General features: G+C 53.9%; 5 protein-coding genes across 10 annotated transcripts; all 5 read left to right on the top strand.

Annotated features, from left to right (window-relative positions):
• Positions 1 to 19,084: 19,084 nt before the first annotated feature.
• Positions 19,085 to 20,955, top strand: HOXA13 (homeobox A13; the record flags this gene model as incomplete). Its single annotated transcript, XM_082846140.1, has 2 exons — positions 19,085 to 20,000; positions 20,711 to 20,955. 2 exons carry the CDS (start codon positions 19,085 to 19,087, stop codon positions 20,953 to 20,955), a joined length of 1,161 nt encoding a protein of 386 aa, XP_082702266.1.
• Positions 20,956 to 34,034: 13,079 nt separating this feature from the next.
• Positions 34,035 to 36,418, top strand: HOXA11 (homeobox A11; the record flags this gene model as incomplete). The annotated part of the gene is made up of 2 exons (XM_082846040.1): positions 34,035 to 34,761; positions 36,186 to 36,418. 2 exons carry the CDS (start codon positions 34,035 to 34,037, stop codon positions 36,416 to 36,418), a joined length of 960 nt encoding a protein of 319 aa, XP_082702166.1.
• An 8,549-nt stretch (positions 36,419 to 44,967) lies between these two features.
• On the top strand, positions 44,968 to 47,377 carry HOXA10 (homeobox A10; the record flags this gene model as incomplete). The annotated part of the gene is made up of 2 exons (XM_082845950.1): positions 44,968 to 45,928; positions 47,103 to 47,377. 2 exons carry the CDS (start codon positions 44,968 to 44,970, stop codon positions 47,375 to 47,377), a joined length of 1,236 nt encoding a protein of 411 aa, XP_082702076.1.
• A 6,455-nt stretch (positions 47,378 to 53,832) lies between these two features.
• HOXA9 (homeobox A9) lies at positions 53,833 to 55,750 on the top strand (the record flags this gene model as incomplete). Of its 6 annotated transcripts, none has more annotated exons than XM_082846815.1 (3): positions 53,833 to 54,164; positions 54,342 to 54,431; positions 55,512 to 55,750. In XM_082846815.1, the coding sequence occupies 3 exons, from the start codon at positions 53,852 to 53,854 to the stop codon at positions 55,748 to 55,750; spliced, it is 642 nt and encodes a 213-aa protein (XP_082702941.1). The 6 variants fall into 6 exon arrangements, with proteins under 6 accessions (XP_082702941.1, XP_082702942.1, XP_082702943.1 ...); XM_082846816.1 differs by having other exon boundaries at positions 53,833 to 54,168; positions 54,349 to 54,431; XM_082846817.1 differs by having other exon boundaries at positions 53,833 to 54,168.
• A 7,024-nt stretch (positions 55,751 to 62,774) lies between these two features.
• Positions 62,775 to 64,993, top strand: HOXA7 (homeobox A7; the record flags this gene model as incomplete). The annotated part of the gene is made up of 2 exons (XM_082846308.1): positions 62,775 to 63,153; positions 64,161 to 64,993. 2 exons carry the CDS (start codon positions 62,775 to 62,777, stop codon positions 64,484 to 64,486), a joined length of 705 nt encoding a protein of 234 aa, XP_082702434.1. The 3' UTR covers positions 64,487 to 64,993.
• Positions 64,994 to 67,233: the final 2,240 nt, after the last annotated feature.

Here is a 67,233-nt window from a genome sequence, read left to right as displayed (position 1 = left end):
TTTCCGCCTCTGGGGGGTTCCTGCTGGGCATGGAGCCTGGTGGAGGGGCCACCAGCAGGGCCAGAAACCTGGGGAGAACGTCTCTGGCTGCCACTGATTTCTGTTACTAGAATTGATGTTTTTCTACAATTACAACCTTCCCTCCTTCATTACGTCTCCTGTGTTCCTGAGGTAGTAAATACCAGGGATATGCATTACATTTCCCAAAACTTACTTTCAATGATCAGAAAAGCTTCAGTTACTAGACCTGCTGTTGACCAGGAATCTGGCTTTGAAGCTCAGAGTAAGGGTCCTAGAGCAGTGGCTACCTGCTTAGCACAGAGATGCCCACCTCCCCAACTTCTGTCCTCAGGGCCACTGTCTGTACACAGCACATTAACAAGAGGCAGCACATGAGTGGTTGAAAACATGGCCCCTGGACCCAGGGCCTGGGTTCAATCCTATTGCTTCTTACTAGCTGGATGACCTTGGGCAAGTTACTGAACCTGGCTGTGTCTCTGTCTCTCCATCTGTGAGATGAGGATGATGACAGTAATAGTTCCTAGAGTTCAACAGATTAAATGAGTTCATCTTTGTACGTCGATTAGCACTCTGTAAGCACTCGGTCAGTGATTTTTGTCAAATACCTAAAGCTTAATGCACCTAGAGACCCTGACTACTAAAGGTGTCTAGCTAGCCCGAAATGGTTATAACCTGCTCTGGAGGAGAGACTGAGGATGCCTGTAGTAAAAATATACATAAGGACTACCCAGTCTAACCCTGGTCTTATTATTGATATTTAACCCTGAAAGAACTGTCCTTGGGAATAAATTAATTTCTCTCAATCTTTACATTCCTTCATTTGTGTTATACGTGGACATATTCTGGAAGGAAAACAGGGGGGAAGGAAGGAAGGGAAGAAGGAAATGAAGGAAGGAAGGAAGGGGAGGGAGAGGGGAAGAAGGGAGGAAGGATCAGATTGAGATGGCTGGATTGTGGTAAAATTCTTTTTTCTTTTTTTTTCTTTTTTTTTGTGGTACGCGGGCCTCTCTCTGTTGTGGCCTCTCCTGTTGCGGAGCACAGGCTCCAGACGCGCAGCCTCAGCGGCCATGGCTCATGGGCCCAGCCGCTCCGCGGCATGTGGGATCCTCCCGGACCGGGGCACAAACCTGTATCCCCTGCATCGGCAGGCGGACTCTCAACCACTGCGCCACCAGGGAAGCCCAATTCTTATTTTTTAAATTACTTTCCATCAGCATTAGAATAATAATGCCCAATGTTCAATAAATTATGCCCAACATAATTTCCTGGACCTTACAGTTTCTAGAAAACCTAGGTCAGAAGACGTTGCTCAGAGTCAGGTCAGCTGGGTCTCAGAGCTGGAGGGAAGCAATGGCTGCAAAGCTATAGGGCCCCTTACTGCATAAGTATCTCCCCACCAGCATCACAGAGACCGACTCTCACCTCCACACTTGCAATAGGCCCTCCACTCCCTGATAGCATCAACAGCACAGGTTGCACAAAAGCTCAGCCATTTCCCACTTCAAGGCCAGGTGTGCCAAGGAAAGGAGCTTTCATTCACTCAAATCTGCCCGAAAAGGTGAGGCCTGGATCCCCTTCCTGCAGCATCTAAACACACACACACATTTATCCTAGATTCAGTATGTCTAAAGGTTTGGATTATATGCTCTAGAAGCTACATGGTTATTGAAAGGCTTCATGAAGGTGTTGCAATGGAGGTTCAAGGCAGCCTTGAGAAGGTGTTCATGACCCAGCTGGCCAGAAGGCCAAAAAGAAGAGAGAGTCCCCCATCCTGCTCCCCCGGCTCTCTAGAACCCTACAAAGATCATTTCAAGCAAAGTACTCCACTCTTTTTCCCAGAAATGCCTGCTTCACAGAGGCCTACACTGGTAGTTCTCCACAGGGGGTGATTATGGCCCCAGGGGACATTTGGCAAAGTCTGGAGACATTTTTCTTTTTAACATCTTTACTGGAGTATAATTGCTCTACAATGGTGTGTTAGTTTCTGCTTTATAACAAAGTGAATCAGCTTTGTTATATTTTTTGATGGTCATAACTGGGGTAGGGGCTACTGGCATCTAGTGGATAGAGGCCAGAGATGCTGCCAAACATTCTACATTGCACAGGACACCTTCCACAGCAAAGAATATTCCAGCCCAAAATGTCAATAGTGCCTAGACTGAGAGATCCGGACCTAAACCAAACTCTCCCTGCCTTGGAGGAAGTAATCCCTCAGAACTCCTCCAGCAAGTTAAGCAGAGAGCAAACTGGAGCATGGGGCTGGGGGTGGGGCAGGGAGCCCAAGAGAACCCTTTCTCAGGCCCAACACTAAGAATGGGGAGGTCCCAGCAGACTCCATCCTCCTCCTGCTTCTGCGTCCAGAACACAGAATCCTGGCATCTGAAAAGATTAAATGAAACCCATGATTCCCAGCCCCTCAGGCTGCATAACCCTGCCCCTCATCTCCTATTTCCCTCTTGCACCCCTCACTCTTGGAGCACAGTTGGAAATTCAAATTGCAATCTTTACTGTCCAGCCCTCAAAGGCTCGGCCTGCTTCCTCTCCTAGAGACAAAGTCTCCTCAACGTCCTGCCTCCCTTTGAGACGATACCCAAACCCTGCCTCTTTCACCAACTGTAAGTTTTTCTTCCCCACCTCCCTCTACCCCGCCTTCTCGCTCTAATTAAACCACATCCAGGGTGTTGGGAGGGAAGGGGAAAGGATTCTGAAGACTTCCGTGCTGCAGGTTCTGGGGGCCTACAGCCTCATGTTTTTTGTGAGGTGCCAGCCACGCTGTGATCATTAAACCCCACCGTGATGGGGGATTTTCTTATTGCGGTTACCCTGGGAGCTACATCTTGTTTATCAGACTCGTTTTAATTCAGCTTGGTCAGGTTCCAAGTGTTGAGGTGGAGATTAAAGGCACCTGAAGAATCCAATTAGCTGCCTAGTCTTCTTTAAGCCAAAAAATCAGGTCACAAACTAGATCAAAGTGAAATTATTTCTCGACAGCTCCGTTCATTAAGGGGAGGGCGGGAGCTCACACTGCTAAGCTGGGCTCATTACGGGGATTGGCATTTTAAATACAGTATCTCCCCCAAATTACATGTTTCAGAGGTCGCAGGGAGAAACCGAGATTATCTTATGTGTAGTCTCTCTTTGGCTAATAGGAAACAGAAAGCCGAAGAACGAGCATACAACTTCTAGGAAAAGACTTAAACAAGGCCCCAATTTTCCTGGGCCGGAAAACCAAATCTGGAAAGTGGAATTCGCAACAATCAGTCCCAGCCAGAGAATTCCTCCTCCGGGCAATCTAGAGAGCTGAGAAATCTAAGTTTTCCAGGTGGCCTATATTCACCCATTTTCTTGAGAGCCCACCCTTTTCCCTGGCTGGGTGCAGCTGCAAGGGAGGCCCCCTGGCAGCCCAGCCCAGCCTTCCCCCAGCCCCAGGACCCAGGCAGCCTTTGAAGAGAAACCACTCACCATTTCTGGATTCTGGGTCCCAGGCAGAGTCACTTCCAAGAGCAAGAAACTCCCCTTGGGACTTTCTGTGGGCTCTTTTGAGGGGCTGGAGAACAGAGGAGGAGGAGAGCAAGGAAGGCCCTGATCAGATTCACTTCCCAGAGGGAGGATCAAATATTGAATTGCTGTGAGGGCATTTAGAAACCCTCAACTCTACGAGAGAGAAAGAGAGACAGAAAAATTACATTTAAGAGAGCAGTCACGGGACACATGCCCTTCTTCTGTGAGCACTGATTTTGAACTAAGTTAGGAAATCAACAGAAACAGTGGCTTCCCACCCCCACCCCCGTTCCCTTCTGCTTGCAAAATTCTGTTTAGCTGCTCAGGCAACCAGGAACTTCTGGGTTAGAAGAGGGCATCTTTTAGTCCCTCCAGGCACAAGCCTGTGGGACACTGAAAGTGATTAAGTTTGTGAGGGTTTTTTTGGGGGGGTGGGGGAGTAGGAGGTGGCCACTCTGGAGTCTCCGAAATCTGAACCACTAGTGAGACCCCTCCTCAAACTTCCCAGTCTCTCCATCCAATCCAAGTAGAGCCTGGGAACAAAGCCACTTGCACCTGGAGGCCTGACCCCCTTGAGTGGGGTAAAGAGAGGAGAGAGAAAGGGAGACACAAGGGGAAGGAGGAAGAACAACGCGAGGGAGTCTGAAAGCTTCAGTCTGCACCTCCTGCCAGGTCTGGCTGTCCCCAGATTTCTAGCTGCTGCATAACTAACCTACTGCCTCCTGCAAGTCTGGGAACCTCCTCCAAGTCTGGCAAATTCATTTCATGGAGGCATCCAAGGCATGGTGTTTGCTTTGGGGTTGTAGCCACCCAGGACCCCCATTAGGCTTTCCTTCTCCCTTTCATCCCCCTTAGCTGGAGCCTGCACCCGCAGGGGAGAGGCTGGGAGCTCACATCTCAGGGAGCCTCTGCAACACTGGTAGATCTAAGGACCCTGACCCCGGAGCCCAAGTCACTGTAGCCCAAAGGGATTCTCCATGGATCATGCATTTGAAGCAGAAACAAATCATCTCTGGTGGGTTTTGTTTTTCTGCTCTGTGCGAGTATTTCCCTTCCTGGGATTATGGGATTATGTCATCCTCCCGGATCCTTCCACACCCGCCTATTCTCCATGCCCTGGGGCCAGGGGGTTGGCAGGGGCAACAGCGCTGCCAGGCCTCAGAAAATGCCCCCTGGATCCTACACCGATTTTCTTACGTGTCCCACAACATGGAATGAACGCCCAATGTTTACGTTTTGTTTTGTTTGAAATCAGCGGCCAAAAATGAGTTTCAAAATCCGGTCGTTTCCTAAGGAGAAATGAGAGGACACAGGTCCGCGGCGGAAGGTTGCACTAATGGGACCCGGACCCAGTGATTCCCGTAGGGAGTCTGCCGGCCTCCAGCAAAGAGGAGCCTCCCGCAGCTGCCCCAGACCCGCCTCCCAAGGCCCGCGCTCCAGGGGTTTCGCGTCCGGGGATCGCGGAGCCAGAGATGCGCCCCGCCTGGCACTCGGGCCAGAGCCGCCTCTGCTCCACACCGCGGCCTTGTTTTTGTCCTAAAAGCCTGAGCTGACACAGAAATCTGGGGAGTCGGGAGCTGTTGTTGTCTTGCAAACGTACGCCTTGGTCCCTCAGGGGGCTGGTCCCCGTCCTGGACTGCTGTTTTCCCTGCGCTGGTCACTCTCGCTCGGCTGGCGGAGCCGCTGCCTGAATATGGGGACCGAGATGTACGTGTCGCGCGGTGGGAGGTGCCAGCACAGGACCTTACAAATTTCCCGGAGAGCTCCTGGCGCCGCACGCCAAGCCTCCGCCGGGTGGAGTGGGTGCGCCGACAGGCCGGCCCGGTGGTGTGGAGGCGGGGTTCCCCCAACCCAGCTGTTCTCTCGGCCCCTCAGCACCCGGGACCCAAAAGAGCCAGTTCACCCCGGGTCAGCCCAATGCTAGCCGACCCCGCACCCCTCCCCAGTAAGGGCTCGCGGGCCCAGGGCCTCGGCCCAGCGTTCGCATTTGCAGCCGGAGCCGCCTCGCAGTGGGCTTGCGGGTGTGCCGATCGCGGCCTGATGAGGAGGTGCGGAGGGAAGAGACCCGAACGGCCGGGAAGAGCGGGAGTGCTCGCTCCTGCCCAAGCCGGGGGCTGCCTGGGGCCGTCAGGGCTCCGGGCCACCAGCCCAGCCGCCTCCCGCTACCAGGCCCGCGCGCCAGGCCCGGCCTCCGAGGGCCGCGGGCTCCGCACGCCCGTGCCGGCCGCTCCGGGCTCTCCTCGGCCGGCGCCTTCTCTCTGGCGAGCCCCTGAACCTGGCACAGACGCTGCCCAATAGACACTTCGAACAATACGGGAGAAAACGAAAGGAAGAAACCAGTTTGCCCGCGTAAACGCGACGAGTCACTCTCCAAGTTTTCCTGGCTTCTCGTAAAGGTGGCCGGGGCCGTTTACAGTAAGAGCAGAATACTGTTTGCGACTGTACGACATAATTATCTCCAGACTTGCCTCTCCCCCGCCCCCAGCTAGGGTTTTCACCAGCGAAAGCGGCTAATGCATTTGCACACATTAAACATCTTGAACGCATAATTACAGGCTGCAGACAGGCTGAACAATAAAATATCTCGGCTCGATATTTTTGGAAGCCTTTTGCGACTGTGCCTGGGATAAACAACAAGCGCTTTCTCTATCCTCGGCCATCTCGCTGCAGCCACCGTAATTTCAGAACACCCCACGCCACCCCCTCTAGTGCTTTTGAGAAAAGGTGCGGGAGGGGGGGTACAGGCGGGAGGGTGCAGCCTTCTGGAGGCGTCTCCCGGGACGAGGGTTCTCCCAGGACGCAGGCTCTGCTGCAGGGTGCAGGGTGCCTGGGCAGGGGTGACTGGAATAAGGAGAAGAAAATAGGTTCCGAGGCCCAGAGGCCGCTTTTCCTCATCAGAGGGGAGCAAGTGGGGCCCTCTAGGCCTTACAGCCTCTGGGCACTGTCCTCCGCATCCTCTCCCTACTCAAAGCCTAAAAATTTTGAAGAGGGAGCTGGCTATCACATTCCTGCCTCACAACCACCCTGAGAAGGACGTCTTTAGACTGGGCTGGTTCCTGTTACCTGAGAAATCTGCTGGGAAAGAAAGAGTTCCCTGTTGAAGCAGCCAGATTGGGAGGAGGAAGCTGGGAGTGGTTATTTTCTCCCACGGAGGCCAGGGACGCTCTAGCTTCCCTTGAGTCTTAGTTGCAGTGTCTGTAAAATGGAGATGATTATAATAACCTCAGGACCTACTTCGCAGGTTGTTATGAGGAAGCACTTAAAAAATTTTTTATTGCCATATAACTTACATATATAGCAAAGCATAAAAATCTTAAGCACCCAGCTCACTGAATTTTTATATGTGTATACACTTGTGTAACTACTACCCAGATCAAGATATAGAGCATTACCAACCCCCAAAAGGCTCCACAAAGAAGCACTTTTAAAACTAACTTTAGTCAGTGATAATATTATTGTCTCTAACTCAAGAAGTCAACACCCCAGTCAAGTATGTGGAGCTTCTTGACCCTTAGAGACAAAAATTGACAAACCAAATATACACAGAAAGGATATTTACTATCCACACCATGGTTAGGGGCTGTAAGCACTCTAGACTGAAGGAGCATAGAGGGACTTTGTCTACAAACCCTCAGGCACTCATGAGTTGGGGGAAAATTGAAGATAAGGCTTTAATTCGTTTTGAGACAGTGGGGTTCTCCTGTTGCTGTGAATAGCTGGGGTTCTATATCCTGGGGTGGCATGTTCACTTCCAGGTCAGGGCAAGCCCAGCAGAGAAAAGCCTGAGAACTTCTCCCAGGGGATGGGAATCTGAGTGGATGCCTGTAAGGCTGAGATCTAAGTTTGGAGGTGCCTTATTTCAATGTCTCCTCTGAATCCAAATCTGTTTTGACATGTGGAGGGAATTTCCTAGGATGTTTGGCCATGAGATAAACAGGGCACCCTATTTCCTGACAAGTGCTACCTCACTGGCTAGCACATGAAATCTGTGCAAATTACAAATACAAAAATAGTGAATCCTCCATCTGACCCTCTGACCCCCAGTTCACCCCAGAGGAAGCCACTGTTATTGGTGGCTTGACTATCCTTCCAGCCCTTATTACTCACCCCCTTTTTTTAAAACACACTGGTAGCCTTCAATATACATTCTGCTCTAGCCTTGGATTTTTTTTCCTAAATAACTGTCCAAGACAATTCTCCATGACACGAATATTGGTTCAGAAAGTTATATTCAGCCCTGGTGACTCAATCCAGCTGACCATTCAAGCTAACTTTGTGTAGCCTGGCATGGGGGAAGGGCCTGGGTTCTAGATCCAGAAGTACCTCTCAAGGGCTTGGCAACCTTAAAAACAATCAGTAACTTGGCTGCACGATCCATCATTACCAGCAACACCCCTCTCTCCTTGAGCGACCAGAACCATGCTGGGGGAGACAATCAAGGCGCTGACCATGACTTTGGACCTACAGCTATTCTCTGGAGTCAGGGGAAACTGGAAGTGCCTCTTGGAATTTTTAACTCTTCTGTCCAGTAGCTATAAAAACTGTGCTCGGGTCATTAGGCCACCCTGGGTGTCTGCCTCCGATCCCATTTCTTCAGTACTCCTTGGGGCACAGTGGGATGGCCCTGGCCCTGGCCCCCCCACCCAGGCCTGGGTAGAGGCAGGAGGGCACAGTGAGGGCCTCAGCCCCAGACCTTGGACCCCGCAGTGTCTGCCAGGAGACGTCGGAGGAAACGCGTTTACCACCTGGGCGACCTTGACTGCAGCCGATTAAAATTTAATCCGAGGTGTGTACTCAGCCTTGCCATGTTATTTAAACACATCAAAGGTCATAAAAAGATTCCAATGCCTTGAGCGGGTCCGAAGCGGGCCCATAGGGAGTCGGCGCTTAATTCTGATAGATTTCCAGAGCCAGAATTTGGAGCACGGGGCGGGGCAGGGGCCATAAGAAAGAAAGAAAAAGATTTGCTTTCCCAGCGGAACTCCAGACTTCAAAAAGCATCGGGGGAAATCGAGTCTCGGGCACCGGGAACAGACAACGCCCTTCAATTCCGATTAACTGGGAAGACATCTAGTGGGAAGAGGTCGCAACTGCAGCGGCGCCTTGAGATCATCCTCGGCCTCTGCCGGCCGCGACCGTGACTGCCGCTAAACTGTGCGGGGGTGGGAGGGCCTAGAAGAGAAGACCCTTTCTCCCCGGCCGCCCCTTCGAAGCATGCGGCTGCCTCGATGTTCCCGGGCCAGGGCAGGGATACCACTCAGGACCGAGGCACTATTTCCACCTCAGAGAGGAAAGGTCTAGCTCTCATTGGCTTTCCTCTCTCCAGGTTGGGGTCCTGGTCAGCCAACGGAGGGCATTTGGGCCCAGGATCCTCGGATATCCGTTCAACTCTTCCTGGAAATCCTGAACCCAGAGCCAGTAGAGTGCTGGAGCGACATATGTGGTTTCTCCTCCAGGGTACCGAGTGACTCTGGGAACCAAAAGATCGCTGCAGAATTCAGGTGAGGCAAATGCCCTGAAGGCCATCCCACCCAGTGGTCTGCTTTGAGCCCTCACCACCTGCGGGCTGGTGTTGGCCAGGCACACTGCAGAGCTGTAGGAGCCCAGCTTCCCAGGGTGCACAGGTGTGTTTTCACTGCATCTCTGTTGCAGAGCCATTGGACCTTGCCCTGTCTTCTTTCTCTTGCCCAGAGTGTCTCATTTCCATGGAGGACTGGGCGCCTTTCACAACCCTGGGAGAACGGGCCCTGCCATGAAATGCCGTCTCTTACATTCGCTCTCCCAGCTGCGCCAGCACCTCTTCCTAACCTGGAGGTGGGCAGAAAGATAGGTGGATTCTGTTGCAGGCCTCCCCATCTGCCTCAGAGATGCCAGTTGCAACTTCTCTCTTGGCTGGCTTCACCTGTTTAAAGCAGGGTCTTCTCCTCGGGCCCTCATGGCTGACCACTTTGGCTGGATCTAATTTTTCCCTCTTGTTCCATTGATTGTTCCACTACATCATCTAAGAATTATCAGGGACGAGGAGCAGCCCCGGGATGCCTTCTTATGATACAGGAGGCCAAGGGATATGTACGTGCCACATTGCAATGTGTGAATCCCAGGACTTCATGGATCCGCGACTGGGGCCCCCAAGAGTGGGCCTGTGGCCCCGCTGATAGGCCCTCCAGGCCCTCTGGGGTGGGGCCTGCAGGGGACAGTGATGACTGCTGAGAGTTGCCCTCGATAGGAGGACTCCCACCTCATGCTCAGTCCAGGGCTGTCAGAAGTGGCCTCCTCCCTCCTCCTTTTGTCCATCAAGTTGCCTTCTCCACACCTACCCATACTCCAGGGCTTAAACATTCCCTGATTCTCAAAGGAGGGCTCAGGGAATCCTGTTCTTTTGTTTTGTGTTATCCTACTCCCCCCAAAATGAAAGGAACTGGAAACAGTGGATAAGACAATTGTAGGCAAACGATTTGAAGCCCTTCACCAAGATGTTAGCCAGCCCTGTCAACACTGAAGTCATCCCCAAAGGAGTATAAGGTGTATGGTGCCTTGTGCCCTCTCCTCTTCATACCTCTTAGCTGGGTGAATCTCGTTCCTCAGGTAGAGAGACTCCCTTCGGTTTTACTGAGTCCGATACAGACCATGAGAGCAGCAGTGAGTGGAGTGGGGTGAGGGGAAAAGGACTGCTCCTGGTTCAACCAGCTTTAACTTCAGGGAATGAAAAACTGAGACTTGGGTCCTGTTGAAAATGAACTTGGGATGCAAGGGCCTGAAACAATCTGGGTCCCACACAAGCTCAACGGGCTGCTATGTGTGCTTGGAACAGAGCTGACTCCTCACTCCCCTGCACCTACATGAACAACCCAGAAGGCCCCCTCCCAGCCCACCTGGCTAAGCCAGCACTGGACCCATGGCTGGATCCCCCAGCCCCAGCCAGCCCCGCTCTGCTCTGCTCCCAGCTCAGGCCCGTGGGGATGTCTATTCCTCTGGGTGACAAACGAGTCTGTTTGCTCTCAGTGACATCAAATTACTTTGCACCAGCCAAGGGTCCCATGACCCGACATAACCCCACATTAGGTTCTAGAAATGTAAAGAAATATGGCCTTTTTAAAAGTGGCTGAGAGCACATAATTGCTAGCAGGCTCGAGGGGTTGTCCCAAGTATGGCTCAAGACCTATGCCGGGGCAGCGGATACCAGCCAGAATTCCTTGCTCCCACTCTCTATGGGCAGAAGTTCATGCTCACATTTAACTCTGGACTCCAATCGGTTTTTCAAGCTTCAGATTATTTTTGTGCCGTTAAAGAAATTGCAGGGAGACCTACAGCCTAAGCGTCCCCTCCACCCCAGCGGGGTGGGGGTGGGGGGCCCAGCCAGGCTTCCTCGGAGAACAGGCTTCCGCAGAGAATGGATTTCTGTGCAGCTTTAAAAACACGGGCCTGACTTGGGCTGCATGGCTTGACTTTTTGATGGGAGTTATGGTTTCCTTTTTATGTTGCACCCTCCCGTCTCCCCTTTCCTCTTTGTCTCCCAGCTTTGCTGCGGTATCTCTCGTCCCTTCTCCCTCTTCCTCCGAATCCTCCCACTTCTGCAGTCTCCACCGGTGACCCTGACCCAAACCGTAATACCCGTGGTGGTGAACTCCATCCTAGAATCAGGAGACCAGGGACCCTTGAAGGAGCTGCCCAGATCCCTGGTAGGGACTGATCTCGCTGATGTTCCATAGCCTGCAGGGGAGGGACTCGAGGCCAACGTCTCCAGGGGCTTCTGCTGGGTGTAGTTGGAGTTGTCAGAAAGTTATATAAAATCTGTGCACGTAATTTCTCCTTTTGCTTAATTTACACATCTCTTATGAGTTTAGCCAAATAGCTCTTTTCTACTGTGATGAGCAGCGATTTTAGCATATATCTTAGTATATATTATTAGCATAAAAGCATCCCAGGGTCAAAGTGTCCCAGATATTTCACAACTCCTCAAAAAAATTAATTAAGGAGACATAAACAATCCAAATGCAAAATAACCCAATACTCTGCCCCAGAAAGAATGGCCAATATCCACGCAGACAAGTGGGATTCGAATTTATTAAGTAGCTGAGTGGTGTAGAATTTGTCAGATTCAACGGTTTGCTATTTTCCATTTTTGCCTTTTTGCTTTCTAAAATTGCCAAGGCTTTAGTGAAACCACGCCTCAGAGGAGGATCATACTCATTGTCAATTAGACCACTGAATTAAAACAAAGCAAGCCACAACACCTTTAGTCATTCTTTTTAAAAAATATTTTACTGCTGAGGAGTTTTTTTTAATACATAGAATTGCATTTGTTCTTGAAAACTGTCGTTACTGCAATGATATATCAACCCAGAACAAACTTTCCCTTCCTAGATTAATCATTAGAAGTCTCTCTGTGCTTTCTACAAGGAGAGGAGCTGTGTTGAAATGGGAAATGATTATTTGTCCAATAAGAGGGAAATAGATGTCAATTTAGGACATAGAAAGGACTGAGGCATGGTTTTCATCTCTCCTCCCAAATCCTGATGCAGCAGTAGAAATCTTCAATTAAAGGACGACACGTTCATGGTAAAGGGTAACATGTGTCTCACTCATACATATGTATTCTTGATGAAGAGACACATAAAATTTCAGGAGAGATGCCCAACACGCCACTCTCCTTTTTTGTCCAGATTTCTCTTGGGTGGACCCTCAAGTCCTTTCTAGATTGTAATCAGAAAAATTCAAGTTCAAACACACTGACCTCTTACCCTCAGACATAGGAAGGATTCATTTTATTGAGCAATTTTGCTTAACCTTGAATTTATCTTCAAAATCCTATGTTGGAAGTGGAATGATGTGATGCCTGGGATTTACTTTAAAACACTCCAGGGGAAAAAAGAGTGGAAGTGGACGATGAAACATGAAAGACTAAATGATAATAATGGTTGAAACTAAGATTTGGGTATATAGGGGTCCGTTGTACTTTTGTGTGTGTGTTTGGAAAGTTCCATAATAAAAAGATTTTTTTAAAAATGTTGCACTAGGCAAAGGTGAAAAAATTATCCCTGCCAGGGGGTCAAATAAAAACGTAGTCCGTCGGGTAGCACCTGGAGTTACCCTTTTAATCTTCGTTTTCCAAAAACGGTAAACGACCTTGCTCCCTTTTTCATTTCTCTGGAATCAGCCAGCCATCCCCATGCTTTCTTTCCGGCAAGCTCACTTTCCCAACCCATAAACTGAGCATCCGAACCCGAGGTTGGGGGCTGATTAATGGAGCTTCCGTACTCAGCTCCTCTGACCAGAGTGTAAATACCCATAAAAACTAATATCAAAAGTTTTTATTGAGCTGCTTCGTTTCCCTGAGCGTTGGGGCGAGCGGGGCCAGAGGAGCGGGACAAAGGAGCGGCAGCTGCGCCACGAGTAACGTCGGTGCTTCTGATCGGCTCAGCGCGGGTCCCCAGAGCCAGCCAAAGTTTCTGGGGAGAACACCCGAACCAGGTAAATGCCAATCGGGGGCTTGCCTTCCACTGGGGACAGGTGTATTTGCAAAACCGCGGGGGAGGGAACGGTGAGTGGTTGGAAAAATCAGCAAGGGTAGGGAGACGCCAGCCACCCCGAAATATGTCACCAGACTGGTCCGACAGGGTGAACTATTCTTCCTCAAGACTTGGTATGATGCCTGTATTTCACCCACAGGACTTTGGATGTCCACGTTCACTGGGTGTGTGCGCTCATTTGATGCGTGAATCTGTGTGTGCACACACATCGTTACGATTAGGGCATATAACCTGCACGTAAAAGTCTGATCACACCTCTCGGTGCTCTGTTCCGAGTTCCCCTTTCTCGTGGCTGCGCTGGTGAGTTTTCTTCCCTTAGCTGCTCTATGCATTAAGAATCTGCCACCCGGGTCAGGGACGTGGGAGTCTTTGGGGAGAGACGGACTCACACGGGCCCAGGCCCAGTCCGCGTGGCCGCCTGCACCGGTTTCTCGGCAAGAAAGCTGGGGGCTCCCGCGGGGCCAGGCTTACGTCCAAGCCCCCTATTTCCTTCAAATGTTCGAACGTCTTCGGTGTATTTGTTGACATAATGAATCCACAGCCCCCAGAGCTGGTTTCCTGTTTTGTTGCGGGCCCGAACATCAAGCTAGGATGGGGGTGGAGGCCGGCAGTTGGGACTCCTCTTGGGTTGTGGCAGGGACAAACAGACAGCGTCGGGATAGAGATCTCTCGCCCTTTTCACACCGCAGCCTCCCAGAATTCCTCGGCCTTCCTGCGCTCTCCCGGCGCCCCGGCGGAGTGACGGGGAGCTCACTCCCTGGGTGGTGTGGGCCCCGCAGTCCTGTGGACCGGTACCCTGGCCGGCCCACTGAGGACTTCGAGAAGGCGCTTCCTGCCTCTGAGGAGCACTTCTCTGAGTTCCCTCTGCTTCTAACGCAGGCTCCCGTCCTGTAAATGGAGGCTGAGTTTCCAGGTCCTGTTAACAGCAGAGCAGCGGCAGAACCGTCGGGGCAGGCAGCACTCCCCTCACCATCACTGCCTCCGCCGCCACTGGGGGAATCACCCAGGCCTCCCTGAGCCGGAGGGCCGCTGGTCTCAGAGGTGGGAACGCACCCTTCACTCCAAGTCTGCGCCAAGCTTGCGGAGTCTGGGCACCACTGGCTGGCACTGTGCAGAAGGGCTTGCTCCTCAAGGGAGCCTGGGACCTGGGCCTGGTTGTTCTAAAAGGGGAGACGCCCCTATTCCTGCTCAAGGACTTTCTGTGAGAAATACCACAGGGCAGGGCTGGAAGTGGGGTCCTTTCTGGGGCTCTGTGCACTGGCGGCCTTGAAGGCCTGGTACCAGAAGGAACACACCAGGCAGAGGGACAGCTGCTCCTCCAAAAATTCACTGTCCTCAAAATCCACAGGATGAGGGCATCTTTGAAGGCAAAGTGGGGGTCTTCGTGGATCTTCCTGCATCTTGCTCATCCTCCCATTTTCACCATGTTAGCGTTCGGTCACCACAGTGCCAAGTGACTTCCCACAGTCCAAAACTGTCCCTACAGCCTTGGGCCTTGTGTTGCCTTCAAATGGCAAAAAAAAAAAAAAAAGAAAAGAAAAGAAAAAAGAAAAGAAAAGAAAAAAATGAAAGAAAGAAAGAAAAGAAAAAAAATCTAGAACAAAAGCTTCAGCAAGTGGTTCAGGATGTGCCATTTCTCTGCCTACTGGCCAGGGCTGGCCCAGATTTCTTCAGAACCTACCCTTTCTCCTTAAGAAAGAGTACAGTTTCTACCCTGGTGGGGAAACTCATAAAGCCCACCATGGACAAAGCTGTCCCTCAACTGCATCTGTCCCAAACAGTCTGGTTGACTACAGTTTTGGAAGTGCTATCCTGTTCTGGTGTTGCCCCCTTTCTCTCTTTCTTTCTCTCTTAGCTAGCCTCAGCTCCTCAGCCATTTCCCCGTCTGGATCTTTCTTCCTTTGCCATTATCTCTGAGCCCCTACCCCTCCTGCAATGGGAGAGAGAGGGTTAAGATGTTCTGCAAATGCAGCTCGTAAAGCTGCTTGGATACATTAGAAACACATGAATATCCTGAAATACAAAGTGTCTTTAAAACCAACCAAGGAATGTTTATCCTAATGCTGGATGGATGCAGAGAAATAGTGCCAGAGAGCAGTGCTGACAGCCTCCTCCAAGTTAAAGTGAGAGCAGGTAAATTTCATTTGCTAGTGAAAATCAAACTCGATTAAAACCCGGTTTCCCTTTGTCCTTTTCTCTTCCAACCCTGGGAACCCAGGGCCTCATAGCTCAGGCTGGCAGCGAGTCCCCACCCCCCCTTCCAAAAAAACCCAGCCACAGTATCTTTCTTCAGCTCCAGAGCAACCAAAGTCCCTCAGGGCACCCCAGCCTGCCCTAGGAGGTCGGAAGCTATGCCTGCCAAGGCACTGGCAAGAGAGAGGATCTGGCAGCTCCTGGAACAAAAGCTGCTGCCCTCCAGTCTTGCCGTGCTGCCCACTCGGGGCTCCTCTAAAGGAAATCAGGGAGCGCCGGGCAAAGTCCACCTCCACTCCTGCCACCCTCTTGTTCAAGGGGCCACTGCCACCCGCAGATCCCAATGAGTGCCATGGCTTCCCAGCAAAGCCTACCAAGGGTCTGAGGATAAACTTGTCATTGCCGGGATTCAAGTTGAGGCATCTCCCTGCAATCCCATAGGAATTCCTGCGCCTGGTAGACAAAAAAGCAGAGGGACAGCTCAGAGGATGAGACCCAACCAGCTGTGCAGGCAAGTGAGCCTTGACCTTGCCTTGGGAAAAGAGGAAGAACGCTGGGAGAGTCTGTGCTTGCTTCCCAGAGCACTCTCCAGTTCTTCACTGCCTTCCAACCTTTCTTTTTCCACAGCAACAGGTTTGGTGGCTGCCTGGAGGGCTAAGAGGCTAAGAAACAATATTGGGAACCTACAGTGGATCTCTTGGGTCTCTCAGCAATGGACAAGAAGGGGAGAGAAAGAGGTTTACTTCAAAGTAAGAAGAAATTCTAGAAACCCAAAATTATTCATGGAGTTCATTCAAATTCTATAAACCATCCCCACTGGTGGCTACAACTCAGTATCTAAAGGGACCCGCAGACTTTTAAAAACAGTGAAGGCACACCAGGACACCACTAACTTGCCTGGTAGAAAAATCACTTTGTGTATATTGAGATCCAAGACAATAAGGGAACAGGCAGGGCTGCCTCCCTCTAAGTAATCACATCTCGCGAGTTTTTAAAATTTGATAGAGAGATACTCAGAACTAAGAAAACATCCCAATAACTTGATCACGAAAGATCCACCACAAAGCTCAATAAATAATTCAGGCCTGACGCCCTTCCTTTGCGGGGTTACCGAGTTTAGGAAGCAAAGCTTAATTCGAGATGCAATCCAAAGCCTTCCCCCCAGTGCCGTCCCTCCCAGACAAACCTTCTTGGGGCTCCTCAGCAGAAATCTTGTCTCACCATTTTTGGTGAGGAGGGACCTAGCTGGCTCTGGCAGTCTGTGGAGCTGGGGCCCTTCCTCTGCATGCAGGGCTCGGTCTCCGGTGAAGTGGGGAGAGTGAGGGAGGAATGTGGAGCTGGCCTTGGCCGCGGTGTGCACCGGGAGGCAGCTGCACCATGGCCAGAGGTGAACTGGCACGGGCGCTGGCTGGTGGGTGCTCCCCGAGCTGTGTTTTCGTTTTTCCGGGTCTGGCTGGAAAACAGAAGAGGAACGAAGCCTGGGCCAAGAGCAGGGCGGAGGCAGAGAAGAAGAGTCTGTAAACACCGCCCCAAAAACTCCACAAAGGCAGCAAAAATTGCTGGGTAACCAAACAGAGCCAGAAACAGGAGGAATTCTAAAGGAAAAGGGAATCAAGAGTGAGGGTAGGTGGGCAGTGGGCCTTTAGGAGCTGCCCGGGTCTCCAGGCTTGCATGGCAGTTCTCAAGATGGCTAGACTGCAACTTTCAACTTGACCTTGGCCTCCAGCCGTGTCTGACCTGTATGTAAAACAGCCCTTAAGTCCTCAGGAACTGGGGCCTCAAACCCTACCCTGTCTCTTTGTCATCATGAGTTTTACAATGCCACTTGGAGGAAGGAAGGGGGGCGAACGGGCCGGAAAGTAACACAAAAATCAGGTCCCTACAGAGGCTGGTTCTTTAGTCTGCAAATGGTCAGTCAGGGAGGAGGTAAACTGGGGGCAAATCAATATTTACCCGGAGCTACTAAAAAGGCAGGAGGGAAAGGGCACACTGGGTATGTGTATGGTGGTGCGGGGGCGGGGGGCGGGTTATGGAAGGTTTTATTGGGCAACACTTACATTGGTCCGGGCAAACCTGGGATTAGGGTGGATAAAAGCCGGAGCCCAGCCTCGTTGGTCCGGACACTTTGGGAAGAACAGGAAACTTAGAGAGCAGACCAGGGCGGGGGTAAGGGGATATTGGTAAGGGTATGGGGATATTCGCAGTGCCCTGACCTGAGGGCTGAGTCTGCAAGCTGAGACAGGAGACAGGTCCAAGCCTGGCTGCTCACCAGTCTGCCCGGGATGGAAGGGAGTCCAGCACTCTTCCAAACTCTGATGCTCTGGTGGAATGCACTCATGTTCACTTTGAGTGCATGTTCCCTTTCTGGGCATCTGACCAGCTCACAGCATCCGCAATCGGAGGTGAGAGTATGTGACCGAAAGCGACAGGACCCCCAGAATCCCTCTCCAAAATATGACAGCTGCTTGCCTCTTCCAGCACCAACACCCCACTGTGCTCTCAGGAAAGGGTCGCATTTCCCAGGCACAGAGGAAAAAAGCTTCTCGAGCTGGTTCATGGCCAGAGGAGGACCGGGCACCCGCTGCAGGCTGGAGACAGTGCTCTCCCCAGTCCTACTTAGCGGGGGGGGGGGGGGGGGGGAAGGTATGAAGTGGCCCCAAAGAGTCCCTTTCTCCTGTCCCCAAACGGAGTGCAATAGAGTGCCCAGGTGCCTGGAGAGTCAGCTCCGGCCCAGGCTCTGTGAAGCCTCATTAAAGCCCCAGAAGGGGGGCTCGAGTCCCAGCTCAGCACCCAGCTGGGGCCTGTTCCTCTTAACCTTCCAAGACAGGCCAGCCTGGCTAGAGATGTGGGAGCACTGAATAACGGTGCATAAAGATCGCTCTCTCCATCTCAAAGTCTCTGGAGGAGGAAGAGTTGTTACTGGGACAAAGTGAGAAACAGTCTGTATATAAAAGTGTGAGTGTGTGATCAGAGCACACTTGGGTTTGTGTGTGTGCGCGTGTGTCCGTGTGGGTGTGATGGGTCGTTCTGAGCATATGGGCCTAAATACGAGTGTAGGAGATTGCCCACCAACACTGTGGACAAAGAAGGGGAGGAAGCTTCTATATGTAGTCCAAGTTTTCCAGTGGGATGTCCTGGGACCCATAAGCCAGGCGCATCCACAAACGCCCCGCCACGGTTCCCCCGGAAAGAGAGCCAAATCGCGACGCTGTCGAAGCCGAAAGCGCAAGTGTCCGTGCTGGTGTCTCGCTGCAGAAAGAGGCGCGGATACCTGGAAAGAAAACAGCGCCGGAGGCCCCAAGAAACACCCAGCCTGGTCTACGCCTCGCTACTTTACCGTCCCCAGCCGTCCGCAGATTTACCTGACCTGTTCCCATCGCCTCAGGTCGCAACCCAACATCTCGCCCCATACCCTCCCCGCCTTACGCTGCTCCGAGCCTCACTGGGAGAGGGGAAGGGAAGGGGAGCTGCAAGGAGGTCGCTCTTCCCTCCAGGTCCCGCCCGCCCTGTCCTCCGCCCCTACCCTTCCGCACCCCCCGCCTCTCCCTTGGGTGAATGGTGCGCGGCCGCGCGGCGGGCGCTGGCGCTGGGGACCTCGCGGGCGGCGGCAGGGACGGCGGGTGTACAGAGCAGAGCCCGGGTTGGAGCCGCCCGCTTTGCATACGCCATGGGCGGAGCGGGAAGGGGGGGGCCCGGGCCAATGGGCGGCCGCCTGGCGCGACCCCGCGGGGCGCGATCCGCCCCCCTCGCTCTGGCCCCGGCCCCGCGCCGCGCGCTCTTCACTTCTTGGGGGCTTTTTAAAACAGCGCCACTGGGGTCTTCTCCATGCGGCTCGTGCTATGACAGCCTCCGTGCTCCTCCACCCCCGCTGGATCGAGCCCACCGTCATGTTTCTCTACGACAACGGCGGCGGCCTGGTGGCCGACGAGCTCAACAAGAACATGGAAGGGGCGGCGGCGGCGGCGGCGGCGGCAGCGGCGGCTGCGGCTGGGGCCGGGGGCGGGGGCTTCCCCCACCCGGCGGCTGCGGCCGCGGGGGGCAACTTCTCGGTGGCGGCGGCGGCTGCGGCGGCCGCGGCGGCCGCAGCCAACCAGTGCCGCAACCTGATGGCGCACCCGGCGCCCCTGGCGCCCGGCGCCGCGGCCGCCTACAGCAGCGCGCCCGGGGAGGCGCCCCCGTCGGCCGCCGCCGCCGCTGCGGCCGCCGCCGCAGCTGCAGCAGCGGCGGCGGCGGCGTCGTCCTCGGGAGGACCGGGCCCCGCGGGCCCAGCGGGCGCCGAGGCCGCCAAGCAGTGCAGTCCCTGCTCGGCGGCGGCGCAGAGCTCGTCGGGGCCCGCAGCGCTGCCCTACGGCTATTTCGGCAGCGGCTACTACCCTTGCGCCCGCATGGGCCCGCACCCCAACGCCATCAAGTCGTGCGCGCAGCCAGCCTCGGCCGCCGCCGCTGCCTTCGCGGACAAGTACATGGACACCGCTGGCCCCGCGGCCGAGGAGTTCAGCTCACGCGCTAAGGAGTTCGCCTTCTACCACCAGGGCTATGCGCCCGGGCCTTACCACCACCATCAGCCCGTGCCTGGCTACCTGGATATGCCGGTGGTGCCCGGCCTCGGGGGCCCTGGAGAGTCGCGCCACGAGCCCCTGGGTCTTCCCATGGAAAGCTACCAGCCCTGGGCGCTGCCCAACGGCTGGAACGGCCAAATGTACTGCCCCAAAGAGCAGGCACAGCCTTCCCACCTCTGGAAGTCCACTCTGCCCGGTAAATGGCGCCCCTTTCTCAGTGCCGGTCCTCCGGTTCTGCTCCAGCTTCTCCTCCGCTCGCTCCTGGGTCACCCTCGTGCCCCTCTGCTCTCTCCCCGGCCTGTCCTAGTGGTGCTGCACCCCTGGGAGCCCGATCCCGGCTGGCCTGCCCTGCCCGCACTGCTCTTGAGTTGGGCTGGTCCTGGCTCTCCCTGGGTGAGGGATAGCTGAGAAGAAGCTTGTGGGGACCCTAGCTGGCTTCCTTCTCCCTCTGCGCCCCGCCCTCGCCAGCCCTTGACATCGACTTAAGTAAGGATGGGAAATTGACCTGGAAATGGTTCACCAAATTGCCCGTATTCGTTCTCTCAAAAATCCTTCAGTGTAGAAACATCAAGTGTTGGGGCTTTGGGGATACAGCGAGGAATCTGGGCGTAGAAGTGTTGTCCCCTGAGCCTGGTGCTAACGTTTGGGCCAGGAGATCAAGCAAAGCCCGCTGCTGTGTGGGCAGAGTGGCCTGAGCTGGGGTGGTCATTGGATCCCTGGGCGATTTCATTTCAGTGCAGAACTAACCACCCTCCCCACTGGCCCTCCAGATTTTGGCAGAAAGGCTGGATTGTACAGCCTGGCAAAGGGCAGCCGGGCACTGCAAGGCGGTGTCTCAGATAGAGCTGTTGCCTGTGTCCTGGCCTGGATCTGACCCTTCTGTAACTTGCCTTCCCTATTTTCCAGATGTGGTCTCTCATCCCTCAGACGCCAGCTCCTACAGGAGGGGGAGAAAGAAGCGCGTCCCTTACACCAAGGTGCAATTAAAAGAACTCGAACGGGAATACGCTACAAACAAATTCATTACCAAGGACAAACGGAGGCGGATATCAGCCACCACGAATCTCTCCGAGCGGCAGGTTACAATCTGGTTCCAGAACAGGAGGGTCAAAGAGAAAAAAGTTATCAACAAACTGAAGACCACTAGTTAATGGATTAAAAGTGGAGCTAGAGGGCAACTTGAAGAAATGCTTCAGAACTCGTTGCTTTGTCCAGATAATGATTATAATGCTAATAATAATTGAAGAATGGGAAAGAGAAAGAGAGATACTGGCATTTTGCTTTCCTAAGGGGAATCTTTTTCTCCTGTGGAATCTACAACTCTTTTAAAACTTTACTCTAAGAAATGGTAAAGACTGCCAGTTCTCCCGCCAACCCCACCAGACCATTCAATGAAAAACTCTAGAGTCAAACATCAACCCCGAAATACGCAATTTCAGATAAGTTACACATTTACTGAAATCTTGTAAGTATTTATGTGACCGTTATATTTTAGGACAGTATGTTATACGATAATAATCCGAAAGTTGGTTACAAATGCAAGAGGCTGTTGTAAACGTATGCTTGTCCTTGTGTCACCATCACAATCCCCTTTGCATGTTAAGTGACTGCTCAGGTAAATCTCAGTGAAAGTCCTACCATTGTTGTATATTCTGCAAAACATGTCATGTATAGATTTAGAAAGGAAAGGAGAAGAAGGTACTGAAATAATGATCTTGGACTATTTACTATGAAGGGGCAAAGGGAGAGAAAGCTCTTCCGAGGATCATTTGTCTTGGTAGTAAATACAACCAGCTGAGTGAGCCTTTGAGGCTACAGGGGAACCCCAGGTTGGGAATGTCCTTCTGATAATAATTTTTACTTGCTTATGACAAGATTTGTTGTGGCATTTGGACAATATTTTCCGCCCCAATATAATCTACTTTTCAAAGGATTTGATAGCTTTAAAAAATATTTAAAGCATCAGATAATTCACGGAATTCACTTTGTGTCAGATCTCCTGAGAGGTCCTACCCTAACATGGTGGCCTTTGGTTTGAACACAATTTTTCATTTAAATTGATATTTCCCAATACTTAATAAACATATTGCTGGAGAAATAATTTTCCTTTTTTATTTTTTAGAAAAGTCAGAATGGAAATCCATTCCCCTGTGACAGTTAGATGTTTACTTTCTATATTTTGATCTGTTAAGGGATTAGTATTTTTTTCCTTGTTTATTGTGTTATGAGACTGCATTAGAAAGTTTAGGGATTCATCTTCACAGCACATCTTTAATCAAGCAGTTATTTCAACCAGCACATTCATCTTGTTCATATTCACTATAAAATGCTATCTTGTAAATAAAGACATTCAGCACACTGTGAAAATGTATTTGTGCACCTGCTTTTCAAATATTTCTACTAAAAATAATAGTAAAAAAGAAACAACTTAGACCTGTAGATAGTTGATATAGTGGTATTAATTATGTTAATAAAGTAGTCACTGCCATTAAAATCTGAAGGAAATACTCGTTATTTTCCTATGCTAAACATGCACTGCACAGAAAGAAAAGGAGCAGGTTTGTCCTATACAAACCAAGGACCATTCTTTTCTATATTATTCAGTTTTGTTTTGTTTTTTGGCTACAGATTTTTCAAGCAAAAGGAGAAATCCCTCACAACTAAAATCCTAAAAATTTAGATAAGTGCTTCAAGAAGGTTAAAGTGTCAGGTATTCTAAAAGGGAGAGAAAAGAAAGGAGGAAGAGATAATATAAATTCCCAGGCTCCCTGTGGAAAATGAAAACCAGTTGTTTAGTATCAGCGATGCCCAGGCTGTCGTATTTTAAAGTCTGCTGTTGGGTCTGCATGTGTCTGAGAGGGCAGGTTTTGATATTTGTTGAAATGACAGGACTAGGAAAGGCCTTAAACCTTGACCTTGATGAAAAAAGACAATTTGTGACCTTGACTTTTGACAGCTCGTGAATTGGCCTCGGCTGGATTAGTAGATCAAGGGCGCCACCTTGCGTTGACAAGCTTCCTTGTAATTCTTCAGCTTCAAGGGAATCAAAAGTCTTACTTCCTTGACTCCTTGTTTTAGAGATTTAGTACTCATTTCTTTGGCTCCAGATGGAGCAAATTTGAATATATGTAAGTTATACATGTGCCTGTATATATGTGAATATATATCATATGTGTATACGTGTATGCATTTGCATATCAGTGCTTGTGTGTGCTTGTTAATGTATTTGTAGAATCTGTACAGATATAGTATCATTAATTACTGATGACCCAGGATGATATAATTTAAGGTGATTTCAAGAGTTCAGGTACAAAATGTACCTGATGAAGTTTTGCTCCTTTTCTTTAATGGCCAGGTTTGATTTGTATTCACAGTGGCTTGCTCTGCATCGGATTTCTGCAGATCTGCTTTTAAGCTGTACATTTTTGTTACAGTCTAAGAGGTGTTCTTAAATAACCATTCTTTCTTGGTCCTCACCCTCCAAGGTGGTCTACCATCCTAATTAGAGCTATAGGGGAATCTATACGGTAAATAAAAAGTTTCAGATGCCTTTCTAACTCTAGAGCTCTAGAGTTACATTTCAGAAATTCAAAGAAACTCACCTCTTAAGAGGTCAGTATGGAGAGCTTAAAGATCTCATATCTACAAAATGACCATAATACGGATGCAGAAGGAGAGTTATCCTGGATAGCTCAGGGTTGAGTGCTGCGCCTGGGTGGTGTGCAATCTTATACTGATGTTTTCTAAGCTGCCATTTGATTTATGGAAGAAATATATACATTTAATATTAACAACCACCATCAAAACTATACTGGTAATAATCATCTCTACTACTTATTGACCCCAAACAATACATCAGATGTGTTTAGAGTCCTAACTAACACATATGTATGTTTATATGTTTAATATAAACATAAGGTGATGTGTTTTGTCAGAAACATGCTACGCAAATATGTATTGAAACGTTGGTGGAACCAGGATCCTTAGGGTGCAGAATTTCAAGATGAGGTTAATTTTATCTTTATGTTAGAGGAAAGTAATTGTGAACTGAGTAAACGTATTCATCATTTTATGGAAGATAATATTGGTTGGTTACAAACCTGGCTGACGGAAACCTCTCCAACCTGAAGACTTAAACCTCCTTTATTGGTGGAGAATTACAGAAAGAATCTCTAAAGCTGTCTCAAAAACAGCATGGTCTTGAAATGTACGCATGGAGTGGTCTTGTGAAGTGCAATCAAATTTTGCTGCCCCGAGGATTTTCACTCCACTTGTGGGAGCAAATGAAAATGATGCTTCAGATCAACGTCCCCACAGCTTGTTCCACAGCACTCCGTTTCTAAGTGAGCTGCCATCAAGCCCAAATAACAGCTTTCTCCCAAAGTGTTTAAAGTGGTGGAAAATCCCCTCAAAGCTGGATCAAACTGTGTGTTTACGAACAGCTCCGAAGGGGACTCTTCTGTTGACTGGGGGATATTTTTCTTTAGATGTAAGAAATATTCTGAGCTTCAGGCCTAGGAAGGAGGCCAACAGCAGCTCTACAGCCGGAATACCACCCCTTTCACAAGCCATCGCCACTGCAGGAACTCTGGGTAAAGTAGTAGTTTTCTTTTTTTTTTTCCTCCCTTCAGCTTTTGAAACTAATGACAGAAGATATTTCAGAGCTTTCTTCTGCCTGTTCTGAAACAGATGTTGATAATGTGGATCTTACCTCTTACTTAAAATTCCCCTGGATCTACCAGATAAACTGAAGTAAGCATGGATTATGATGACTCCCCAATACCCAAATAGCAATTAATCTGAACCTTTAGAAAAAAGACATCCAGGAGGATGCCAGCCACTATGTAGGAATAATAACACCAAACACTGGGATAGTGTTGGTGAATACCTGATTCAAGTATTTTTTTTCCTAAAAGGGACACACTTTCAGAATAAGAAATTGTAATATGGAAACAACTAGACACCGTCTCCGTCTATTAAATTAGCAATGATTTTTAATCCTGTAATGGCCTGTCATGTGACCATTTTTTAAAAATTGTAAATATGGTACTTTAAAAAATCTACTTTTTCCATCTGCTCTTAATACTGTCAAATTTATTGAGGTATTTTAAGTGGATGATTGTAAAACGCCACTTTGCATTTCACAACTATTTATGCCTGATACAGAGCTTAAGCCATCCATTTAAGTTGTTGTTTTTTTCTTTGAAAACAGAAAACAACTTTTTAAAGAAAGGGGGAGAAAATTATTCTTTTTAAAAATTCAACCTAATTGAGATATTTTCTTAAAATTCACGAGGCAGCGAAATTCAGCTGAGGATGATACATGTGTGTGCGGGTAGCTAATGACACATTTCACCGAATGATAATACATGTGCGGATTACACTCTGCTGAGTGTGTTTGGAGGGTTTGGTGAAGATGCGGCTACTCGCTTCCTCTCTGCGAATTCCCGAGTTTCTTTCGGAGGGGAGACGGAGCCTGCCCGGGACTGCTAAGCTCCAGACCCAGGGGGTTCAGAGGCGCCCTTCCGGATTTGCGAACCTCTATGGAGGAGACGCTAGGGGCTTGCTGATTTATGCTCATTCCTTTAAAGTTGACCGAATGCGTGTCAGCAGCCCAAGACCTGGAGAATCAGAGAAATGTGCAGCGAGTTGCTCACATCCCATTTTTCATAAGCAAAGATGTAAGGTTATCCAAGAGGCCTGGGGAGATTTATGCCTCAGTTTTAGGACACGCACACAATAATTAAGTTTTCACCCGCCAGGCCGCCGGGTCAATAACAGCCGGCTTCATTCTTTATGAAAATACCCACTTTCTGATCGGCTGCTTCAATCCTAGCGCATCTGCCTAGCGCCGACGAATGCCTGAAAGGTGTTTGCTATTTTTAATTTGATTTTCAAGGGAAGGAAAAAGACGCTGGCACAGAAAAGTCCTCCGTGGAAGCAGCCAAGGCCTCGCCACAGTTGATTTCATTTCTGCCTGGCTCCGTCGCGCCGCCGAAGAGCTGGATCCACCCGGCAGCAGTCTTCACAACGGGGCCTCGGAGATGTGCGAACCTTTGCGGGCGGTCGCGCAGCGGCGCGGGGCCTCCCCCAGGTGCAGGGACGGGGACGCGCGGGAGAAGTACCGCCGCGGACCTGGGGAGCCACCCGATGCCGCGCCCCTCGGGGGCCGAGGAGGCTCGAAATCCTCCGCGCGTCGGTATGAACTCTCTCCTCAAAATGGAGGCTCAAAGCCTTAGAGAGCCGGCCTCGCTCGGACGGCTTGTGGGCCAGAGAGGGCGTGCAGCAGGACATTAGGCAGAGGTCAAGGCCCCGACGCCCGAGGCCCGCGCCGGGCGGACTCCGGAGGGCCGGCCACCGCGCCGCGTCTCGCCCCGCCGCTGCAGGCTGACGTCACCGCCGCCCGCGCGGGCCTTCGCGGGTCTCTCTAGGCGTTATTTGATGAGGACAAGCCGAGTCAAACGAATGTTTTGTGCGGGTGCCCCTTCTCCGACCCGCCCCTCCCTCCCCATGAGAATAATCGGGTATTTAATCTCTCCCGGTCTTAATTCTTGGCAGCGTGGAAGGTGGTTTGCAACGGGAAATAAAACTTGACAGGAGCATTTTCTCTAAAAGGGGTTCTGAAACGGGCTGAAAAGAAACCGTGTTTTTCTCTACCAAATACTTCCGCTTTCTGAGCCCCGGCCTGACGGGTGGGGTGAGATCCGAGGGAGCGGAGAGCGAACGGGGCACGCACGGCCACGTTGCGGACCGGTGCGGCCGCATCCGGGCGCCCCGCGCAGTCCCGGGTCTTCGCCCGGGCCGGAAAGCAGATTCGGCCTCGCTTCATCCCGCGCCTCGGCCACGCTAGGCTCGGCTGTAGGCCCGGCGCCGCCCGCAGCCCGAGGCCAGGACCCGGCGCACGGGAAGTTGGCACGGACGGGGGCCCGGCACCCAGAGTAGTACCCTGGCCCTGGCTGAGGGTTAAGTGAAAAAAGAGGGCGCGGTGGGGGGCGGGGGGAACTTAGATCGCTGCGCTTAAGCTCTGAGGCTTTTGGCCCAGGGGAGTTAGGGACAAGAGCTCGCAAAGGCGACGGTGACACCACTGCTGGGAGCTTTGTTCCGGCTGCGGGTCTGCGGACACTGCACAAAATGGAGGGGGGAATGGGGGTGAGCGGCATGCGTTGTCCCGGCTGCTATTGGGTGGGAGAGGTTGGAAAGAGCAGAACCCCCCTCCCGGCATCTCAGAGAGCGCCCTCCTCTCGTGCCGTAAAGGTCAAGTCCTCCGCGCCATGGCTGTCTCCATGGCCAGGGCCGGTCGCCGCGGGAAGGCGCAGGACACACAACTGGCCGGCTGCAAGCTGGTTCTGATACCCTGGGATCGTGGACTGGAGGCAGTTCTTTCTTGGTTACCAACTCCTTCGCCCCCAGGCGTATTGAAGAGGAGCTCCCGCAGCCAGGGGTGGCCCAGGCTATGTCCCCGTCGAGTCCTGGAAGAGCTGAGCCCACCGGAAGCTTAGCCGGGGTGAGAGGCAACGCCTTCAAGCTCAGGAGAGCGGACGCGCGGCTGGATCCGAGTCGTGAGCTCCGGTAGAAACAAGGGACCTGGCGGGGGCAGCCGGGCCAGCTGGACATGGAATAGAATAGGGAAGCAAGGAACCTGCTGGGACCTTCTACTGAGGTCCCTGAGTCCAGGTCCGCTCCCTCAGTGCATGGCAGGCCTTTGGTGAGAACTTTGATGCTCTTCTTCTCCTGCCTAAAATATGGGCCAAGAAGTGAGGTGCATTCTGCCAAAGGTAAAAATCCCTGACTCCCAGACCCCAAGAACCCCCTCACTGTGCTGTGGAGGGGTCGGGGCCCCTTGCCTCTGCCCATAGCCTGCTTGCAGCAGGCCACCGCGTCCGGCCTAGTGGTCAGTCGCTTGAACCTGCTCTGCCACGGAGCTTATTGCTCCAGGTGAATCAAAGAGACCCTGCAAATGAGTTCATCTTTTTTTTTTAACAGAATGCAGGAAAGCTGAGCTTTATCCCTAGGGCTGCATGGGTGGAGTCTTGAGGGGACGTAGGTAGAAAGATTGTCGGTGGACAGGTACCATCACAGAACTGCCTATCAGGGCACATAGGGGAGACTCCTAAGGGCAGGGTTTGACTAGGCAGGGGCTCGCTCTTCTCCAGCCTGGAGTGTGAGCCATGGATCGAGGCTGAACTTGGAGGAGCCTGGGGAACTGCCCTAGGTGGCAGCTGGAGCTTGGGGTATGGGAGCTTCCTGTTAGCCACAGCCGTGCGGACCAAGACCCCGAGGACCAGAAATGGCCTTCTGGTTGGGCTGCCGTCTTTTGTCCTGTTTCTTACGGATACACTTGTCTGGGGCAAGCCAAGCCCCGTTTGGGCCGAAGTTGCGGGGAGGATGGAAGGCAGACACTGGGAACCAGGGCTTTGCCCTTCAACCCCCACCCCCATCTGTTCCCACTCAGTAGGGGAAAAAAATCTTTAATGAGTCCACAACAATAAAAATAAAAATAGTTCTTCTCAAAGGAAGTAACCCTCTTTCTCCCATCACTTTGGGACACACGAAACTAAATAATAACCAGATTGCTTGGGTGTCTGAGACCCTCTGCTAAACCCTATGCCCCAGCCCTCAGTGGCCAGTGGAAGGATGTGGACTTCTTCAGATCTTTAGGGACCTTGGAGATTGAACCTGTGAGTCTGATGAGAACCAACCATAAGGTCAAGTTCAAGGCATTACCTGTTCCCCTGCTTTAGGGAAGGGAGGAGGAGCTTGTGGGTGGGACAGGTGCCACCTGTCCAAGCCAAGGAGATAAATTAGCCCCTGCCTCCACCTAGTAGTGATAGAAGGGGGTCTCCTGATATTTCATTGAAGCCTCAGTGCCTCCTCTAGACGGTGCCCGGAAATGTGATTAGTTGGCCATGATCTGCCAATAGACCATTTCCTAAGAACAAATTCTAGGAGATCTCCTGAGCTTCCCAGACAGCCCATCTCCCAGGCTTACCATGGAGGACAGATGTACCTCCAGGATATCTCCCACTTGGAAAGAGAAAGCCCCCAAATGGCGGCCTGGCCTCCAGCCCCATGAAGGGCTTGATAGCCATTTCCACCCTGGGTCCTCCAGCTGGCTCTTGCACCTGTGTGCAGTATGATCACAGGGGTTGAAATGGTCTTTTGTATAGCTTTCTAGAAACAGGTGTGGCATTTAGGGACAGAGGAAGGTAGGGGCTCAGACCAGCAAGAAAAAGCAAAAAGTTTGGTGCCTTATGTGATCCACAGATAAACAACTGTTGACCTTTGGGAGTGAATTGTGGTCTGTTAGGTGGGCCTTACCCCTCCCAGGCCGGCTGCCATCCAAGGTTGCCAGGCCCACAAAAGCAGGAGCTGAGTCCTAAGAAGAGAAGGAGGGAGTGTCGATCAGAGAGGGAGGGAGAGAAAAAGAACCTGGAATGGAGTATTCAGAAGAAGGAAGTGAGAGGTCCAGTTCAGACCCCTGGTGGAGGCCTGAATTGGGGGAGAGTCAGGAACTTAACCAGCCTCCTTTCTCTGTGCTTTCCGAACTGAGTGCCCTCCAGTGGCACCTCAGCTCTTGCTCAGCTTAGGGGAGGTATCGGAAGAGGCGGGAGGCCGCAGAAGGGGAGGCTCAGCTGGAAAGAGGCAGGAGACCGGCAAGCGGGAGCCGCAGGGAGATGGAGACTGATGGCTAAGGAGGAAACAGAGTGAGCGGACAGCCTGATGCTGGCATTCACACTAAGGGTTATGCACTGAGCAGTCACAGGGCTGCAAGTGGCACGGGGACTTCAGGTTCTCAGATTCCGGGACAATGAGCCGCTGCCAGAGGCCAAGCCGGCCCCAAAGAGAGAAGAGGGCAGCCTAGCAGCATGGCCAGTTGGGGTTGGAAACCCCGGAGCGTGGAGGCACTCCCTGCCCCCCAGCTCTATCCTCCCTCAGAGTGAGCGGGTGTTAGGCTGCCTATCAAGTGATGGTCCTTTCTGCTCACATCCCTTGAATGACTCGTGCTGGGGGAAACGCCCCCAGCACGACAACACCGGTGCACACTAACCGTGCCAAGGCTACCCAGCCTGGGCACTGCCAGCAGGCACCCTCCGGCTGCTGCCCAGACCCCTCGGCTGCAAGAAGAAGGGGAGGCGGCAGTGCTGGGCAGAGGCATCTGGACACACTTTATTCCCATATCCCGCCTGGGAAGGCGCGTGGAGTGCAGGGCTCCCGAATCCCCGCCACGGAGCACTCAGCCCGCCCGCCAAGGAGGGTGCGGGAGGTGTTTCCGAATCCCCCAACCCCCCACTTTTAGGGCCAAATCAAATGAAGTTTGGAAAGGCTTGGTCTGCTTTGCTGAGCAAATCGCCTCGTTAGCCGTTTCCGCCTGACAAGGCTGGCTCCGGCGCCAGCCTTCTCCTCTCCGGGTGGCCATCTCCAAATGCTGCGCGGGGAGCAACGGGTCGGCCCTGCGAGGGCTGCCTGGACCCTGAAGTTTGGAAAAACAAGAAGAGATTGAAATGGCTCCCTCCCTTCTCCGCAGACACACACGCACCGTCAAGCCGCCGCCACTTCCTGCCTTTGTTTTTCTTTCTCCAAAACATTTTTGGCCTCTTGCATTAGCTGCCATGGGGCTCCGGGTTGACGATAAAAGGAAATACACGCTGAAGACGTTTCTGGAGATGGCCTCACACCGTGGAGCTCCTGAGAAAGAACAACTCATGGAAAACCAGTCTCCAGGGCCAATGTCACAGCCATGCCCATCTTGGACTCTTCAAAAAATGCAACTCGCACTTGGCCTTCCAGGGCAGCCTTAGCCCCCCCCCCCCTCCTCGGGTGTTCTCTTGAGCCGGGTGGGCTCAGCTTGGCTGTTGGGCCTCCTGCAAAGCGGAAGAGTCAATTAGGCTCAGAGCAAAGTCAAAACCAAGGACCCGAAGCTCTGCCTCCCTAAGATTTGGTCTGATCCTCAGAGCTGCGCCTACCTCCGAATAGCCCCCCCAAAAAACATTCACACCGCCAGTATATTCCAGGCAAGGGGGGCAGAAGCAGGCAAAGCTGGGAAGAGTGCGCAGCACTGGGGATCAGAGCATCACCCTCCCGTCCCTGCCGGGGAACTAAAAGCATTCGCCGCTCCAGGCGGTTTCCCTTCTGGCATCAAGAGCCTTTATCCTCATCCATCTTCACAGCAACGCCCCCACTCACCCCCTTCCAGGCTGCAAGACCCTCCCGGCACCCCGCTTTGGTTCAGCCGAATTGCCCTTCCAGCCGCTCCTAGAGCGCCTTGCCCTGCCCCAGCCTTTCCTCGGGAATTCGCCTTTGTCTCCTGCAGACACCCATGGGATCCAGACTGACCAGCACCCTCTTGGCTTGGCTCTCAAGAACACGGGAGGCACTAGTTCTACGGAACGGCACATATCCCTATACCAACCTTTCTGTGGTGACCCCCCCTCTCCCTGGCACCAAGGGGAAAACCGATCTAATGGGGAGAGGGGCTGCGTGCAGCTAGGGTAGGTAGCCTGGCGTCCCCCGCTGGAGGGCCACTGCAGCCGGTCTGCTCAGGCACAAGCTGAAGTTGACTGCCAACACTGCTATAAAACCCCAGGTCTGTCTAGAACAGTTTTTGGTTCTCCTAGACGCCCCCGGGTTCAATTATAGTCTTAAAAGCCCTAATACAAGTGCAAGAATTTGTTTGCCTTCACCCAGGGGCAGGGCAAGCCCCGCAATGGTGGCGCCTTTGTTATGGCAAAGTCACTGAAACCCCTCAAGCATTCCTTTTGTCCGAGGGTCGGGGTGGCAGGGACTGGGTGGGCTGCTGGGAGAGAGTTTGAGAGAGCCAAAATCAGCCAGGGAATGACTTAAATACTGCTGTTCGCAAACCTCTCCTCCCTTTTATATTCAGTCTTCAAGAAAGATGCTGTGGAGAAATAAATATTTTGCCTTGTTGGTCGCCGCTGGAAATAGAAGTTTTTTCGCTGCAGGGCAATCCTGTAACTGTGATTCCCAGCTTTAGGAGGTCTCAAGCTGCCCTTCCCAATGACCTTCCTTCCCACCAGACCTTTTCACTCACACCGATACTGCCCTCTGCACAAGCCACAGTGCCCCAATATGTCAAGCTGGAGATGCACAAATAATTTCAAGTTCAGCTCTCAGGGATTCAAGGGGCATGGAAGTTCTCGCAGCAAATCCTGAATAAAGCGTTCATTAAACCAATGTGTCGGAGTAGTTTGATTTGTGATACGCAACCCTGTAAAGGGGGGGGTTGGAGCCACATAAACATAAATGCTAATAAATTAGTGTACTCCACTACAGAGTAATTACTCGATATTATTGATATTTACAGCGAGTATTCAAATGCAATGGTGGGCCATCATTTAGAGAAAATACATAATGAGAATATTTCTTTTGCAGTGCAATACACGATTAGATTTTGTTATTGTGTCAGTTACAGTTAGCTCAGCAATAAATAAATAAATCGATGTTGACACTTAAATACCAAAGATCTTAGAGGTTATACTCTAAATCTCCCCGAGATATATAAATACCTTCGGCTACTTCCTGGATGGGGAAAGGGAAAAGGTTATTCTTTTTCATTTTTCAACTTTCCTTCAGCGACATCCAGTTCCTTCCAAGAAGATAGGTGTGGGGAGGCCTCAGAGCTGGACCCCTCCCAGTGCCTGGCCCTGCCTGGCTGCTCTATGCCCTTCTCTTCTGCTTCTCCCAAACATTGTTCATTCAGTCCTGCAGGATGGCAAGCATTTTTCACCATCTCATTTTTTTTTTCTTTCCTCTTCCCAAGAAAGCTAGACTCATACTAGCTGCTATGGCCTCTGTCTCTCTCTTTAGCTCAAACCTAGCCTTTTCAAAGCGTTCTTTTCACCCAAGGTGCTGGGAGGTTCAGAAAGACGTCTCTTTTCTTTGGCATTGTGTCCCTTCTGTGGGATGAGTAGCCGGAAAGGCGCCGGAGCCTTCTGAGTTTCTGCCCTGCACATCCCTGGCTCTCAAGCTTTGCAGAGGAAAGGTGGCGTGTTACCCCTTTCTCAGCCACGGCTCCCTGGCCCTCGCCCCCTGCTCACTGCCCCCACTCTCCCTACAGCTCTGGAGCTCAGCTGTGGGCTCCCGGAAGGTGCAGCATACCCAGGAGAAGTCTCCTTGGATGTCAGCGCCTCTAAAGCAGCCCAAGGCTCGCCTCAATTCCATGGTTCCCCGAGTCCTCAGCTCCAGAAGACCAGGCAGGGGGGCGGGCGGACCAGTGCGCAGCGGCGCAGCTCCCATGCCTCTGGCTCTGCGGTGTCACTCCGAACCCCGGCAGACAGCGAGGAGGAGCGGGTTTCTCCAAGGGCAGGGCGTGGGGTGAGGAGGCCGGCAGGGAGAATGAAAGGGAGGTGGATCCCGGGTGAGACGAAGGGCTTTCCGGGACCTGCGGATCCCTGACAAACCGCGGGGGAAGCCGCCCAGGTTGTTGGCGGTTTAGGGACGGAAGGCACTAAAGCGCTTCGGAAGTGACCATGAATGCGAGCGTGTAATCAAGTCACCGTGCAAATCGGGCGAGCCACGAGGCAGGCACATCCACGGCTGCAAACCCCGTCCCGAAGGGGGTCCGGCCAAAGTCGGAGGCAGAGGTGGTTCCCAAAGCAAGCCTGTGGGAGGGGGACAGCGAAGAAGGAGGTGCGAACGCGAGCCTCCAGGCGAATAGATTCCAAGACCACGCACGGGCCACGCAGCGACGAGCTCCCACCCGGCCACCCCCAGCCTGTGGCTTCCCTCACCCGGGGAGTGGTGGGTGGCAGGAGTTGAGCTCTCTCACCGCCCTCGGCGCACTCGAGGGCCAGGACCGTGCAGCTGAGCACAAGCAATTGGCACGGGGTAGCACCCAGCCTCGCCGCGCGCCGGGAGGCCCCCCCAGCCAACATGAGTTACACCGGCGATTACGTGCTTTCGGTGAGAACACCGAGTGACGATCTGTTGCTTCCCCTGAGGTGGCTACAAAGAAAGGAAGCTGGGGGCGGGGGGGGGGGGGTGTGTGTGGAAGAAAGGAAAGGAAAGGGGGGGGGGGAAGGTCCGGACTAGCTAGCAGCTTGTCAATTTCAACATCGGGTCACATGACCAGCACCTCCCTGCTAAGGATGGGGATAGATTTCCACGTCAGCTTACGTCTCCAAATTTCTACTTCACGGATCCGCTTCAAAGAGGCAGCTGCAGTGGAGAATCATGTTAAGCTCGGCTACTGCGGAAAGCCCAAGGTAGCCCAATGATGGATTTTGATGAGCGTGGTCCCTGCTCCTCTAACATGTATTTGCCAAGTTGTACTTACTACGTCTCGGGTCCAGATTTCTCCAGCCTCCCTTCTTTTCTGCCCCAGACCCCGTCTTCGCGCCCAATGACATACTCCTACTCTTCCAACCTGCCCCAGGTCCAACCCGTGCGCGAAGTGACCTTCAGAGAATACGCCATTGAGCCCGCCACTAAATGGCACCCCCGCGGCAATCTGGCCCACTGCTACTCCGCGGAGGAGCTCGTGCACAGAGACTGCCTGCAGGCGCCCAGCGCGGCCGGCGTGCCTGGCGACGTGCTGGCCAAGAGCTCGGCCAACGTCTACCACCACCCCACCCCCGCCGTCTCGTCCAATTTCTATAGCACCGTGGGCCGAAACGGCGTCCTGCCACAGGCTTTCGACCAGTTTTTCGAGACGGCCTACGGCACCCCGGAAAACCTCGCCTCCTCCGACTACCCTGGGGACAAGAGCGCCGAGAAGGGGCCCCCGGCAGCCGCGGCGACCTCCGCGGCGGCGGCGGCGGCGGCGGCGGCGGCAGCGGCCACGGGCACGCCGGCAACTTCAAGTTCGGACAGCGGCGCCGGCGGCTGCCGGGAGGCGGCGGCGGCGGCGGCGGAGGAAAAGGAGCGGCGGCGGCGCCCCGAGAGCAGCAGCAGCCCCGAGTCGTCTTCCGGCCACACTGAGGACAAGGCCGGCGGCTCCAGTACGTATAAAGGCAGCGCCCTGCGCTTTATGAAAGGGGAGTTGGAAATCTAGCGCAGCACCGCTGTTAAATTTTTATATGCTGTTTTATAAGCATATAAGGTTTATGAAGGGCCTTTAGGTTTCCCCCAACAAAACTTTGTTATAAAAGGCGGGATCACGTGGCGAGTGCTGAAATTGGCCGTGAAATACCCACCGGCCGAGGCATGCCTGCAAAAAAAACAAAACAAAACAAAACAAACAAAAAACCCCACACAACTGCCTTTTTCCCTTTTTTCCCTTCTCGGCTCCCAAGCCCAGCAGCTCGACCCCTCTCGGGACCAGGTCGGGGCTGGGGAGCCGGAGGTGGGCGCCTGTAAATTCCCCTTGCAAGGGCTCCGGAGCCTTTGATAGCGAGGTAATCCGGAGATTTTTATAAAAGCCATGTGTTGCGCCGGGATTCCAGTCCCGGCCGGGATTCAAAGACATCGCTGTTTAACGATGGCACTAGGAACGTGTTTAACAGATAAAATAGCCCGCTTAGCTCGAGTAATACATTAAAAGAAACAAACTAACCCAAAGTTGGCCTTTTTGTCCAAAGGAAGCCATTTTCCTGTGGCGCGGTGGCAATTACGTGCCGCCTTCTGTCCGACTGCATGTTACAGTTGTTATTCAATCTGTCAAAAGCGGGTTTTTTTCTTTACTTCTGGTGGAGTTTTATTGAAAGGGGAGCAAGTCGAGCCTGCCCGCAGCTCTGGGAAACCCCTCGTTCCTCCACCGTATTGGAATAGCACCCCTGCTCTGCCGGGGGGACCAGGATGGCTGTGTGGCCTTGGTGTTCAGGAAAGGCCCAGGGTAGGGGGCTTCCGCTGCCACCTCCCCACCTCGCGGAAGCCAGGAGGCTGGCCGGGGAGGCAGGAGCTGATGGCCAGGACTCAGGCTGACGAAGACCCGGCAGCTGCCCCATATGTTAACGAGGGCCGAGTCCCGCCGCAGCCGGGAAAGACTGGGGCTGGGGCCGCCTTTACTGCCTCGGGAACCGGCCGCGCAGGTGCTGGAAGGTGAAATGTCCGCGGGCGGGCGGCTGTTTGTTTAGTCTGGCCAGGCTGTAGACAGCCGGCGACCCCCGCTCGCTGCTTTGAAAGCGGTTTCAGCGGCGCAAACTCGCCTGTTGCAGTGAGGAGCCCTCCTTTCTGCTCTGGGGCAGAGTAAGCAGCTTCCCTGGGGGCCTATCTAGGGAGCTGACTTTTATCTGGAGCTGAGCCTCCGCCGGCAGCCTCTCCCCAGCCGGCAGTAGGAACCTGAGGCAGGGACCTGGGGGGACCTTGATGGGGCTTGGGCAGGGCCTCCAGTCCCTGCGGCCAGCCCTTTTCCTCCACTTGGGGCTCTGGGATGGACTGCAGCCGTCACACCTGGCTCTCTCCCTGCCTCTTTCTCCCTTCACAGGTGGCCAACGAACCCGAAAAAAGCGCTGCCCCTACACCAAGTACCAGATCCGGGAGCTGGAGCGGGAGTTCTTCTTCAGTGTGTACATCAACAAAGAGAAGCGCCTGCAGCTGTCTCGAATGCTCAACCTCACTGACCGTCAAGTCAAAATCTGGTTTCAGAACAGGAGAATGAAGGAAAAAAAAATTAACAGAGACCGTTTACAGTACTACTCGGCCAACCCGCTCCTCTAAGGCTCCAGCCAACTGGAACTGGGTGGGGGGCTTCATACACATGAGATTATATGCAGATTTTGACCTTGACAAGGTCACGGCACGCGGTGACTTTTGAAGAAATGCGATGTGCAAGAGAGGGGAGGCTACACGGAGACAGCCTGGAAGGAGGCCGCTCGGGACGCTCCTGGGCATCGGTGGTTAAGATTTCTAACAATAATTGGATTCGGAGAGTCGTGCATCCGCGAGAATGAATGGTTCCGGGCCCCTGGTGGTTCACTCTTGGAGACTGCAGAGCTTCGGGTTGGGTGTGGTCTCCATCAGGGACTGGGCCCCCTCCAGACCCCCTGGAGAATGACCCCGACCAGGGACCCTCCACATGGAGCCTGTCCACCTCCAGGACCCCTGCGTCAAGATCTCCAAACCCAATTCAGTTTGGGAACAGGAGCAGAAGGAAGGGGGAGGCTTCCTAGACGTCCGGATTGGGGCTCCTTTCCAAAGCCAATGTGAAAGATGACTGGACTAAGAGGACGCTGTGAGGTGGGAGAGGGCTGCTGATCCTTGAGGGAAAAATAATCTACTATTCCAGGTGGCATTAGGGGCTCTCCACCCCCTCCTAGCCACTCACCACACTGTCCCAGGCCTGAGCTTCCAGCAGTCGACTTCTGCCGCTCACCTAGTTTCTCCTACGATTAGGGTGTTCGTCCTGGCCTGCCACTCTGGCCTAAAGCCTAGTGACAGAGCAGACCATTCCCTGAGGTGGAAGACATCAAAAAGTCGAGAGGCTGCACCCAGGCCGCTGGCCCCCAGATCCCTGCAGGAAATGCCTGTGGAGTGCGGCAGCTTGGCAAAGTCTACAGCGCGCTTAAATCAAGCTTGGATTTGCTCAGCGGAGCGGCGGAGCAGCAGAGCAGCAGGCCTGGCCAGCGGTCCCCAGCTATGAGGGGCTTGAGCCCCCCCAAGCACCCAGTTCCCACGCCGCGCTCTGCCCTTCGTCACCCCAGAACTGAGCTTGGAAGCTTCCAGCGACCTTCCAAGAGCTCGAGAGTGATTTGGAATTATTTTAAAAGATAAATATTATATTATATATATATATTTCCCTGAAAGAACCAAAGCAAATTTTAAAAGATGCAATGTAGGGGGGGAGAAAAGATGAAGAAAATATTTAAAGGCTCTATCTGTTTACAGTGTTCCATGGTTAAACTCACTCACTGCTAAAAATATTTGAATGTACGCTTCATACAGGGATGGTGTTCAAAAGACTTGTAAATAAAGGAACTATAACCTATTTTGTTTGAGAATATATATATTTTTTTTGCCATTAGTTGATTGCCTTTGGGGTATTGGAGGGGATGGAAAGTGTGTCGGGAATGGTCTTTTTAATTTCTTGCATATTTGAAAAGTGTTAGGGAGATGCTCTGAGGTTGTTCGGCCCTCCAGGGTCTGGGGACCTCAGCTGAGAAAGGCAGGCACCCTTCCATTAAATCTCCTCTGCCCCCCTGTGTTAAGAAGCGTCTGGTGGCTCTGTTTGTAACAGGAGTATTGGCCTGTCCTCCATTCTCACCCACTGCGTATGTCGCAGCATGTATACAGGTGACAGGGCACAAGGAAAATAAAGACTGTGGAAACTTGAGTATTGGGTCCTGGTGTGACATTTCTCTCCCCGCTTGCCTTTTACTGCCAAATGTCTGCCCCCCCCCAACACCAACACCACTCCCCCTTAGGAAAGGGGCAAGTTACTAGGCCCCTGAGCGGGTGGGGAGGTGACTTAGGATTTAATTCCATTAGAAGCCAAACTTAGGAAGCCAAGGTGAATGGCCAGGTCCTTGGCTTCCCTCACATGGGGAAGTGGGGTCCCAGGAATGGGGTATCTCAGGGCCTGGAATACGGGGCTTCATCCTCTCAAACTGACCCCAGCCCTGGGAGAAAGCCCTGGGGCTTGAGGTGGCCAGTGGGTCTGATCCCAGGCTGGACTCACTTACCTCAAGACTAGGAGGCCTGAAGTGGAAACACTCTAGGGTGCCCTGGGGAGCCCTGCAGCAAGAGGGAGACTGGTCTGGGTACAAAGACAGAGCAGAGTCTTAGGAGTCTCTAAGAGCACTTTCTTTTCTCCCCAGCTCCCGGTTGAGGCTGCCTTTTCCCTTTGGGGAAAGAAAGATACTGGTTTCCTCTTTGTTTCCTGCCTTTGAACTTCTGCCTTAAATTTGGACATCACCCATAACCTTGAGGAGCAGGGCGAAAGGCCAGAGCCTTTTGTTGCCCACCGCCCCCCCATCCCCACTCTCTCCCTAGCCACTCAGGCAGGATCAGAGCAGCAGAGAGGATGGAATTTGGAGAGAGGCCCCAGACCCCATAGCCCCGCTCTGTTTATTTGTTTGTGTGTTTGTCTAACTTACGCGACTGGGGAAATCAAACTCAAAGGGGAATGGGACAGACCCCGGAGATGAATGCCTAGGTTGATAGACACACAGAGGTGAACAAGGACTCTCCTGGGGGCAGGGAAGGAGTGGGCAGGGAAGCCTAGGATTTAAGGAGACTTCCTTTGGGACGCTTAAAGATTAACCAAGTCTCACAAGTTGCTACAGAGAGTCTAGCCAGGAGGACTGTTCGAGGGCGGGCGGCAAGCGGGCGCGGGTTTGATTTCTGAGCCCTATAAAAGCCTATCCTCCGATGGCTGTGACAATGTGGTCGTAAACCCGTCCGGGGCCGGCCAATTTGCATATTTGGAATGCGCCGCTATAAACCCGGCTGGGATTTTGCAGCAATTTCTTAGATGTAAAAATGAGATCTCTTTAGCAGCGGGCTGGGCACACTCTCGCTCTGTCTCTGCCTTGAGTCTGCTCTCCTTTCCCGGCTCCGGGCTGGAGTTCGGGCCCGGCCTAGGCGCTCAGCCGCCACGAGATGGCGCACTTCCGATCAATGTCAAAGCCGCCGGGGAGCCGGGAACCCCAGCGCATTTCTTGGCCTTTGTTCGCTTCTGATACTAAGAGCGGCACGTTACGTTATTTCACTTGTCCCGCTCTCCTTCGTGTCAAAAAAAAGGGGGCCTCACCGTCAAGTAGCGGTTGGTGCTGTAATTTAAAGCAACGCGTCTTCTCTAGGCCTCGCAGGCGTCGCGGCGCGGAGAAGCCAGCTTTCCCTTGGCAGTGATTTCGGAAATGTGTCAAGGTAAGAGGCCACAAGTTTAGCAATTTCAATCTGGCTGGGGCGGGAGTGGGGCCGGTGTCTGAGCAGGGCTGGGAAAGTGGCTGGGTTTGTGAGCTGGGGGGTGACGCTATAGGCGCTCAGCCCACTCGACCCCCCTTCTCTCGTCACCCCCTAAGGTTGGAAAGCAGGGGGAGGCCTCAGTGGAAAAGCTGACGATTTTAACTCTATGCGCCAGCATTTCACCTAAGGCGATCTTTAGATTTTGTAGAAATATTCAGAATGAGATGAGCCTGGGGTGGGAAGCATCCAAGCAAAAGGGTCCCGGCTGTGCTGGGATACGGGACTGTGGTGGTAAAAAAAAAAAAAAAAAAAAAAGGGTGGGGGGAGATGGCGGGACTGGGGAAAACTGAAAGTTTCTACTCGAAACAATGATGTGGTCAGCGACCATAGCCGCTGGGGCAGGCTTATTCCCTGGGGCAGAAGTCTGGGAGGTAGCTGGTTTCCTACTATGTGTGATCTCTAGGTTTGCCCAGCAGATTGGGGGTAACATTTGTTCCAAAAAAAGCCAATTCAGAAAAGTAGCATTATATTTTTGAGGCTGCCAGGGGATTCTGTGTTGCTTATTTGGAATGTGCCGCTATAAAACCTGGCTGGAGTTTCGCAGCAATTTCTTAGATGCAAAAATGAGATCCTTTGCACACTTTGCAAATGCGCAAAAAAATGTCTTGGGAAATACCTATACATTTTCAAAGGCTGGCACCGAGGATAAACTCTGATCAAACAATTTCTCCATCAGATTTGTCATAAAAGAAGTTTAAGATAATCATATCACTTACATTTCAGAGGCCAGCTTCAAATTTCCTTTTTTCCTAGTTTTAAATTTTTTATTCCAGTATGTTTTCATTCGTTTCTCGAAATGGTTATTTTCTTTTCACAAATATACTCAGCATGGGTGAGTGGCGGGGGGGGGGGGAGTCTCAGAGAAAGTAGGTGCCGCCTGTGTGTGCATGTATAATTTTGCCGATCACAGTCACTAGTCTTTGTTGAGCGCAAGGAGTGGGCGCCCACACAGTGCTCTCTGCCGCCTGAGCCTTCCCTAAAATCCCAAGGCTGCCTCTAGTTTCAAGGCCAGAGGCCGTTTATGATGGACGAAACTAAGGATATTGCAATTGAGGGGTGTATGTGAGGGGTGAATGAAAAGGCCCCAACACTCCCCCCATCAGGAGAGAAGGGCCAGTTCAGTGGTTGGATATAGAAAAAAAATTAGGGACACATTGCACCTGATTGATTCTAAGTAGACACATCAAATACTGTATCCCTGAAAAGGCTGACATTCTTAAAGATGAACAGGAGAAGAAGTTTACTGCTCACCCCCCAAATTTTAAATATGCGGTAAATGCGTGAATCAAAAAAGTCCAGAATTTTTGTTAAAGCTGGATTTGTGGAAGTAGCATTTATTTTTCCTCTCTGGGGCTGCACCTCAACTCCACAGCTCATCAGATAATTCTGAGCCCAGAAAGCATCGAGAGTGACCTCCAGATACAAATTGTTTACTGGCTATCTCAATCTCAGTACCTGGTATTTTTTATAAGAATATTTTTTGGTAATAACAGTTTATTGTTTCTCGTGGTTTGCAAGGGCCTACTCAGGAGAAGCAATCCGCTATCTGGTGAACTGCATGGTAATCCTTGCCAAAGGGCTTATTTCACCAGCCTGGCATTTACTCCGGCTCCATAGCTGAAGGGACATGTAATTAACCAGGTAGAAATGAGCAATATTTACTCCTAAATAAAACGTGGGCCCTGGCAGCTGCACAGGCCGGGTTGAAGCAAGTAGACACCAGAGAGTTTTAGGTCAAAGGCATCCTGACCAACAAGAGAGAAATTCGGCAGCTGGGAAAGAGGGTGAAAGAGAAAAAAAGAAGGTAAATGGTCAAGAGGGAGAGAGAGTGTCCAGAAGCCAACCCATGCTGCAACTGAATTGTTTTTCTTAATCTCCTGGGGGTGGGGAACCCCCGGAAAGCTGAGATGATCGATAAATGGAATATTTTATTGAGGAAGCTAACACCTCGGTGTTACAGTCTGGGGAATGTGGAGGCTTGGGGGCGGTCGGGGATGCTGGGAGCTCTGAGACAGACTGAGAAGGCAGCAGGCGTTTTACTTGAGCTTCTGCTGTGTGGATATCTTCTTGTTCGAACCAGCCAGCCGGGCAGGCCAGTCTGCTTCCCAGGCGCATCTGCGGGCTCTCCACACACTCTCCGCTCAGTGGTGGAGGTGGAGTGGCAGTCTGGGCCAGAGAGGGGATCCCACACAGGCTTACATATTCTTTTTTTTTTTCCAAGCAAGAAATAGCACAAACTCAACGTCACGTTTGGTTTATTAGAAGGGGGGAAAAGACACTGGAGAGAAACATCCAGCTTTCCCCAAAGGTCCATGAAGACCCAAGTGCCAATGCCATGGTGTGTGAGCCCTCAGCGGGCCTTCCACCTCCTCTACTCCACAGCTGAGGCGGCCTTCTCATAGCGGATGCGCTACCAGACTATTTGTAACCTTGGTTGGAGCGTGCATGCTCTGGGATCCCGTTCAGCCTAGAAGCCCATTTGGCCACCCTACAGAGCTCTAACTAGATTGGGCCTGAGCTGCCTACAGCCGGGTACCCAGCTTGTCTTACTAGTCAAACTGGCAGGGCTGCTGATTTCCCGGAGAGTCCTGGAACATTCTGGAGACCCCAAGGAAAAGGCTTTGAGGGGTCTGTGAACTCCCTGAAAACAACGGGTCAAATTGTGGGAATGCACAGATGTGCATTTTTCACAGGCTAAGAGTCAGAACGTGGCCTTAGATTTACCAAAGGGGGCTTTAACTTCCAAAAAGGTTAAGAAAGACAGGTTTAGATCCTTTAGAGCGTTGTCTTTCACTTAATTTTTTTAGCCTTCACCATCTCACGCGTTCTCTGCTGTGGCCACTGGTCTTTCCTAACCTGTGGGCTGGGAAGTCGCTTTCTGCATTTTGTCTGAAAAGGCACCAACTCCTGGCTCACTGGCCTGCTGGAGCTCATTCTACTCAAGGGACCTTCTCTTGTACTTGGAACCTACTTCCCACTGGGCAGAGATTTCCTGAGAGGTATGGACAGTGCTGAGGGGCAAAACCCCCTTCTCAGGCAGTTCTCAGCTTTGTGGCATTTCCCAGCAGCACTGCTGAGCACCAGAGTTCCAGTCAGTTTCACTCTCCTTGCAAGGTGGGTAAGGGCCAAGCCCATCTGGGGAAGGATCCTGGGCTGCTTGGTCTGAAGCTTTTGGTACTCAAGTTCGTTGACCTCGTGGGCCTGGCCCGATTAAAAGTTGCCTTGGCCTTGGGCGTTTGAGCGATATGGAGAGTGAAGGACAGATCCTGATCTCTCGCCACAGACCCCTCACTGGATTCGGCTGCGTCGTTACTGCAGCCTCAAGACCCTGTCGGATTGGAGAGAGCTGACTCTCTCATGCTCTCTCTCCCCTTTTCTCCCTCTCTTTTCTCTCCCTCTGTCCTTCTTTCCTTCTGTTCCTGTCTTTCTCTCTCTATCCCTCTCTTCTCCACCCCAGACGTCCAGTCCGCAGAGCTGGTCACCACAGGGCGCAGAGGTGTAAGTGGCTGGAGCGCAGCGCAAGCGGTGGCACGGCCTCCGGGTGCTGCGCGCCGAGCAGCCGCTGCCGGCAGAGACCGCAACTGCTTACTTGCATCTCAGAAGCCAGCACCAGGGCTCTGCCGCCAGCTCTCCCATACGCGCTCTCTGTGTCCTCTCAGGCTCGGCTTCCTCCTCCGACTGAGTTCATATTGGGAGGAACAAGGCCAAGTGCCTGGCAAGTCACCCGGAAGGCAAGGGTCTTTCCCCGCCGCCGCCCGCAGCGGGATCCCGGCGTTCAGCAGCTCCAGCCAAGCCCTCTGCAGGGACCGGAGCTGGCGGAGTGGGCAGGCCTGGGGCATCCTGGAGAGCTCTAGCCCGTAGGCCAGGGGCAAGGCAGCGGCCTCCTGGGCTCCCTGGATCCGGCCGGAAAAGGTCGCATTTCCTGAGACATGTATGAGGCCCACACTTGGGGGCTAGCGCCCTGGGCCTGCCGTTTCCAGTTGACTGAGAGCGCGGTCCCTACGGCCAGGGAAGAAGGAGGCCCCGGTGTCTGTTGAGCAAAGGGCCTGGCCTCCGAACGCGCCTATAACTGGGCCACGAGCCCAGCCAGGCCTCACAGAGAACGGATTTCCTCACCGCGGGCCTCGTTAAAATGCGCACACTGCGGGAGTGAGGGATGCCCCAGCCGTAGGTTTGGAGGGGAGGGAGGAAGAGGGGAGGGGACCGAGAGGCAGGAGTGTGGTGACACTCGTTCTTGTCGTAGCCTCCGGCAGCGTGCGAATGCCAAGGCTAAAGGGAGAGTTCCAGGAGAATTGTGTGGCAAAGGTGTCCGTTTGCCACCCCCCTCCAAGTTTCCCCCTCCAGGTCTTCGCCTCCTGGTAAGCCAAAAACCCTGAAGATCAATGTTTTCTTTCACTTCCCCCAAAGGCGTATGAGCTTGGAGGCTGCCAGGGCCATGTGGCTGCGGGGTGGCTGGACCTCGCTCTGGCCTTGGAGTAAAAGGGTGGGGAAGTCTCTCAGTCAAAGTGGTCAGTCGCCTCGACCCCCCACTCGTGGCAGCCCGCGAAGGTTCACCGACAGGAGCTGCAGAGACGGCAAGCCAGGTGAGCACGCCATAGGTAAACTTCCTAACTGGATCAACCCACGGGCGGAGGAGGAGCGGAGCGCGTACCGGGTTGAGAGGCCAGGGCGTTGCATTTTGGGGAGAGTTCTGTGAGGGATGCAAGAAAGAAGCAGCAACTGCCGGCTTCCAGTCTGCTCTGGATTTCGGACACTCTGAGGATCCTGGTGACCTTAGGAATAGGTCCACCACCTTGGGGAGACAGCTCCAGGTCCAGGGCTGAATGGGAAGAGCTTGAGGCCCTGACGGCCCCCCTTAGTGTCTAGAGTGCACCGAGGTCTGGTGGCTGATTCCGAAATTAAAATGGGGAGCACCCAAGGCGGGCCGGGGTGCGCACCGTAAACACCCCACTTGTTAACTGCGCGGGGCCCAGGGGCCCTTCAAACAGGCCCCAAAGGAGGGCGCGCGTCTGGGCATGGGCGGAGCGAGCCCAGGGGCCAGGGCCCCCACCAGCCACGTTGGGGTTGCCCCCGCAGCTCCTGGCCTTTGGGCTGAGGTATTGGGTGTGCGTCTCGCGGCCCATCAATACAGATTACATATTTATATCAATCGCGGGCTCGGAGGGCGCCCTCGGAGAGCGGCCCCGCGCCTACGAAACCAAACTGGGAGTGGTCGCGCGGAAACTCTGGCTCAGGATTGGCTGCGGGCGCTCGCCGCGGTGCGGGGGGATTGCTAATCGTATTCAGCATGTTTTGCACAAGAAATGTCAGCCAGAAAGGGCTATCTGCTTCCTTCGCCAAATTATCCCACAACAATGTCATGCTCGGAGAGCCCCGCCGCGAACTCTTTTTTGGTCGACTCGCTCATCAGCTCCGGCAGAAGCGAGGCTGGCGGTGGTGGCAGCGGCGCGGGGGGCGGCGGCAGCGGCTACTATGCCCACGGCGGGGTCTACCTGCCGTCGGCCGCCGACCTGCCCTACGGGCTGCAGAGCTGCGGGCTCTTCCCGGCTCTGGGAGGCAAGCGCAATGAGGCGGCGTCGCCGGGCGGCGGCGGTGGTGGCAGCGGGGGCCTGGGTCCCGGGGCTCACGGCTACGCGCCCGCGCCTATAGATCTGTGGCTGGAAGCGCCCCGGTCATGCCGGATGGAGCCGCCCGAAGGGCCGCCGCCGCCGCAGCCCCAGCAGCAGCCGCCGCCCCCGCCGCAACCACCCCAGCCCCCGCCGCAGGCCACCTCTTGCTCTTTCGCGCAGAACATCAAAGAGGAGAGCTCCTACTGCCTCTACGACTCGGCTGACAAATGCCCCAAAGGCTCGTCCGCCGCTGCCGAGATGGGCCCCTTCCCGCGGGGCCCGCCGCCTGACGGCTGCGCCCTGGGCACCTCCAGCGGGGTGCCAGTGCCTGGCTACTTCCGCCTCTCTCAGGCCTACGGCACCGCCAAGGGCTACGGCAGCGGCGGCGGCGCGCAGCAGCTCGGCGCCGGCCCGTTCCCTGCTCAGCCTCCGGGGCGCGGCTTCGACCCGCCACCCGCGCTCGCCTCCGGTTCTGCGGATGCAGCCCGGAAGGAGCGAGCCCTCGATTCGCCGCCGCCCCCCACGCTGGCCTGCGGTGGCGGCGGCGGGGGCTCGCAGGGCGACGAGGAGGCGCACGCGTCGTCTTCGGCTGCGGAGGAGCTCTCCCCCGCCCCTTCCGAGAGCAGCAAAGCCTCGCCCGAGAAGGACTCCCTGGGTAAGCAGGGCGCGCTGAAGGGCCTCAGTCAGGCGGGCAAGCAGACAGGCAGACCCAGAGAAGGGAAGGAGCAGAGAGCCAGGAGTCCGCACGGCAGCCGGTCGGCCTTGGCCCGAACTGCAGGCAGGCTGACCTTGTGAACTTGCTTTTTAATATTTGGGCGTGGGAACGCAGTAAAAATTCATGTCAGGCTTAGCGCCCCACACCAAGACGTCCTCCGGCTGGGGGCGAGGACACCGGCAAGCAACTCCCCTCTTGTGCGTGCCCTTCTCCGAGCCGAGCCCCGGAGCACCCTAAGCGGTGGTCTGGGCCCAGCCTGCCAGGCGCGGCCCACGCGGGGGGGAGGAGGAGGGAGGGAAAGTGTCTCGCCCGTAGATAGCGCGGATGTTTGTAAGGCGTCCAAAATAAGCAGCCGCCAGCACCAATAAATAAGCCCATTAACCGGCGAAGTTCGAGTTTACGATCCCCCTTGCTTTTCTCAAAGTTGCCGGAGGGATGGGAATCCTCGTTGCGGGGAGAAGAAAAGGCATATGCAGCCCGGATGCCTGGGCCCTGCTCTGAGAGTCAGAAAGGGGCCATTTCGCTTCCCCTGGAACTCGAAATCGCCCAGATTGCACGTCCCTGGCTCCTGGAGAGACGTGAGGCAGGGCCCTTGACCCCCAATCCGTTTTTCGTGCCTTCCCCATGTCCCATCTATGTCCTTCTTCCTCTCCTCATCAGGCCTTGGGCAACCAGGGAACTGGAGTGAGACACAGCCACGTGGCCCGCCCCCCCCTTCCAAGTAACCAGTCTGCGCCCCCAGCCTGGGGGCTGCAGGAAATGCTAGTCTGCCTCGGGGCGAGAAGCACAGAAAGGCGTTAAGTTCAAGATATACAGCCTGCCCTCCCAGGCCGTTCCTTCTGCAGGCACCTGGCAGTTTTGTGTTAAAACAGGTGTTTGGAAAAAAAGCGGAGGCAAATGTAAATTGGGAGAGTAGGTGTAGATTGAAGGCCCACTCGATTTTGCACATGACTTTTGGAGGAGCTGCTCTCCCTGGGCAAGCTAAAGGGGGGCATAACTCTCTCCGTGTGACTCAGGGCATCCCTCTTACGGTAGGCACGATCCGAATTCACCCCTGTGTGCAGCCCGCGTGGCCTCGATTTAACCTTCCCCTCTTTATTCTCTTAAATGCCAGGCAATTCCAAAGGCGAAAACGCAGCCAACTGGCTCACTGCAAAGAGCGGCCGGAAGAAACGCTGCCCTTACACCAAGCACCAGACGCTGGAGCTGGAAAAGGAGTTTCTGTTCAACATGTACCTTACTCGAGAGCGGCGCCTAGAGATCAGCCGCAGCGTCCACCTCACGGACAGACAAGTTAAAATCTGGTTTCAGAACCGCAGGATGAAACTGAAGAAAATGAACCGAGAAAACCGGATCCGGGAGCTCACAGCCAACTTTAATTTTTCCTGATGAAGCTCCAGGCAATGCGGTTCTTTTCGCTTCCAGAGGGCCGTTCTGCCCCCTCTGTCTTCGGCTCTGCCCAGGAACTCGCACCTGTGCCGGAGCCCCATTCCTCCCTCCCACACTCACCATCTCGCTGGCTGTTACATCTGTGCAGGGCTGGTTTGTTCTGACTTTTTGTTTCTTTTTCTGTTTGCTTGGTGCTGGTTTATTTGTTGTTTTCTGGGGGAAAAAGCCATATAGCGCTAAAATTCTATATGCAGAGATATTGTCCTAAATGTAAAGCGGTGACAGGGATGGTTTGCTGTCATGGGGTTCCACTGCTTGAAATGGCCTCTGTCCTCCTGGTCGAGCTGGTTTCCTGCAGGGCCGGCAAACCTAGCCAGAAGGCGGAGGTCGCATTGTAGGCAGCTGAGGTGTCTGGCCTGAGGTCAATGGTGCAAGGAGCTGCCACCGGGCTTGCCTGCCTGGAGTGCTGGGCTGTGTTTAATCAGGGGATACAGGCCCCTGGGTCTCTTTTTTCTTTCTTCCTTTCTTCCTTGGCAAAGAGAAGGGCTTGCAGGCACGGACACGCAGGTTGGCAAAAGGGCTTGACGTGGGCTGATTGGCAAAACTGAGAAAGTCAGAAAGATTTATTTTTCCTTCCTCTGTAAGATATCCCAGCTTTAAAGGAAGAAAAGAATGACCAGGAGAAGGAAACTTCTCTTCCAGTTTGTGTAAGGTCTCGCATTGTGGGACTAAATTACTTCACTCTGAATTTCCATGCCCTTCTGGCTGTAGATATATAATCATATGTTGTTTTGTTTATACCTGCAGATTTAGTGGATTTTTTTGTCATTAAATAATTGTTACCACTGGTAACACAACAAGCACACCATAATTCTATCTTGTGGAGGTTTTTTTCCTCGTTTTTCCCTTTTTTCTTTTCTTTTCTTTTTTTTTCTTTCTAAAATTCACGGAAGCCAAGGAGGGCTGGGGCGAGCGGAATAGACTAGAGAAGGGAGACACTGTTGGGTTTCCTTTATACTGTGAAGATACATGCATAAAAGGGTCAAACCTGTAGGTGCAGAAAAAGAAAAAACTATAAAATACAAATCTGTATAAATGTCTATTATTATGAAAAATTGCCAATCTTGTTTTATGCAAATGCATTCTATCGTTATTATAAATGTTAGTTCTAGCTCTATTTACTTCTAATCTTAAATCAGAATAAATTAATATTGTAATGCTGCTGTGCGTGGAAAAAGACGATGTTTATGTTCTTATAGAATAAAAGCTGTGGAATGAAGCTTTTTAATTTTACCTCTTTTTTTTTTTTTGACTTCTTATCTTCACCTTCCACTTTATCCCGTCCACCACTTTTACAACAGGAGGACTAGCCCGCGCCCCCTGCAATTACTTTAGGCATCTATTTAAATATTACCTAGACGGTCGTAATTTGTCTGGGCCCTATAGCCCTGGTGCCGTAAGGTTTGTCGGCTTTTGTTCAGTTTTATGACTTGCTAGTATATCTGGATTGTGGCTGTCTTGGACCAGTGGTTTCAGTTGAGAGGGGAGCTGCATAGACAGAGGAAGCCAAACAGGATTTCTTTCGGGAGACCCCCGGGAGGTTCGCAGAGGCTGCTTATTTCGTGGGTCTCCGGGTGCTAAATGACCCCCAGCCTAGGACTCCGGGGAGCAGGCTGGGCCCACAGCGCGTCACTAGCGTCCGCAGCAGCGGTTAGGTAGACCGCGGCGGGGCTGCATGGGTCCTCCCTCCCCCAGCAGGCCTCCCCGACCTGGTCGCCCTCGGCGGGGCCACGCGTTTCCTGCTCGCGGGAGGTGGGGGGGGGGGCGACAGCAGGGGGGAGGGGGCGCAGGAGCGCGCACCCCGGCTGGCTGGCTGGCTGGCGGGGAGGTAGAGAGGGGGAGAACGAGTGGCAGGGAGCGAGCACGGGAGGCCGAGGCCAGACAGGGAGCCGGACTCCTTGCTGTCCCTTGCGCTTTCGAATCGCCCAGGGCTGCCGCCGCTTGGCGCCGCGCCGGGTCGCTGAGCTGCAAGATTTGGGAAACCAGCCCGCACGCTGCTCGTTCCCTCCTCTCTTCTCGCTTTCTCCCCTCCTTCCATTTTCCTCTCTCTCCTTTACCTCCCTTCCCTTCTTCTCCCAGGTTTACCTTACCGGGGCCGGTGGCTTCTCCCTCCGTGATGCCTTAGCGGCAGCCCGGAACACACAGTGACAGCGGCGGGCGCAGGTTGGCGAGGGGCCGGGCGCGATCACAGGGTTCTCCTTTGGCGGCGGCGGCGGCAGTAACGGCGGCGGCGGCGGGCGAGGCAGCTCCGCGCGGGCAGCACCAGAACTGGTCGGTGATTTAGGTAGTTTCCTGTTGTTGGGATCCACCTTTCTCTCGACAGCACGACACTGCCTTCATTACTTCAGTTGAAATCGTCTCAGGTACCTGTGCGCGCGGGGGCCGGGCCGGGCGGGGCATCCGGGCCCTGGTCGTGCCAGGCCTGCGGTGGCAACCTCGGCTTATCCCGCGCAGGAGCCTCGACGCTGCCTCCTCAGCGCTCTGCCAGGCTGCTGGCCTCAACCCCCCCGCCCCCACCTGGCCCGGAGCAGGTACGGTCAGGTTAGCTGCTCCTTCGCGGACGCCAGGGGCGTGGTAGGAATTCTGGGCTTCGGGCCATTCAAGGTCAGGGGCGCACGCTTCCATCCTGAGCCTCCCCCGCTCCAGGCCTGCGCCTGGCTAGGGACTCTGCCATTCTCCTGCAAGGCTGGGACACCTCCAGCCCCAATCCAGGCTACGAGATCAGGAAAGATCCCTTTGCCAGTGCAGACTCAGTCTAAATTATGAGGGACAGGGCTAACAGGAGTTGGGATCCTGGAATTGTCACTTACCCTTCTCTCTGTAAACCGCCCTCTACTCCCATGAGCTGCCTTTGACTCTTCTTTCTTTCCTTCCCTCCTTCCTTCCTCTTTTTTCTTTCTTCTTTACGCCTTCCTTTTTTTCTTTCCTTTTCTTTGTTTTTCTTTCACCTTCGGTCTATGTCCAGTTTTCTATCTCCACCTCCTCTCCTCCCCAACTATTCCTTTGGGAGGGAACCGGGAGAGATCCAGGGCTTGCTTGGGGAGAGCGGTGGAGGCGGGGGGTGGCTTATTTTTGTATGCGCGTTCAAGTAGAGGTCAGAATCTTCAGAGGAAGGGCTGGAGGGGCACGGCTGTCGAGGGCTGTGGATCTGGGCCTGGTATGCCACGGAGCAGACAAGGCCTCGGTTACTATCACGACCGGATGGCGGCGGCCTGGCGTTTCTACTCCGCGGCGGCCTGGGAGATCTGATTAGGGGCATTCGCGGCGTTTCTGTGTGCCCACTCCGAGGGCAAGGAGGCCTGTCGCCAACTTCACTGGGGAGCTGAGGCTGAGACCTGGGCTGAGGCCTAGCCAGGCTCGGTGGAGCGTCACGCAGGGAACTCTGCCGGGAAGCTTCCTCGGCTTTCCCGGCCTGCGAGTCCAGGCTCCGGCTTTAACCGCGATAAGGGAGCCCCGCTAGGGCAAAGATTGGCTGCTTGCTTGCCAGCAACTTCTGTCAGGTTCAGAGTATGTTAGATATGGCATCCTTGTGGGGACAGATGCTAGAGAAGGGAACCCTTCCAGTGCCAGTCTGTTTCAAATAATAGGGGAAAGGAATCCTAAATTCCAGAACCGTTGGAATACAAACTTGAGTCCGTGTTCCAAGTTGTAGGCCATGGTTTGAAGCCAGAGGGACCATTCTCGCTACAGGGAACTGAAAACAACTTCTACCCCTCCATATCCCCCAACACACGTGTGGGCCTTCAGGCTAAAGCCCACGGAGCAGCGCTTCCCTTCCCAGCTCCCACAGCCCAGGAACTATTTTCGCTGCTCAGCCTGCCCTCCTGTTATCTGAAAGGCCGGCATAGGGCATTCGCCTCAATTCCTCCCTGCCATTTTCAGGACCTGAGTATTGGATTTGTTTTGGAGGCCAAGGTTTTTGAACTCTCAGACTAGAAGAGGCAGTTTGTAATCACACCCATTTATTGTTTCTGTATGCACATACAATCCTTTTCACTTCCAAAATAAAAGCAGACACAAAAGCCTGAATATTCTCTCCCCAAACCTGTGGGCTAAATAGGGATAACATTTAGTTTTGTGATTTCCCTCCTTTCTAGGCATCAGTAAAGACTGCTTAATTCTCAACGCCTGCTAATTATTTAGTAAGCGTCCTATTTGGGGGCGCTAAGGCTATTTAAAGAAACCCAGCCTTTTAATTTTAAAAAATACTAATAATCACTGGTGTCTTCTCTGGCTACAAAAAAAAAAAAGGAAACAGCAAGCAGGCGTATCCAGCCCGTTGGCAGGCAATTACAATTAGGAGTGAAGGTTTCCTCCAGGGTTAATTTTTCTTAATGAAAATCTAAGAGGTCGATATTTGGGACACCCTGGGCTACGGTGAGGGTGCGGATAAGGCGGAGGAATTTACAGAGAAAGGAAAATATTAGGGAGGAGGGGGCCGACGCGGCCAGGACCGGCCACGTCGGAGTTCATTGTGTCGGCCACTTCCCTCTTCCGGCGCGGGCCGAGGAAGGGGCACCCGGTTGGTCTCTGCGCGGCTTCGCAGCCTTATTCTCGGGGAGAGTCTGGCATTTGAGGGTCCCCACCTGGGATAGGGGTGTATCAGGGTTTGGGGGATTACTGGAACAGCTGGGGAGGATGAAGGCAAAAAAGAAGATGGAAGCGACCGATGCCGCCCGCCCTCGCCGCCAGGGAAGCGGGCTAATGAGAAACACACTCTTGCAAACACAGTGTTCACACGTGAATTTAATTACCCCGTTTTTAGGAGTCGCCTCTTTCTGTTCGGGTTTGGAGTAGCTTTTTGTTTTTGTTTTTCAATTAACATCCAGGCCGAGGCCTTTTAATTTACCTCTGAAAGACTCTAAGGGGTAAGAAATACCTTCCTCAATTTGGCCAAACTAAGGAACGGGATTAAAAGTCAATGCCCTGTGCCCCTCCCCGTTTTAATTTCTAGCCCTGGACTTGAGCTGCGGCCCCTCGCTTCGGGCCTTGAAACTCTGCCGAGCCTCGGTGCGGGTGGGTAACCGAGGCGGGCCCGGGATAGGAGCCGGGAAGCAAGGAGCCCTGCAGGACTCATACGGGGGCCCGGAGGCCAACCGCTCCGGTGCGGGCCTCCCTGCTACTGGAGCCGCGGGATCTCTTAGGCGGGTCTGCCTTTTTGCCATCGGGCTAGCCTTTCATTGATACTGCCTCGTGCTTTTTCGCAGCTCAGATTCAGGGAATGCGACGAGGCCTGCAGAGCTCAGCGTTAGGGCCTTCGAGGTTGGAGCAGGGGGCTGGGCCGCCTGCTGCGTCCGCCGGGGTGGGGGGGGCGGTGGGGCGGTGGGGGATAGTGATTCCGGGCTGACCACAAGCAGGGCGCGAAGGGCTCGCGTGTGCGCGGGGTTGGGGCCGAGTGCGCGTCACAACCAGGTCCTCAAGCCCATCGCCTCAGGGACGGCTGGCCACTCCCTTTCTGGCCGCTCCTCGGTCGGGCCCTCGCTGGAGGCTCAGCGGCGAATTTGGTTGCTGTCCGGGCGTCCTGCGCTCCAGTCGGGCAGATTCCGGGGACCCACAATAGGTGCTGCCCTCTCGGCGGCCCGTCCCTGACTAGCGCCCTCCGACAGGGGCGGTGGTGGCTCAGTTTGGGACGGATACTGCGTTGAATTTGACTTTTCTCGACCGGCCCCGGGTAAACTCGCATCTCCTGGGACCACAAGGATTATTTACAGGGAGCTCGCCAACCAAACACAACAGTTTAATTTAACCTTTCCAAGTCCTCGTAAATTTTTACAGCTGGGAGCCACGACGAGTCAAACGGATCTGTTGGTCGTTCCCAACTTCCCACCAGCCTGTGTGGCTTCTGAAACAATAACTCCTTATGAAATATCATAAATATAGATTTAAATACAGTAGAGCGAGAATGCGATTTGGCTGCCTTTTTATGGCTTCAATTATTGTCTAATTTTATGTGAGGGGCTCCGCCGGCCGCACTCGCACGCGGGACCCGCGCCTTGCTGATGGCGTGATTAATTGTGATATAAAATAGTCCGCTTAAGAAGTGTGTGTCTGGTGGTGGCGGTGGGAGGGGAAGGGAGTACAGCGGCAAGGCCAGATTTGATCTTTTAATCTTCGTTGGCCACAATTAAAATAAACCCGATCGTGGAGCGCTGCGATCCCTTTGCATAAAAACATATGGCTTTTGCTATAAAAATTATGACTGCAAAACACTGGGCCATTAATAGCGTGCGGAGTGATTTACGCGTTATTGTTCTGCCGGGCGGGCACGTGACGCGCGCGGCCAATGGGGGCGCGGGCGCCGGCAACTTATTAGGTGACTGTACTTCCCCCTGGTGCTACAAAGTTGTTACATGAAATCTGCAGTTTCTTAATTTCCGCGGGTCGGGCCAGGCCGGCCGGGCGCGGGGCACGGCGATGGCCACCACCGGGGCCCTAGGCAACTACTACGTGGACTCATTCCTGCTGGGCACCGATGCCGCGGATGAGCTGGGCGCGGGCCGCTACGCGCCGGGAGCCCTGGGCCAGCCCCCGCGGCAGGCCGCGGCGCTGGCGGAGCACCCCGATTTCAGCCCGTGCAGCTTCCAGTCCAAGGCGGCGGTGTTTGGCGCCTCGTGGAACCCGGTGCACGCGGCGGGCGCCAATGCGGTGCCCGCGGCAGTGTATCACCACCATCACCACCACCCCTACGTGCATCCCCAGGCGCCCGTGGCGGCGGCGGCGCCGGACGGCAGGTACATGCGCTCCTGGCTGGAGCCCACGCCCGGCGCGCTCTCCTTCGCGGGCTTGCCCTCCAGCCGGCCTTATGGCATTAAACCTGAACCGCTGTCGGCCAGAAGGGGTGACTGTCCCACGCTTGACACTCACACTTTGTCCCTGACTGACTATGCTTGTGGTTCTCCTCCAGTTGATAGAGAAAAACAGCCCAGCGAAGGCGCCTTCTCTGAAAACAATCCTGAGAATGAGAGCGGCGGAGACAAGCCCCCCATCGATCCCAGTAAGTGTCTCCTCCCTCCAGACCAGCCACCGCCTCCACGCCGGCAACCCGGATCTGCCGGCCCACCAGCTTTCTCCGGAACCAGCCTTCGCCCGCGCTGGGAGCCTCATGAGCAAAGGCCGGGAGCCAGAAGTTGCTGTTTGGGAGGCCTCGGATGGGGCCCCAAGTCCTGAAAGCAGTGACAAGCGGGCGCGCCGGGCTCCGGGGGAGGGGAGGCGGCTGCTGCCGAGAGAGGGGGCGGGGCAGGCGCTGCGGGTACGAGCCAAGACCCACCGCCCCTTTCCTTGGCTGCCCTGGACCAAGACAGAGATACTTTGGGAGATTCTTCGAAAGCAGCGCGGCAGAGAAAGTCTTTTGTGCGGCTAGATTGTCCGGGAGCGGCGGCAGCAACTGCAGCCAGCCGGGGCAGCCTGACCCGGGATGCTGGGGAAGCCTGCCGATTCTCTCCACTTCTTGCTCCAGCCAGGGGCGGTGTAAATCCTGCCCAAGATGTGGCTGCAGGCGACCGGGACACGAGGGTCCCCATGCTAGATTATTCAAATAAACCCGAGAAGTGATCAGCGGTCTTGGGGTGCCTAGGGGCGCCGTGCCGGCCTGCCCAGCTCCCACGGCCTTCCAGGGAGGTCAAAATAAGGAGTGGGGAGAGTAGTAGAAGGAAAGCTGGGAAGGGAAGATAGAGAGTCAGAGGGAGGATAGAATATTAATCTCACTAAGGAATACAGGGCAGAGTGGTTTCCCCCTGTGTGGCAAGAAAGAGATCTGTTTTCAAATTTCACTTCTTACACAATGTGCGGAGAGCGGGAGGAAGGAGAGGAGGGGACCGGAGGACGGAGGAAGAGAAAGGAGGGCCTCAGAGGGGAGGAGGGAGCCGAGGTTTTACGGCATGCAATTGTAAGTGACCGTCCCTGCGTCTCTGGGCCAGGGTTCCATTGTGTTGGAGGCTCGCCTGCCTTCCCTAACCAATTCAGCAGCGTCCTGAACTTTGGCTGAAGACCACAGGAGTTTTCCTAACCCCCAGCGGAGAGGGGTGGGTGTGCTTCTTCTCCTCCTAAATCCCTCCTATCTCTCGCTCCCACGCAGGTAACCCGGCTGCCAACTGGCTCCATGCTCGCTCCACGCGGAAGAAGCGCTGCCCCTATACAAAACACCAAACGCTGGAACTGGAGAAAGAATTTCTGTTCAACATGTACCTCACCAGGGACCGCAGGTACGAGGTGGCCCGACTGCTCAACCTCACCGAGAGGCAGGTCAAGATCTGGTTCCAGAACCGCAGGATGAAAATGAAGAAAATCAACAAGGACCGAGCAAAAGACGAGTGATGTGACTCAAGTTAATTTGAAAAGAGAGCGAGCTAGAGAGAGAGAACTGCCCGTCCCCTTCTCCTACCCCCACCCCACCCCGGCCTCCACCACCCCGCAGAAAGCGGCTCTAAATTCCAGGCCTCATCTGCCCCTGGCAAACCCTGCTCAGGCTGGTTCCTTGGCCTGCCGCTTTGATGGAGGAGGTATTGTAAGCTTTCCATTTTCTATAAGACAGAAAAAAAAGGGGGGGGGGTATTAGCGCTGATGGCTGTATGTGCTAGCTTGTGTATATTTTTAAAAAATCTACCTGTTCCTGGCTTAAAACAAATAAAAAAAAACTACCTTTTTATAATGCACAAGTGTTGACGGCGGGCTGTATAGTGTTTAGTCTGTGTAGTTAATTTAATTTGCTCTTTGTGCGGCAGAACGATCTGCCCAGATACTTGAACACTGTGTTTTATTGTGGTAATTATGTTTTGTGACTCAAACTTCTGTGATGGGTGATGCACCCGTTGTGATTGTGAAAGCTAGAATTCGATTTGAACTCAGGTTGTTTATGAGGGGAGAAAACAGTTGCATAGGGGTATAGCTCTGTAGTGGCATATGTCTTCTGTATAACTAGGCTGTTAACCTTTGATTGTAAACTAGCTGTAAGGATTTCCCAGTGAAATAAAATTTTTTAAAAAGAAAAGAAAGGGTTCTCCTGGACGCATAGATTCACGGTTTTCTCCATTTTTGAAATGCGGACATTTTAGTCTCTACATGCTCTATAGACCTGTCTTGTCCATTGTATATATATAATCCACATATTAAAGAAAAAGTAATCAAACAAGTTTGAATATTGCTTTTGCACCAAACAGTGAGGAAACTTGGAGCTATACGTATGTGCAGAAGGTTACTACCTATGGTTTACGTTTAATTTTAATTGGGGGAAAATGAATGCTTATTGTAATGGAGTTAATTTTATTGACAATAAATTATACACTATGAAACCGCCATGGGGCTACCGTAGATTTGTATCCTTGATGAATCTGGGGTTTCCATCAGGCTGAACGTACACTGTATATTTTGCAATAGTTACCTCAAGGCCTACTGACCAAATTGTGTTGAAATATTTAACTTTTTGCCAAATAAAATATTGATTCTTTTCTAATTTTTGCGGGTCAGCTCTTTGCACCTTCTTCTCCGGGACAGGGGAGCCTGGGTAGAGTCTGGGGTGGGGGGCGGGCTGAAACGGAGGAGGACAGAACCTCAGTTGAGTCTCTAGCGGGCCTTCGGGAGCCCAAACCTGCAGCAGCCAGGCTCGGACGGGCCTCAGCTCTGCCTACCAGGCCGGCTGTCTGGCGATGAAGGCAGCGGATGAACGCTGGATAACAAGGGTCGGCGAAGCCCTGCTCTCGGCTTTGTGTCCATTTGCGAGACTGCGGGGAGGCCTCAGAGAAGTCGGGCTGGAGTGTCGCGTACGGGTGGCCAGTGGCTGGGAACGGCCACCCTTTCATCTTGGAGCCCCAAGAGTTTCCCAAACCGGATCCAGGGCGATTCCGGGGGGCCTTCTTCCCTGGCAGGGGGAGGGGGGTGGGAGCTGGAGTGGGGGTGGCGGCGGCAGGACCGAGAGCTGAGGATCTGGCTCCTAAAGCATCTGCCAGGAGGGAAACTGGAGCCCGGCCGCCCCAACGTGGCCGCGGGCACGGACAGTCGGGGGTTCTCAGGGGACTGAAGGCCTCCGCCCCCGCGCCCTGCCAGGCCTGCCGGGGGTCCCTTCTGGGCCCCGCCCCGCGCACCCCTCCCAAGCACAAGTCCTGACAGAGGCAGAGCCCAAGCAACCGACCAGCCCCAAGCGCCATAAAAGAAAATGAGGGCTGTTACCGTTTATGGGGTGTAAAGGGCTGCGGGGGGAGCGGCCACAACTTCGGAGGCCTGAGCACCTTCTAGATGTGGAGGAGGGTTCAGCCTCATCTCCCCCTTTTTCTTTTCTCGCCTTACCCCCCCCCCGACCCCCCCCCCCGATTTCTGCGAAGTTATCGCAGAAGTTATGTTTGGGCTCGGAAAAGGGGAGCCTGGGCGCCGGGGGATGGGGCGTCCCCTCTCTCCCAAACCCACCCTGCCGCCAGGTTGGGACGCCCTCTGTTGTTGCAGACAGAAGGAACTTCAAAGAATGGGCAGTAAGGGTGTGCCATAAAGGCCGGGTCTGCGAACTGTCTGGAATTCGGCCCTTAATGAGTTTACAACTGTCCAGCCCCAATTAAGATTTTCCACCAAAGCCCTTTCATTTGTTTGCTCTGTCTGCCGCCGATAAAGCGGCTGCGGAAACAGCTCACTTTTATGGGCACTGCCCTCTCGGCAGCGTAGATTCCGGGCTCCGTGCAGACCCCCCGGGGATAGGCCCTTGCCCAGCTTTGGGAGTGGGACGCCCGACCTGCGGCGGCTGCTGGCGAAGTTCAGGCCGGGCGGCTTGGCTGCAGTGTCAAGGTGCGGCCAGCAGATGGCAGTATGGCTCCACGCAAAAGGCGCCCGCGCCGCCATCTCCCGCCGCCTTGACTCTGGGAAGTTCCTAAGATGTCGACTTGATGCAAGCTTTTCCGGAATGCGAGACCCAGATTTGAGCGAACGGTGGTCGTATATTTTCGGAGCTGCTCACGCCTGGACAGAAGCCTCGCTGGGAAACAAAAAGGCAAGCGGCGGGGCCTCGCCTGACCTGCACCGCTCCCGCCCTCTTCTTCCCCATCCCGGGGGCCTAGCGCTGCGGGGCTGCAGCTGTCCGGCTGCTATGGGGCAGTAGCTCCAGGCGCGGGGACCGATCTAGGGTCACCGTTCCCAGCCCAGGACAGGCCTCGGGGCATCACGACGACGCTCGGAGAACGCGACTGACCGGCGGACAGACACAAGGACTAAGGCCTACAGCCCGTGGACCTGGTGACCCCCCCAGAGGGTGTGCAGAGGGCATACACGGTGGCCAAGGGTCCTACGGCGGCCCGAGAGAGAGACCCGAAGTCTGCGCCCCGGTACAGGGTCGGGAGAGCCAGCACCCGCAGGCGAGCCAGGATCCCGGGACTAGGCCGCCTTAAAAACGTGACAATAAAATTAGGCGGCTGAAAATTGGGCATAAAGGCATTCTTGGTAATTGTCTGGTGTGGGTATGGCAGGATGGGAAATCCCGGGAGAAAGACCAGGAACTGCTTTAGTTATTCTAAAATAAATGTGATATTTAAAATAATTATATTAACATCCCAGCTCAAGGATAGGAGCTCACGTGGTGAAAGCCTCCCTTGCTTTCTCTCGCCCCCGAATTTCCTGAGCAGTGGAGGCACTGAGGTTACTCTGGCGTCCCCTGCTCAGGAAGCGAGGAGGAGGAGGGAGTGAACCCCAATCCAGGCCCAGCCTATTCTCGACCCTGGGCGGGGTAACACGCCTCAGAGCCTTCCAGGAGGCGGTACGGAGCGCGGGTGCGAGGATCAGCCCCAGGTGCAGAATGGTTTCAGAGGGAAAACGCAAAAGCAAACAGGGAACACTTCGAAGCACTCCCGAGCCCTGTGAACACACCACGCGGTGCATTTATTTGGGTTGTAATAATCTCCATCAAGCCCACCAAATGTTTACAACCTGCATCTCCGCGCTGTACACGCTGTAAAACCGGGGACTGGGTTTATATCTCTCCTATCTCTCTCTCTCTCCGCCCTTTTCTGTTTATATACACACGATGGTATTACAGACACACGCCTTCATTATATTTCCTTATATAATACATAAAATTTCACAGCCTCTGATGAAAGGGTTTTTTTTTTTTTTGGAAAGGGGTTTTTATAGCTTCCCCAAGAGCCGCCCGTGGCCGTGTATCCAAGCCGCAGATACAAAGCTCGATTTATGTAACTACAAATAAATGGCGGAGGAGCAGATCGGTGGCGACCGCTTCTCACCACCGATCACGGAGGCTCCAGGTAGGTGCAGGCCGGTCGGGAAGTCTGCTTCGTGGACTGCCAGACGGGGCCTCTCTTGCCCTTGGCCTGCCGGTGGCTGGGAGGCGGCTCTCCCCTCTCGGCTGCCAGGGAACCGGTTCACTCTGAGCCGCGCAGACAGGACCCCGAGCCAGGCGAAGCTCCTTTGCACTTGTCAGGGATGAATCCGCCCCCGCGCCGCGACGGAAGACTGCACACTAGGTGGAGAAGAGACGCGCAGCCCGTGAGACGGGTGCGGGTGGAAAAGTTTACAGAAGCAAATCGCCAGCCGCCCGACTCCCGGCAGGCTCCATTCGCTGACCCAAAGCTGGGTTTACCTTCTTAGCCGGATTTAAATATTGAGGACTGTTTCGGAACGAGAAGCAGGGGAAACACTCTCTGCTTGGTAGGTAGGACCCCAGCTCCAGGAGAGTGCTGAGAAAATGTCTTTCAATAAAGACAGCTCGGCTGCTTAGAAACTCGCCTTCTCGCGCCTGCCCCAAGTCGAGCGTCAACGAGTATTTCTGTGAATAATATCACATATAACCCAGTGCAGGTGTCTCTCTTCAGCCAAATAAATAGAAAACCAGAGGCTCCAGAACATGCGATTCAAGAGGCCATATTGAAAGCCTGCTTTTGTCTGGCCTTTTCGTTTTAAAACCCCGCTGCAGAAGGCAAGAGGGGAGAGAGAAGCTCAGAAACGAAAGGGAGGTTTCAGCACCCGCGGGACTCGTCCCAGTTGGCTGACTTGGGCCCAGAAAGGCCGAGGCCTTGCCGGCAGTATCTGGATCCTCTTTGGCCCAGGAGGCGGTTCAGCGCGTCCTGCCAGGACGGCTTGGACCTGCGCCGGACAAAACCCGGGCAGGGGTGAGCCTATGGTACAGGCTCCCAGCCCTCTTGGCTGGGAACGCGTTCTTTCCTGCTCTCCCAGAAATCGCTCCCCCACCCCCGGTCTGTCGGGTCGCCCCACGAAGGCAGGTTCTACTTTAAACGCCATCGCTGTCGGCTGCTGCAGCCACCGGAGTCTAGACAGACGGCGGCGGCGGGGCCCGTTCTTTCTCTGCGTCTTGCTCCGTGTCACCCGAGGAACAATTTATTGGTCTAAAGCTGTCTAATTCCGCCTCTTTGATCTCCTAGCCTTCTTCTTGTTTGTTTGGTCTTCCTTTAACTTTCTTAGGCTTTTATTTCCTGCCAGAAAGTAATGCTATTTGGAATATTTGGTATTTTCTTCTCTTCCAGTCTTACCCCACCATTCCCCAGCGGAGACACACCATCATCCTGGTCCTCCATAAAGGCCATCCCTGGATATTGCCGCACTATGGCCCCTGTGCCCCCAGGGGAAACCACCAGGCACCCACCTGTCCAGACAGCCCCTGCCTCCCCACCCACGCCTCAGGCAGTCCACTAGGCCAGAGCTCGGGCTCCGTTGCATCCAAGCATGAACGCTTCTGCCACCTTTTGTGCTTCTGGGACCCCCTGAGAGCGTGCGGTGAACAGGGGCGGCCTGGACCCTCTGAAAGTGATGGGAAGCGTTTTGTATACAAGGAATCAAACTCTATAATTCAGAGAATTTCCGGGGCAATTCCATTGTGAGGTCGGGTTTATGGTGTGCAATAGAGCTGAGCAGTAAAATGCGTACTGACCTGACTGCTGGGCTTCCATCGAAGCCTGGGCAGTTTATGAGGCGTTTAGGGTAAGGGTTCACTCCACCACCCTCTAGGGAGTGGTGGGCAGCAGGGCATTCTGCTGCTCCGACCCTGCGCAGAGGTTGGAGGCTTGGGAAGGTAAGCTCCGAGAGTTGAGGCCCTGGGTGGGAGTGAGTGAGACTACTTTGAGCTCCAGTCTTGGAAAGGTAAAGCCAGTCCTTGGAAAGGTGAAGCCGCCAGAGCTAGGTGGCTTTTTGGGAAAGGTCCCCCTATTTGTTTTGGGGGTCTCCAAAAGAAATGGAGATCTATAGTGGGCTGCAGTCCCCAGGCGCCCGGGCCCACTCTCTTCTCCAAATTGGCTCTAAAGCATGTATTGCTCGCAGACATCCAGGCCCATGAGGAGCCAGTTGAGGCCCAGGGGTGGCCCCAGTGAAAGCTACCAGAAACCTTACAGCACCGCTGGCACCTGGAAAGTGTTGGCCTGAGGTTCCAACAAGCTGGGGGAAAGAGACTTGGTTTCCCTTGAGCGAGGGGGAACCAAGGGTTGCAGGGAGGACAAAAGAGTGTCCGGCCATTTCTTAGGCTGCCAGAGGCCAGCCAGGTGCCCAGGAGAGAACGCACAGAGCCTGCCGGGCCAGAGGTGTTCAGGAGGAGGGGGGGGGGAACCTCATGTTAATAAATCTGCTGGCAAATGAGGCTCATTAATAGATAAATATTTCACTGTTTCCTTTAGGGCAGATAAACAGTGCGCTGCCGATTAAGGAAAGGAAGCTGAAAGACCTTGACTTTATTCCAACCACATGGTTCCAGTTTGCGGTGGCTTTCTCGCTGTAGCTGAAAGCGACGCTGCGCCTGCCCCATCTGGATCAGAGTCTAAGTCGGCCTCCGGCCCACTGGACCTGGGAGGGGGGAGACACAGGCAAAGAGTCGATTTTCCCAGAGCCGAGATTTGCCCACCCGGCCACCGTGGGGCGGGCGGATACTCGGAGTGCAGAGACCCTCCCTGGGCTGCGTCAATGGGCAGAAAGAGGGGCAGGGAGGACCCGCAGGCTTGGTCCAGCGTTCGGTAATAAGCAAGAGGGGACTGCGCCCGGCCGGCTCCGCGCGACCTCTGCAGGCCAGGGGTCCAGGTTGGCGGCGGGCTGAGCGCCCGCGCGGAGCCTCAAGAGTCCTTTTCCAGCAGGACGCGCCAGGCCGGGCGGGCGCGGACAGATTCGTTGGCCACATATTTGAGCCTCTTCCCCTTCCATTCTAGGCTGCCGCGGGCCCCGCGAAGCGAGACCACCTGTGAGGGCTGCTGAGATTGGCGGAGGCGATCATGTGGGCGGTCACGTGCTGCGGCGACCTCCGTCCAAAAGAAAATGGGGTTTGGTGTAAATCTGGGGGTGTAATGTTATCATATATCACGCTACCTCGTAAAACCGACACTGAAAGCTGCCGGACAACAAATCACAGGTCAAAATTATGAGTTCTTCGTATTATGTGAACGCGCTTTTTAGCAAATATACTGCGGGGGCTTCTCTATTCCAAAATGCCGAGCCGACTTCTTGCTCCTTTGCGCCCAGCTCGCAGAGAAGCGGCTACGGGGCGGGCGCTGGCGCCTTCCCTTCGACCGTACCGGGCTTGTACAATGTCAACAGCCCCCTCTATCAGAGCCCCTTCGCGTCCGGCTACGGCCTGGGTGCTGACGCCTACGGCAACCTGCCCTGCGCCTCCTACGACCAAAACATCCCGGGGCTCTGCAGTGACCTTGCCAAAGGCGCCTGCGACAAGGCAGACGAAGGCGCGCTGCACGGCTCGGCCGAGGCCAATTTCCGTATCTATCCTTGGATGCGGTCTTCAGGTAGGCGCAGCCGCTAGGCGGGCCGGGTGGGCGCGCGGGCTGGGAGCTGGCAGCACAGGGCTGGGAGCGCGGGGCTGGGAGCGCGGAGCACGGGGCTAGAAGCGCGGAGCGCGGAGCAAGGCGGCTGCAAGCCGGCTGCCCCGTGACTCTTGGCGGCTCTGCCTTTCTGGTTTTAATTAGAGCCAAGGCGCCATAGCGTGGAGAGCTCATAGCATTGTATGTAAATGAGGCTCATAAAACTTTTTATTGCCCAATTAATGGGTTCGATCCTCGTAAATTTATTTAACTCCATTTGCCTTGGAATTTCAACACTAAGTTTGTTCGCTATTCTCTTCTCTCTTTCTCCCTCCCTTTCTTCTCTCTCCCTCCCTCCTCCTTTTCCTTTCAGCCAGGCTTTTTTTTTCCTCAAAAGCAGGGAGAGCCAAACCCTTTAGGGCCCCTCACACGCCCCAGTGCCAGGGGCCATTTAAAGGCGGGGATGGGTGTGTGGGAGTGGAGCCAGAGAGCCGGAGTTCCCTAGGAAGGTCCGGGGTTGGGGGCGCGGGCTGCTGGGGAGGGCAGGCGCCCCTGGAGTGCTGGCCGCCGGAGAAGGTCTCCCTTTTGCCTAGCTAGGCGGGGAAGCGGCCCGGCTCTCCTTTGAATGGCAAAAGCGCAGCATCTCCCACTTGCCCACACTCTATATTTACAATTTCCCTTTGTCAGGGGGAAGCAGGACATTGTGGAAGCCTAGCCGGCTGGAAAGGGCGGTTGTAAAGTTGGGATTCTGCGCCTTCCCTCCTCACAGAGCTGCCTGCGCGTCTGGCACCGCAGTCGGGGTCTTCAGCTAACACTCCCACTCCTCCCCCAGCTCAGTTTGGGGACGCGGGGCGGAGGGGGGACTCCCGCCTAGGTCAGGGCCGGGAGGAAGGTGCGCGCTCTGGGATGGCGGCCTGGCTAATGCACTGTCCTGTCTGTGTCCCCGTCGCTTGTCTGTCCGTGTGTCCGTGTGTGTGTGTGTCTGCTCTCAGGGCCGGACCGAAAGAGGGGCCGCCAGACCTACACGCGCTACCAGACGCTGGAGCTGGAGAAGGAGTTCCACTTCAACCGCTACCTGACGCGGCGCCGCCGCATCGAGATCGCCCACGCGCTCTGCCTCACCGAGCGCCAGATCAAGATCTGGTTCCAGAACCGCCGCATGAAGTGGAAGAAGGAGCATAAGGATGAGGCTCCGGCCGCTTCCGCCGCCCCCGAGGGTGCCGTGCCCGCCGCCGCTGCAGCCGCCACCGCCGACAAGGCCGACGAGGAGGACGACGAGGAGGATGACGACGACGAGGAGGAGGAGGAGGAGGAATGAGGGCTGGAGCCAGGGCCCTGGCTGCACCAGACAGTCGGGAAAGTGTCTTTAGAGACTGATTTTATTTACAAAAGTGGAAAAAAATAAAAAGAAAATGTTAAAAAGAAAAACACCCCAGTCCCCAACTTGCACCCAGTCTACCCCATTACCCGCTCCAGCTCCCAGCTTATTTGGACTGAGCAGCCACCTAGACTGGGGCCCCTTGGGGATCCCCTCTGCCTTCGAGGACCACCCCCGAACAGACACCCCCAATCCCAGTCCCACCAGCTTTGCTCTGGCACGGTTAAAATACTACCTAGCACAGGCCTCGGGGAGAGGCACCCCCAAACTACCTATGGGCCCAGCCCCAGAGGGCCTCCACTCCCAGGAAGCCCAGACACGTCCCAACACTGTCAGACACCCAACACCTCCCCCATACCCGCAAGGACCTGACTCTCAGTACTACCTACTCGCCCCAAACTACCTATTTTGTGCTGGCTGGCTCGCCTGCTACCTAGTGCCGAACCCTCCCCCCTCCACAGCCAGGCCGCTGCTGCTTCCGGGCTAGCAGTCTTTGGGGTCTCTGAGGCTGTGCTGAGAAGGCACTGGTGTCCGGGGACCAGGGCATTGGCTTCTATTTAAATGGAAAAATAATATATTTATTCCAAAGCATTGTAAGTGTTGCAATCTAGAATCCCTCCTTCTTTGACCTGGGCACCCCATGTTCAGGCCCATCACCCCCTATTTCTGGAAGGGAGCATTCTCAAGCTAGCTGAAGGCCTCTGGGTTCGCAGAGATGCTCCCAGCCTCCCTGCCCCTCCCCTGGCCCCTGTGTCCTGCTGTCCAGCCATGTTGAATATGTACACCCTGACTTTTCCTACAATGGCAAATATTGTATATTTGAACAAGATTTTTTTTGTCATTTATATAGTCTTGGAGCTCATTTGTAAGGCAATGTCCTGACTTGGGAAGGATGTGTTAATGGGGTGACTTTGTAGCATGGTGTGTTGTCTTGACCCAACTCTATAGCGTGTGGGGAGGGCAGCCCTCCCCAGCGCCCTCCATCTCCTGTGTTGTCCTGTGTCCCCCTCATCCCTCTTGGCTCTAGCCTGGGCTTCCAGGAACAGGAAGGTACACTTCCTGTCTTGCCCAGTGAACAGTGTTTTATGTAACAGAAAAATAAAGATGCTCGATGACAAAGAAATGTGGACCGCTTTATCTAGGGGGGAGGGGGCCTGGGGACGAGACGGTGAGCATGAGTGGAGAGCAAGCCCTGGCTGTGTCTATGTGGCCAAAGGGGCTTTGAGACAGCAAAAATGGAAGAAAGAATAGGGTCTATGTGCTGGGTGTCACGTATTGGTGTATACACCTCGAATCCCTTTTCATGTGGACTTTTTATGTGTAGATTCATATAGGTGTGTGTACCTCTTTTTGCATGTGTATTTCTGTGTATTTTTGAGTCCATGATTGTATGTATTTCTTTGTCCATAGTTGAGTGCAGGTGTTTTTGTGTGTAAACAATTGCAGGTATTTCTTCGTCCATAATTGGGTGCATGCGTTTCTGTGTGTCCATAATTGTATATGTGCATTTCTCTGTGTGGAGATTTTTGTCCGGTTTGCATGTGTGTGCAAACATCTTCCAGATCCCTTGAAAATGGAATCTTCGATTGATACATTATATTCTATGAACCTCCCCCAAAACCTCCATAAATTCCATGAGAGAATCCCAAATCCACCCTTTCCTATAAGGCTATAGGGCGGGCTTGGAAAGGGGTATTACCCTACAATTGATTACGAATTTTCCACGAGCCCTGAACCCGACCCCAGGATAGGACGCGGGATTCAGGGCCTCTGATATAGACCCCAAGCCCACATTCAGGCAAAGCGAGGGCGCCCCAGGGCCCAGCACTGAAGCTGAGGGGTATGGGAAGGGGCAGGGGCCGCAAACCCGGCTTCGAAACTTTGGCGCGGGCGTCTGGATGAGAAGGATTGAGGAGCTGGGGAAGGGGCGAGGGGTGGTGGGGACAGCGCAGAACAGGGTGAGCTCGGCGGGCGAAGACCTCGACTCCTGTCTCCTGCTTGGGTTGGGCCCACTTCTTATTACTCTTAATAAACCCCGGCCCAACCGGGTCTGTAAAACCTGCGGCCCCAAGTCGGGGCGGCCTCGGTGGTAAGATGGCGCCGGTGTAAGAGCTGCCTCCTCTTAGTGATGGGGAAAGGGTCATAAATCCGTTGTTGTTTATGAAAATTTACAACTTTGCAATACAACTTTATGAGTTGTTCGGCCCTTCCATTGGCCGCTGTCGGTCATGTGGATGGGAACCGTGAACATGAACTTTTTTATAATTTCCCTTGCGAGAATAGAGCCGCATTCTTTTCCTCCGCTCCGTCCTGCCTGCTTCGGCGCTCTGCCTTCCAGCCCGGCTCGGCTGTGCTTTGTCCGGCGATGGCGAGCGAGACGAGGCCCCGGCCCGGCCCGGCCCGGCCGCTCTCGCTGGAGGTGGGGCTCGTTCAGTTCCCGGCGCCGCCGCGGCCGCTTTGCAACTCGCAACCTGGCTAATTTCCTGCGTCCTCTAGCACCAGGAAAGAGGACAATTCGTCTCCCCGGGCTGCCCAGGCGACAGCTGTCAGAGGGGCAGGAGCTTCTGGGAACCGCCATCTGCAGGTGAGACGTGTGGGGAGACAGGAGCAAAGGTTGTGAGACGGTAGCCGGCACCGGCGGCAGTGGGAGAGGGCACCCAGGGCGGCTCTGAAGAGGGGCATACTCA

Source organism: Leucopleurus acutus, assembly GCF_964270905.1.
Source record: "Leucopleurus acutus genome assembly, chromosome: 9".
Classification (NCBI taxonomy): Eukaryota; Metazoa; Chordata; class Mammalia; order Artiodactyla; family Delphinidae; genus Leucopleurus; species Leucopleurus acutus.
This window is presented reverse-complemented; position numbering and strand designations above follow the sequence as displayed.